This window comes from Lithobates pipiens, unplaced genomic scaffold (genome assembly GCF_037356315.1).
Source record: "Lithobates pipiens isolate NorthernLeopardFrog02 unplaced genomic scaffold, aLitPip1_a1.2 Scaffold_30, whole genome shotgun sequence".
Classification (NCBI taxonomy): Eukaryota; Metazoa; Chordata; class Amphibia; order Anura; family Ranidae; genus Lithobates; species Lithobates pipiens.
Window position 1 is genome coordinate 58,464,206 of NW_027507791.1, and position 72,089 is coordinate 58,536,294.

Genomic DNA, 72,089 nt, shown 5'->3' on the forward strand with positions numbered 1-72,089 from the left:
TTGTGTGCGCATTGGGCTTCCGGAGTCACGTTTGTTGTAATTGCCCTGTGTAGCTGACTTGCGTAACACTTGCTCTTTTCATTGGCCATAGATCAGTGTTGCTAGCTTAAAAGTGGCTGTCCGACGTCACGCCGTCGCTGCTGATGAAGTCCCGCCTACTTTCGGGGACGCATTGCGTACGGACCACGTGACTCAAGCCCTGACATCACCAGCAAGCCGCAACACTGATCCGTGCATGGACATCTGAATGTACCTGTATTTATGCTTACTACTCGGCACTGGAGATCAGTGCAAAAGCATGTGAGTGTATTACTTTATTTTGTATTTCTTTTAATAAATCCTTCATAAACGGAGAGCACTAGATCTTGTCTTTTATGCTTTTATGTGGAATCATGCTGGTATTTGGAGACATGAAAAGGATCCACCTCCGGAGCACTCCCGTTTTGTATGCTGATTGTTGTGATTAACCCTTGATGGGAATATGCGTTTTTGACCTGTCTGATTTATCAGGGGTCCAGTATTTGAGGTGAGAGTCCATCTTGCTCTTTGGTGGAAGGGATCACATCATCACCTGTTTTTTCTGATTGAAGACATACTGCACATGCGGATTCTTCTTGAAAATCAATTTGTCCTATCTTATATTTCATTTATAGACTTTTCTATACGTGCTATATTTATATGTATTCTGTTTTTTTTATCTGCGCTGTACTGTTACTTTTTATGTTAACCCCATATAGCTCATTGCTACCCTAACAGCCTGCCATACTTTTGTTACTAATTTTAATGTGGAGGAAATGAGGGATAGGGAATCTGCTTCCAGAGCTTCCAGCAAGCTAATATGCGGGCTCCTTGCAACATCATTCAAACATTTTTATTGCTCTCCCCTTGTATGTTACATTCCCTAAGATTCTGGGCAGCCAAAAAATAGCTGCGCGGATGTGGCACTGCTGCTCCTCCCTCTTTTATTGGTAGCTGCAATATCTATAAACAAATACGAGCCTGCCGCTTCTTCCAAATTAGTTCCCGGAACAGTGTTTCAATTTTCTTGAACCATCCCATTCCAATCCAAACTGGGGAATTATGTAGCTGGTACAGAAATTGGGACATCCAGATCATTTTCATGAAGTTGATTCTTCTGGCAGCTGAGAGGGGGAGATGGCTCCAAATGTTGCATTTCCACTTGAATTGAAGCAAAAGGCGAGCGAGATTATCCTCAATATACTGATATGGGTTCCTTGTTAACCATACTCCTAGATACCTCATCCTATATACCACCCTTAATTGCCCCACTGAGGATGGGAGGGGATTCATTGGGTCTACTGGCATCAAAGCCTATTTCTACCAGTTAATTAGCAGGCCTGATATCTTTCAAAATTCCTCCACAATGTTCATAGCCATGGCCGAGGATGAGTCTATATCTCCGAGGAAGAACAAAATGTCATCTGCATACAATGCAATCTTTTCCTCCCTGTCTCTCTTTTAAATCCCTGTATCCCCCTTGTTGTTCTTATTGCAATTGCTAATGGCTCAATTTCTAAAGCAAACAACAGAGGTGACAGGGGGCATCCCTGCCGAGTTCCCCTCTCCAGCTCAATTGAGTCAGAGTATGCATTGTTAATTCTAATCTTAGCGCTTGGTGTGTGATAAAGTGCTTTTATCCAACCAATAAAGGTGGGTCCAAACCCGAACACCTCCAGAGCCCGTCACAAATAGTCCCACTCCAAGCTATCAAAAGCTTTGTCAGCATCCAGAGAGATGACAGTTTGTGAGCCCTTATTCAGCGTTGGAATCTGAAGGTTCAAGTATACTCGCCTTACATTGATGTTAGTGGCTCTATTGGGAATAAACCCAGATTGATTTGGGTGTATAAGCTTTTGTATAAATTTGTTCACCCGGACGGCTAGCACTTTCGCCACTATTTTTGCATCTGCACATAATAAAAATATTGGCCTATAGGACAAGGTATCTATTTGATCTTTCCTCTCTTTTGGAATAACCACTATTGTGGCTTCTGCCATTGAGGAGGGCATCCTCCCTCCCGCGGTCACCTCCCCTAACATCCTCTGTAACTCTGGAAGCATCACCTCCCCAAATTGCTTATAAATTTCTATAGGAAGACCGTCTGGGCCGGGTTACTTCTGGTTAGCCATCTGAGCCACTACGCTTTGCAGTTCCTCGAGGGTTATGGGGGCTTCTAGCACTTTTTTATCCTGTTCTAATAGAGCTGGTACCTGGATGCCCCTAAAAAACGTATCCATTTCTCTTGCCACTTCTCCCACCCTGGCTTTATATAAATTTGCGTAGTATTGTATGCATTCAGTATTTCAGGGATCCCAGAAGTAATTTCGCCCTCTGGCATCCTAATTGCTGCAATTACTGATGGGGAGTTATTGGTTTTCACGAACCAGGCCAAAAAAGGGCCTGCACGCTCCCCTTCAGCAAAAGCGCATTGGGCCTGAAAAAGACACTTGTTTTCTGCCTTGCTGGTAATGATGTTATAATATTTTTGTTGACTTCTATGCCACCTCTCTTTTTTTTCTGTGGTTGGGTCTACCACTTATTGATTTTCCGACTCCACCACTTCCCTCACAGAAACCTCCTCCCATTCCCTGGACCTCGTTTTGATCTTTGCCACTTGTTGTATTATTAACCCACGGAGGAAAGCCTTCAGGGTATCCCACACTATCCCTGCATTTGCGGAGCCCTTATTCAATGTTACAAATTCCTTTCATTTTAATGTTAATTCTGTTGGTTCCCTCATTAACTCCAACCAAAATGAGCTTATGCTCCATGCTCCAGGGAGGTTCTGACCTTCCAACTGAATCATCATTATTAATGGTGAATGCTCAGACACTCCCCTGGTAGCATATATTATGCTTTAAACCAGCTTCACCATGTCCCCTTTTCCAAAGGCCATGTCTATTCTTGACAATGTTGCATATGAGCTAGAATAACATGAATATTGCTGCCTCGCTGGGTTCCAGGTTCTCAGGCACATCAAACGGGGCAAAAACACCAACCATTTGGGTACCACATGCCTAACAAGGCATTTAATGTCCAACCACTCAACCTGTTGGCAAGAGCACCTAAAAGCTACACAAAAGGGGCCCAAATCTGTTCCTCCTCCTCCTTACCCACTTCAGTCTGCCCCTGCTATATCGAGTTATTACCTCTCAGCAGCCTCCACTGACAGGGATGATGGGATAGCACCGGGTGTCCTAGGTCCTAGTAGCACATCTGCCAGCAGCACATCACCAGCTGTAGACTGTAGCCAGCAAATTTCTATAGAGCAAAAAAAATACAGTCCCTGCCACCCACATGTCCAGCGTCTAAATGCAAGCTTGTCAAAGCTGTTGGCTCTCCAACTTTTGCCTTTCAGCCTGGTGCCCCCTTCCGTGAATTCGCACAATGTGCTGTACCACAATGACAAGTTACTAGTCGCTATTACTTTTCACGTAAGGTCGTTCCACCTCTCTACCATCACATTGAAGGGAATGTTCTGGCATCATTGGGCAAGGCAGTCAGATGTAAAATCCACCTTATCCTCCAGCAAGCATGGGCAGGGACAAAATATTTTGTTCATAGCACACTGAGTAACGCTGCTTACAACTTAAAAAGATGCATGACAGGGCTCGGTGCTGCAGCTTGTTGTTCTCCCACATCTCCATACAGCTGGTGGTGATGATGCCAGACCTGTAAGCTCTACCCTCTCATCCTCCTCCTCTGCCACCTCCATGCCCTCCTCTGCAGAATTGCCCTATAAATATCAGGTACCCCCTAAGCATTCAAAAGGCTATTTCATGAGTCAGGCTAAAAGGTGTCATGCAGTGCTTCAGCTGGTGTGTTTAGGGGACAGGAACCACACCGAAGCAGAAATTCTTGCAGCTTTGCAGGGACAGGCCCAGAGGTGGTTCACACCACATCAGCTGGAGCCAGGAATGGTGGTGTCTGATAATGGCTCAAACATCCTGTCAGCCCCTAGACTGGGAAAGTTGACACATGCGCCATGCCTGGCACATGTCCTCAATTTGGTGGTGCAGCGTTTCCTAAGTACGTACCCAGGGTTGCAAGATGTACTAAAACAGGCCAGAAGAGTCTGTAGCCATTTCAGTGGTCATACACAGCCAGTGCTCGGTTGGCTGAAATTCAGCGGGACTTGTACCTGCCCGTAAACCGCCTGATTTGTGACAGACCAACCAGGGGAAACTTGACTTTGGCAATGCTACAGTGGCTATACATGCAGCAGAGGGCCGTCAACGAGTACCTGTGCCATATGGCACAACAACGGGCTCAGGCCACTTCACCTTTTTTTCCCCATGCCAATGGATGATCATTAAGGATGCATGCACTGTATTGTCACACAAGGATGGTGAGCAATGACAGTGCATGCATCAGTTACACAATCCCTATTGTTTTCTGGCTGGAGCAGACTCTGCGTGGCATTATGAACAGGGAAATGGAGGCAGAGCAGCAGAAGAGGAGGACTTCCTTTCCTCTCAAGGCCCACTTTATCCAGACACCATCATTCCTATGTTACAGAACATACGTGAGGAGAGAGGGGAGGAGGATGAGGATGAGGATTCTGGCACTTTCATAGGCTTCGAAGAAGAGGAAGACATGCGGCAATCTATAAGCGATGGCTTTCCAACCCCAAGACCTTTGGGAGTAGTATGCAGCTGGGAGGAAAAAGTTCCAGATGCTGTCATCCTGAGTGACCCAGAGGAGTCTGCTTCTCAAGCCTCAGAAAATTTGAGGCACATGGGCAACCTCATGCTTCAAAGCCTGCAAAAGGACACTAGAATACGTGGCATAAAGGAAAAGGATGATTACTGGTTGGCAACCCTCCTTGACCACCATTATAAGGGGAAGGTCTTGGTTTGGTTGGCTGAAATTCAACGGGAATCCCACCTGCCCGTACACCGCCTGATTTGTAACAGGCCCACCAGGAGGAACTCGACTTTGGCAATGCTGCAGCGGCTATACATGCAGCAGAGGGCCGTCAACAAGTACCTGTGCCAGTACGGCACAACAACGGGCTCAGGCCACATCAGCTTTTTTTCCCAATGCCAATGGCTGATCATTAAGGATGCATGCACTGTATTGGTGGGCATACCTTTCCTCAGAATAGACCAATTCCTACATACAATAGCTTTGAGCCTTTGACTGAGCAAGTGCCATATAATGGAGGTGTTTTGTTAGGTCCACGCAAGGGACAGGTCAAGCTCACCCTGTTTATCAACCCACTCAAGGGGAATGGTGGAGACAACCACCACCATAAATACCTTCCAGCAGCGGACCTGTAAGAAAAAGAAAAGAAAGAGATGATGCAGAGGGGGTAAGCTGTCTCAAAAGACCCAAACCATGATAGTTGCTGGTATATATAATTTGAGTGGGGTTCCACTTAATCAGGATGAAATTGGGGTCCTTGATAGGGGCCCCAAGTTCACCCCTGTCAAGAACCTTAACAAATTCCAGACATAAGTTTGCAAAAATATATTAGAACTCTCAATATGAAACAATATTTTTTATCAAATCCTGGCAAATGTACAGTTTCCGCAGTGGGGGATCATTCTACTCTGCGGAATAAGTCAATTTTTAACCCTTTAAATGTAGAAAATAAGTTTACAGAAGTGTTTACAAGTATGGTCATAAAGGATTTGAACAAATTAAAGATAAAGAAAACACACAATCCCCTATATGTCAAACGTGGTATGGAATCTCTTGCAGGACGTAAAGAGTCATACGTCCAGCAGATAAGGGGAGGGGGGGGTCTGGTTGTTCTTAGTAAAGAATATTACCAGACTGAAATAAATCATCTATTGAGTGATGGTGCAACTTATAAGGCCCTGAATAAAGATCCTATGTTACCCTTTAAGGATGAATTACATTCTATAATTGAATATGGAAAGGATCAGGGGATTTTAACTGAAAAAGAAGCAGCTTATTTGGATCCTATATTTTGTAGAACCCCAATTATCTATTTTCTCCCGAAGATCACTAAAGATAGTGCCAAACCTCCAGGGAGGCCTATCGTTAATGGGATGGATTCTGTTTTGGCGAGATTAGGACAATACATCGTTTTTTTCCTACAGCCTTTGGTGTTCAAAACCCCTGCTTTTTTGAAAGACACCAAACATATACAGATTCTGGAAGGACATAATGATGCTATGAAGGCAGTTGAATGGGCTCTCTCTTCCTCTACTTTGTCTGGACGACATCAGGAATTTTTGTTGAGTAGTCTTGACTTTTGTCTCAATAAAAATAATTTTTGGTATAGTAGGGAATTTTATTTGCAGACCAAGGGGGTGGCGATGGGAGCCTGTTTTGCTCCCAGTGTGGCCAATCTTTTTATGGCCCACTGGGAGGAGGAGGCTATCTTTAAGCATTGACCACCCAATTGGTCTGCTATTGCAGATTTATTGATGATTTGATTTTAATTTGGGAGGGTGACAGATCAGCTTTAGATGCTTTAATTGATCTATTAAATTTGAATGATAAAAAACATCTCTTTTTCCTGGAATATTGAATATGATAAAATTGTTTTCCTGGATCTCGAGATCAATAGAGATGTTGAACAGGTTAGATTATGTAATCATTTTTAACCCACGGACCGTAATGCCTACATTCCCCTGAGGAGTTGCCACCATCGTTCATGGTTGTGCAACATCCCCAGGGGACAATTTATTTGGCTTCGCCGTAACTGCACCCATAGAGATGAATTTGTTCAACAGTCGGATGTACTGGTCTCAAGATTTTTATAGAACGGTTATGACAGACACAATTTAGAAGAAGAAATTGATCAAAATGATGGATAGATCTACTCTGGTGTCTGATCGTATTCGTGGAACTGGGAAAGATGATCATAATTTCAGGATGATCTTGGATTTTAACGCTCAACATAAGAAATTTGAAAAAATTGTTTTGAGGAATTGGTCTATTCTAAAACAAGACAAAATACTTGGCCCTTTGCTACCTGCACGGCCGCAATTCATTTACAAAAAGGCCCCGTCACTCAGAGATCGTCTTGCTCCAAAATTCTTAATCCCCCTATCCCTACAGAAAACAGATTGTTCTCTTTTCTGTTTTTTTTTTTGCGTGTGGATGAAGCATTCTGTCATGGTTATGCAATAGTTTATCTGCTTACCTGTTTCCATGTGTTCATCTCTAGAGACCAGCCGACCCTCACCTGACTGCTTTTGTAATCCATCCTCTGGCATGGCTCCACCCTAGCTCCTATCAGAGAACACTATATTAACCTGTGCACTGCAGGGCCAACCCGGTTGATCAACCTTTGTGTGTTAGCTTCCTGTTACCTGCCGTGTGCTCTGCTGTTGTTCCGTTACCGACTTTGGCGTGTCCTTGACTATCCCTGTTTGCCTGTGATCCTGACCTTTTGGCATGTCCCTGACTATTCCTGTCTGCTTGTGGCCCCGACCTTGGCTTTGTCCCTCACCATCCCTATCCTCCTGTTGCCTACTGTGGGTGTGAGCTGGGGGACCCTGGGGTCGCGACCTGGAGCAAGTTGCAGCCAAGTCCATCCTCACCACTAGAGGCGCTGGTGAACACCTGCTGGCTCTTAGACTCCGCGCCCCAGAGAATCTTACGCTCTAACCCCGGTGGGATCCATCTTGGTGTTCTGGCGGCCCTGCCTTCCTATCACCTTGACCCCCATCCGCAGCAGTCAGCCATAGGGTCCACAACCTTGCGGTGCACTCCTGATCCCTACGGTGTGCATCTGTCACCTGGCCTCAAGGTGACCTGACACATTCCTTGTAAACATGCAAAGGGGAATATTAAGAAAAGGAAAAAGTTTTTAGCATCGGCTACTAATAAAGAGTATGACATTAAACAACCCATTACTTGTGACACGATTGGAGTAGTGTATATGATGGAATATGGGTGAGGGCTTCAATACATAGGGAGAACTTCGAGACCTCTACATGTACATCTTGCAGAACACGTTAATAATATTAAAAAAGATATTACCACACATAATGTGTCTCACCATTTTAAGCAGTTTCACAAGTCCTAAAATTTGGGGTATAGAGCGAGTGACCAAACATTGGAGAGGGGGCAATTTTGCTCATCAGTTGAGTCGCAGGGAATCATATTGGATATATGAGACAAAGGTTTTAACCCCTGGTGGACTCAACGTAGATTTTGATTTAAATTGTTTTATTACAGATCGGTAATTGTGTTGTTTTAGAAAGTAAATTTTTGTAAGTGGCTGTGGGTGACGTTTTCCTTTTTTCTGTGTAGCCTTTAGGTTTTTTCACCATGGTTATATTTGTGGGTTGAGGGGTTAATATATATATATATATATATATATATATATATACTTCGAGGCTGCCTAGCTTTGAGGGTGTTCAATAATTTCATCTAGAAGAATGTTTTTGGTATAGGTTTCATGGGCACAATTAACAGCCAAAGACCAATTTTTTCTGCACCTGTTTGACAGGTGCATATCATTGCAATTTTTTACAGCAAGGCCAATTCTTTCTTTCATCAAGATTACCTCTATAGGGTTATGGTGGGAAGGTGCCAACATCCAAAGACTAATTTTTACGCACCTATTACTTCTATCCAAAGTCAAAGTGACACCAGAATGTATCCAAAAAACCTGGAATCTTGTTCCCAGTGCACTCCATTGTGGCCTCATCATTCACACCAGCTCCTCAGCTGTTGCTCAGCAAAATAAAGGCAACTTGCCGGGAAAATGTCATATTTTTGGCTTTATAAATGCAATTATTGCTGCAGCAGATTCTAGACATGGTACAGATCTACCACTTTACAGGTAGACTAAGGGGACCCCTCATGCACTATATTGGAAGGATTTTTTTTTTTATGCTTTCACTTTAAAAATCTAAATATCACTGCTCATTTTAAAAACTTTTTTTTATTGATACATGTCCCCCAAGGCAGGAACTGGACCCTTGTATGCCCAATTACTTGCATACAAGCCTTCAAGTCAGGAGATGGATACAAAAAATTCAAAGGCTTTATCAATGCCTAGAAGCACAGTTAGATCTATTATTAAGAAGTGGAAGGTATTTGGTACAACAGAGACCCTCCCTGGGTCAGGACATCACTCCAAACTGCATGAAAGGGTCAGGAGGAACCTGGTCAGAGAGGCTACCAAATGCCTACAGAAAGCTGCAGGAATTTATAACAAAGTTTGGTCATTGTGTGCATGTGACAACAATATTACAAATTCTCCACAAATGTGGCTTGCATGGGAGGGTTGCATGAAAAAAGTCACTCCTCAAGAAAGAACTTATGAAGCCACCACTGAGCTTTGTCAAAATGCACCTTGAAGATTCTGATGCAACATGGAAAAAAATCCAATAAATTCAATACAGCTCACCATCTAAATAACACAATTCCTACAGTAAAGTATTAAGGTGGTAATATCCTGTTATGGGGGTGTTTCTCTGCAGCAGGGGCTGGAGCCCTTGTCAGGATAGAGAGAAAAAATGGATGTGACAAAATACCATCAAATTCTTGTAGAAAATCTGTTGGGCTCTGTAAGAAAGTTGTCTTAAAATTTCCTAAAATTTCTTAAAATTTTCAATAAAATCAGAATTAACCACTTCCCGACCAGCGCACGATGATGTACTTCGACAGAATGGCACGGGCAGGCATATTGGCGTACATGTACGTCCAATCTTCAATGCCGCCCTGCCGTCGGGAGAGCGTCGCCGGCGGCGCGCTCCCGCGCTGGTCGGGACCCCCGCGAGTCGGGTCGCGGGACCCGCGGACTCGATCACCGCGGGCATACCCGCGATCGTCTCACGGGGCGGCTGAATGGAGGAAATGCCGTGTAAATGCCTAGCAACTAGTGACGCTGATCTCTGCTCCATGTGATTGGAGCAGAGATCAGTGTTCACTAAATGAAAGCCCAACCCCCCCTCAGTTAGTAACACACCCCTAGGAACACTTAACCCTTACACTGCCACCCACTGGTTAACCCCTTCACTGCCAGTGTCATTTACACAGGAATCACTGCATTTATATAGCAGTGATTATTGTATAAATGAGAATGGTCCCAAAAATGTGTCAAAAATGTCCGATGGGTCCCCCACAATGTCGCAGTCACAATAAAAATCGCTGATCGCCGCCATTACTAGGAAAAAAAAAATAATAAAAAATTATTAATAAAAATGCTATAAAACTATCCCTATATTGTAAACGCTATAACTTTTGCGCAAACTAATCAATAATCGCTTATTGCGATTTTTTTTACCAAAAATATGTAGAAGAATACGTATCGGCCTAAACTGAGGGAAAAAAATTTTTTTTTATATATTTTTGGGGGATATTTATTATAACAAAAAGTAAATATTAATGCGTTTTTTTCAAAATTGTCGCTGTATTTTTGTTTATAGCGCAAAAAATAAAAACCGCAGGGGTGATCAAATACCACCAAAAGAAAGCTCTATTTGTGGGAAAAAAAGGACGTCAATTTTTTTTGGGAGCCACGTCGCACGACTGCGCAATTGTCAGTTAAAGCGACGCAGTGCCGAATCGCAAAAAGTGGTCTGGTCTTTGACCAGAAAAATGGTCCGGTCTGAAAGTGGTTAAGTAAGAAAGTTGTCAATGGGAAGAACCTGAAAATGACTCAAAGCACACAGTAAAAATTACCACACAGTGTTTTAAGGAGAAAGAAGTGAATGTCCTTGCATGGCCTAGTCAGACCCCAGACTTGACTTTGCCCAGACATTGAAAATTTGGGGAATGACTTCAAAACTATAGTCCAGAAAATGTCACCATCAAAATTTAACTGAACTTGAGCAGTTCTGCAAAGAAGAGTGGGAAAAGTTAGTAGAGACATATCCCAACAGACTAAAGGCTGTAATTAAAGCAAAATGTGGTGATCTTTTTTCCAATTCAGTGATTATGTTTTTGAATTAGTTTTTTTTCCTGACATGTTGGTGTTGTATCTTTCACGTGGATGTTATAAGTTGCACTGAGTAAATGCATCTGGATAAAATAAAAAACGGTGTTTGTCTTCATTTCAGGCTGCAAAGCAACAAAATGTAATTATTTTAAAGGGTGTGATTCTTTTTTATACCCCCTGTTTATGTGGAAATGTATTGAAGTAGGTAATTGTATTTCAGTTATGATTTACATTATAGATATCTACCTCTGTGTTTTTCCTGAAGAAGGGTTGTGAGAGTGGATGGGCCAATTAAATCAATCTGTTTCTTTGGCATGAATGGACAATTCAAAGGTTTACTTTAGCTCACAGCTATTACAGGTATGTAATCATGTTACATGTGGTCACATGCCCATTATTATGGTAAGCTTGTGCGTAACCCAGTTAATCTACTTTTTTTTTACATTTTTTGTAATGACTTTGTGACTTTCTCATTTTATTATGTCACACTGCTAAGTAAATATCCAGTTGTATTTTATATGTAGTACAATTGATTTTTTACAGCTGACATATAATGCCATGTTTTCCAAGAAGGCTATGGATTACATCTCCAGCAGTGTTGGTATTAATCCTTAATCATCCTATGAGATGCTGCTTATCATTGTGTGATCTATATGGCTTATGAAAAAGGAATAACATACTAAATTTGAGTTAGAAAATACCTAAATAGATGAAACCAAATAACCAATTGATGGAATTGTGATGGATCAACCTTATCTATGTACACACAACAATGTTATATAATTTTATCTCCATGTAATGATAATAAATTAATTAATCAATAGTACATTAGGGATTAAAAACATATAAGCTTAACAAATGTATTTAAATATACTTGAGGTGATTGTAGATGTATTAGTGCAATTGTGAAAGAGTACTGTCCGTGATACTTTTTTTATTTGCACTCTTGGTTATTGCTTTGACCTTGAAGAAAAGGACATACCCCGAAAGCTTGTCCTGAAAAATGGTATGTTAGGGCAGATAAAAAAGTATCACGGACATTACTGAATTTTCACATGTATATAAATAAATGTAATGTTAAAAACATCTTTTTTACATTTTTTGTTTATATGAAAAAGAAACAAAAATGTTGTATCTGTCTATGTATAAAACATGTTATAGAGTAAAATCATTGTGCCAAAAGATTACCCTCGTGCATTAATGATATCCCTGCTGCTCTTCTGAATGGTCCTGTGAAACCCCTCCTGGGACACTTCAGAAGTGATGTCAGCGGCCACGTAACTCCACCTCGGGGATGAAATTTCCAGCCAGTGGACCCCAAGCCGCTTCTCCATGTGGCACAAGTGGCGGCCGGCTTACTAGAGACAGATACACTGCTAGAATTCACTTGGTGCCAGTCTGGGCAGCAGAAGATGTGAGTGTTCATTCATTATCTTTGTGTAAGACACATTTGTGGTATTAAAAACTGGTTGCGCAATGATCTTGTCCATGGCCTTTTATCCCTGAGTTGGAGTTCATACATGAGCGGGCTTTAAGAACGGTGGGGAGACAGACTCTGGATATAATACACAAGTGCCTTTGGACCCATATATCTCCTGGCTCAAAACGTCTGGTGAGTTTCAGTGTGTATGAGGGAAGGAATGGAATCACTGAAGAGCGCCATCTGAAGAGCACTATTCAGAGTGTGATAGAGATCACAGCTGGCACCTTAGCTGTTCAATTGGTTTTGGACATTTATGGACATTTAAAGGCATTCAGTTGGGATAACACATAATATTTTTTAATTTGCATATCATTTTTATTTTGGATATTTATGTGCATTTATAGTTTTTTGGTAGACACTTATTTATTTTGCAGGTTTTCACTGATACCTAGCACCTTACTTATTTTTACTTATTTTTAGTATATATATATATATATATATATATATATATATATATATATCTTGTATAAAAAGGGAATACATATGAGAATACATATAGGAACACGATGAACTGGTTTATTTCAAATCAAAATATGTCTATTAAATAAGTTCATTTCATAAATAACACAAAGAATTGCATGGTTGTCTAACCTTCATTCTCTCTGGGCACAGGCACTAGGCAGGACTGTTCCCTATCTCCACTGCTCTTTGAGCTCGCCATTAGCGGTTCTCATACGTGCCAACCCCCTGATTACGGGGCTTCACTACGGCAAAATTCAGGACAAAATCAGGTTGTATGTAGACGACATGTTATTTTTGCTAGGGGATACGACTCTGTCTCTGCAGTTATGTCCACTCTTCTTGACTTTGGCCAATATTCAAAGCTGACAATCAATTGGACCAAATCATCACTGCTCCTAAAGTGGTTAGCGCTTAGGCCTGGCAGCACTAGTGTGAAGACCAGGTTTACCCAAACTAAAGTGGTTCTAAAGTCAGAATGTTTTTTTTATCTCTATGCATTAAGATAAAAAAAAAACTTCTGTGTGCCGCAGCCTCCCTTAGACCACCTTTATCTTACCTGAGTCCCATCTCGATCCAGCAATGCTGCACGATTCAACTGTCCAAGACTCCCCTCCTCATTGGCTGAGACAGCAGTGGGGCGCATTGGCTCTTGCTGCTGTCAATCAAAGTCAGTTAGCCAGTGAGGAGAGGGAGGAGGAGGGGCAAAACCACAGCTCTATGTCTGAATGCTACTTGCTATGGGGGCATTCGGCAAGAGGGAGGGGCAAGGAGCACCAACTGGGGACCCAAGAAGAGGATGATTTGGGCTCCTCTGTGCAAAACCACTGCATAGAGCAGGAGAGCAGGTAAGTATAATATGTTTATTTTTTAATAAAAAAAAATTGACTTTAAGTTTTAACCAATCAGTTTTTTAATTTAATAGGATCAAATTCACATTAGAAGAGAAATTATCTGTAAGTTTACTATGGATTTTTGCAGTAAAAACATCATTGCTCATGGCACCGTAGTGATGAATTATCTCATAGAATGGGTATAACCTTGAATACAAAAATAAATGTAAAATTACATTGCCAGTCCCAATTTATTTAGATTTTAGCCGAACAAAAAACAGTTTATAATGATATTACTTACACAAGACCTTTTTATGTCATTAAGGACAATTGTCACGAGACCACGACAATCAATTACAAGTTATACAGCAGAACACCAAGACAATAATAAGATGATAAGGACCATAGCGTCACACATGAAATAATTATACATTTCTAATTTCCATTCATGTCAACTTAGGTCATTCTTGAAATATGGTTTCCTGTCTCATGATTGGTCAGATCTTCTCTGGTACCTGTATAAAAGGTGATTCAGAAGATGAGTGTCACACCAAGCTTCAGCGAGAAGATATTTCACATTACAGTGAAGGAGAATTCGGAAACAAGATGAATGAAAAAGTCTTCCTACTGCTTCTAGTCTGTATTACGGGGCTGGTGACCAGTCTACCTCTATCTGCACAAATACAGGTGAGATGATGAGCTGACATGAACAGTACAGGGGACAGGTGACAACTATATTTAGGAAAGTATAACATCCAATAAGTTACTGACAATATTAGCTAGTAGTGAAGTGTAAATCTAAAATAGTTATCACCTTCGTTTTGGATAAAGTGGTGGGGGTTAGGAATCCTGATAGATTTTAATACTTCCTTATTACCGCCTGGGACCCCTGTAGGGAGATTTGACTTTTGTACAGGCCATTGCCTGTAGGACAGAAGGTGAGGGGAAATCCAAAATGTTATAATTGGGAACAGAACAGGGAATATGGTAAAATCTTCCAATGATGACTGTTGTGGTAACATCTGACCAAGAAAGGATTTTACCTGAGAGCTTTCCAGTAGGGCTGAGAGGGACTCTGCCGGATGGGGATGAGTTGGGGTCAAGACTTGTTATTGTTATTATTGTATTACATCTGAAATAAGATATTGATACAAAACATTTACTTCTCAGTATCATCTACTTGGAGTGAACAAAGATGGTAAGCTTTTTAACATTCTTATTTAACAAATAATTTTTGCTTTCTTTCTGTTCTCTATGACCTGTTTTGTTTGTTCTGCATTTTCCTCCCATTCATTAGCCTTTCTTTATAATATCCCTAATCCTAAATCCTAATTCCTAAATTAAAAATTGTTTGCACTGCTCCATTGGCCCTAATCAGCCTGGCCAGATAATCTATAAAATGATTTTCCTTCTCCATCTAGAACCAGCCTCTAGGAAAGACTCCTCCACATTTTTATAGCTCTTATGGTAAACATCCCTCCATCCACCAATTTAAATTTAGATAAAACCCCTAGAAAAATAAATTATTTTAAATGCTTGCTTGCAGTATTTTCCTTTCCATAAATGATTTATTGCTCACCTGCAATGTGGCTTTGAACTTACAAAGAGATTTTAACTACTCTGAGAGTCACTTCGCTAGCACAGCCCTCTCCCTCATTGTGTCTCTTAGCACTCTCCTCTTCTGGGAGTGTCCAATTACTGTCTGTGCTGGCCCAGCATCTCTGTCCCTCCCCTCACCTCCCCACATAAACTTTAATTTATCTGCTGGTGGAGGAGTGAAGAGGAATACTATAAAGTGTCATTTGAGTGAAAGCTCTGAGAGCTCTGAGTCTTCTGAGGCTATCACGTCCAAGTAGCAGTTTCGAGCTTCCAGCTGTTTACACAAGGGAGAATTTTTACATTTAATGACATTCCTAAAATATGTTAAATGCACACATAATTGTCTGAATGTTTTTTTAGACCCTGGCAATAGAGTCATCAAAGTCATCTCCCTTTGCTTAGCTGACAGTATTTATGATAATCATGGTGAATCAGGCAAAGACTTAAAGAATTTCCCAACCAGAAGTTTCCCAGATCAGGGATAGCTTTGTAGAGCTACCCTATTTTTTCATTAATTGATATTTCAATTTCTAAAATGGATTCAATATTTACAGAAGCTTAAGTCACTTTAATTTTTTTGGTTGCGATTATTACACTAGATGTGCCTAATGTGTATTTTGTATACACAGCCCCAAAGAGTGAAGACTCCGAAGTGCCACAAGGGATCTTCAGCAAGATTTTGAAAGCTAATAAAGGTAATTATTCTAAACCACAGGATTCTTTACTGCATTATGATGGTGCTAAATCAAGGCAAGTTAAAAGACAATAAGCAATTATACTCAATAAAGTTATGAGTTTCAGGATCCTTTAAATCATGCATTGACAGACTAGCCTGATTTCTAAGTTCTGCCCTCCATAGTGGGAAGGCTCTACGTGGGGGCTCTCTCTCTGTTGTGTCCTGTATGGGAAGATTCAAGAGGCCAACTTCACTGCAGCAGAGCAAAGTCAGGTCTCCTCCCTTCCCAAACAAAGCTGTGCTGTGTTACGGAACTGAGTAAAGCTGGGCCTTTGGACTGCATGAAAATATCTAACAGGTTTCTCCAGATTCCCACTGCGCCTATTGTATTCTGTTGTATACCCCATCACTCCATATGATTAGATGCAGCCGCTGTCAGTTCTACAATTTTCTGTTTGGATCCATCCATTTTTCAATCCAAGGATATCAGGTGAGAGAGGACTGACATAGTCACCCACATAGCAAACTTCAGCCAGTTCACAGTGTATGGGCAGCTTAAATCAAATGCATTTTAGTGTATTACCTATGACCATTTTCTGTATTTTCAGATAGCAAAACAACTATGTATGGAGGAGATATACTGGTACAGAATGACCGCAGCGCCACCAACTGTCCTTCTTGCCTTTGGCCTAAAAGTGATAATGGTACTGTTCCTGTTCCCTACATCATAGATTCCAGATACAGTGAGTTCCCTCTTTTTTCTCTTGCATTGAAGCATTCATTGCTATTTGTTATTTGTAGAAACCCAACCTTCTATCTCTGTTTCCAGGTCCCAGTGACCTGAACAGTATTGTGCTCGCCATGGCCGAGTTTGAGACATTGACTTGTGTGAGGTTTGTGCCTCTTACAACAGAACATGATTACATCAACATCACTCCTGGTGATGGGTAAGGTTGTCTATTGTGTATCATAGATATTCACAGTAGGGGCATCTAAAACATAAACACCTGAGACTTTACAGTACCTATTTGTGCATGATGGCTTCCCTTTTCAATTTCTTAAAAATAAATAAATAAATAGAACTCCTCTGTACATTTGCAAATACATGTGAAAGTCACAAGTCAACAACTTTGTGGTTTTTGTGAATCTAGCAGAAATATGCACATGGACATAAGATATTTATCCCAGTTCTGCTAACTTTGAATACAGTATATAGTAGAAAAATGGAAGTGACTGAGAGGGAGTGGGGCTTAGTGTCAACAGACTCAATGGATTACACTTAACATTTTACAATGAAAATAAAACCAAATATGTCTGTCCAAAAGTGAGCAGTGATCCAATACTTGGAGCCGGTACAACGTGACTTAGCTCTCAAACTCCATACCTCTTATTAGAACTGGGCACAAACATAGAGAAACAACCGTTGATATAAGTTAAAAAGTTCAAAAGCTTAGCACAAACAGATATTGATTGTTTTCTTTAGCAGATTCAATCATTGTTTCTATTAAAACTATTGTCTTGGGCTCCCAAATGGTATTAAAGCATAACTTTTTTTGAACTGTATATTTACAATTTCTAGCTGTTACTCGTATATTGGAAGAACTGGTGGAAGCCAGACAGTTTCATTGGGTGGAGGCTGCATCTACAGGGGGATTATACAACATGAACTAGAACATGCCCTGGGCTTCTACCATGAGCATGTAAGAAGTGATCGTGACAATTATGTTGCCATCAATTTCCAGTATATCTCTAAAGGTACTGCAGTCATTTACACAAAGCGAATTTAGTCATGTTTTCAAAAAAGAGACATTACCACTGCTTTTGTCTTGTTACAGGATACTTGGGTAATTTTGCTAAAGCGGACACTAATAACTTGGGCAGTCCATATGATTATGGTTCAGTGATGCACTATGATGCGTAAGTCATGACTTTTATGTTAGTTGGTAAATTACTGATAAATTATAAAATATTTTATAGGTAATATGTCAATCTTATCTCCATTCAACATTTTCCAGCTATGCATTCAGCAACACTTCAAACAAACCCACAATTGTCCCCAAGCCTGACCCCAATGTGCCCATTGGGCAGACAATTGGACTGAGCGTCTTGGATGTCACTAAAATTAACCGACTTTATCAATGCAGTAAGTTTCTGTACATTCCAGTTTTATGGGTTTGAAACATTAGAAATTATACTTTTTTTTATGATTGCATTTTAAGTGAATTTTTCCGTTTAAAAAAATAAATAAAAATGTGCACGTTTGTCTCTGGCCAGTTTTCTTTGTAAAAAAATAATAGGAAAATATCAGGAAATGTTGTTTTTACCATGAAATGAAGGCTCAATGTGGCCTGAACAAACAAAGTATAATTCACCTGGATGCGCAAAGTAGTTGTAAAGATACGTTCCGTTTCACTAACATATGTGAAAGTTGTAACACTGCATTGAGGCATTAAGGATCTTTTATCTTCAACATAACGGGGGTTAAACTCAAGGTTCATTTCATTTTAAGTTCAAAATTCCATCAGTTTTAAGCTCATAGAAGGTTAATACCCCCTTCCCTGTTGCCCACTAATTAATTATTAATATCATTATCAGTTTATTCCACCAGTGACTAAATACAATTTATATGTCTATTTTTCACTTCTCAGGTGTCTATGCGACTTTGCTTAATAATAACACAGGAATTTTCACTTCTGACAACTATCCCTCTGCTTATCCTAATAATGTTGACTGCGTTTGGTTGATCAGGGTTCCATCAGGACTGGTAAGGAGACAGATGTAGACATGCAAAATGTGTCCCTAAATGTCTAGCAACCTAGGTGTGAAAATAAACTGCCATCTGAAGATTGTTTTGTACACTACCTACATTTTACATTAATAAAAAAATAGAGACTTGACTAGTATAGTGCCAAGCAATAGGTCCAAATACTCCCTAACCTAGGTCTTTTAGGATGTATATGCCTCTGAACCTTATACTCTGTTTCAACCACCAATTGCTCCATATGTTGGAATAATACCTTCATTATGGCCTACTTTATAGTCTTCAGACTATCATTACCACTTCATTGCTGGTAGCCTATTTTGGCAATTCTGATGTTCCAGATTTCTTTTACACCACATCGGATGGTGAGGCCACTGTAGGAATGGGGGTTTAGCAGGAACAAAATGGGTCTTGGATTCATTTGGGGCTCTTGTTCTTACAAGTATGTTACCAATAGTAAGAGTATTGCAATATCCCCAGTCACAGCTTTCTTTGACTTAATTCAATATAGCATTAAACGAAAGACTTCTGTTTCTTCCCCCAAATGTGTCTTGTTTAAGCTTTATTTGTTTCTCTGAAGAAATCACAAGCAACAAATAATCAGAGGGAGCAGAAGAGTTCTGTCAACTGGAAAATCAATGGAAAATACTCACATGTATCAAGAGACATCTTAGCTAGAAAAGTCTATAGCTGCAAGATTGTTTAACAGAAATTAAAATTCTACATATTCTTGTGGGATTTTTTTTCTGAAGGACTGTTCAAACATTAATATAGTAATCAGTTGCATCCTATTGCAATTACATATTAATCCCGTTTGCAGTTACAAATATGTGAAGTTTGCGGTTTACTGTAGATAAAAAATTTGCCTTGTGTCATTTTTTAGGCATCATTAAAGTTCAGTAGCTTTAATATCCAATCCACTCCTAACTGTGACTCAGACTACATGAGGATCTATAACGGCCCCACTAAGACATCTCCTGTGTTGTTGGATAAAATGTGTGGAAGTCAAACCATCCCTCTACTCATCGCTTCCGCAAGCCAGATGCTGGTCCAGTTCGTCAGTGACGGGGCTGTTGCTGGGGTCGGCTTCCAAGCTACATATAGCTCAGGTATTCTGATTTATTTTAATAGTAAGGTAAGTGTTCAGAGAAAGACACTGAAGACTCATAGATACAGAGGAGATCCCTCCCAAGGAGGGACTATTGGCACAACAATTTGATATCCTCTAAATTCTTTTTGCAACCTTTGAGGTAATCCATGAAGTTTCTTACTCAGGCCCTTACACTATAAAGTTGTTGAAAGATTGTTCAATGTGTATGTTTGTCAACTTTAAGAGTGATAATACTTACCTCTATGGCTTATTTTGGATCAGATACTGTATAGATTCATCTTTCTTGCAGTATATCCCTGATATCTGCCCTACTGCAAAACTAAGAGGTTGTTAAATTCCTATGGACTTCTTTGCGGTTGACAACGTCATTCAAAATTATCCAGGGTGGAGTGCAGTGACCAGACTACTTTTTCCCCAGCACTACATTGGTTAAATACTTGCTTTGCTTAGGGCAAGTTGGGGAAGTTCAAAAACTTACTAGTGGTCATCTATGCTCTCCAATGTCCCAGTATGTGGGTGAGCTCTCAATGTTCATGTACAATGCATGACTGCTGATCCTGTGTTGTATTTGATGATATCTGAGAGTCTACAGCCAGAGGAATAGCAAAAAGAAGCAGCTTCAGGGACCAGTAGTACAGCATGGAGGAAGCCTGTGGGGGGGGGGGGTAAATAAGGTAAGCATTTCAATGTATTTATCATCTTCTAGAATAAAGAAGCATTTAACTCAAGCAGTGCAGTGGGGGGAACAAGATGGATAGATTTTACAGCATCTGCACTTACTCCATTAAGGACACAATAATAGGTTTGTATGGTAGCCCACCCATCTCCACTACAGTTATTTATTTTCATAGGACCCTCCTGTTTTCGCACTAGTGCTCTGTGAAACACTTCTGGGTAAGGCAGAACATGTGATTCTCTCCCCTTCCTGCCCTGAAGCAGATTTGGCGCCTGTGTAGGCCATCTCTACATCTGAGCTCTGCATTGAGGGTTGGAGATTGGGGTCCTAAGATCAACCTGGAACTCTGAAAGGGAGGATGAACTATGTATATACAGTGTCATATACTATTATAAATCTCTTTACTATATTGATTATATTTATATTCTCACAGTTCAGTGTGGGGGATCCTTCTTTAACTCTCAAGGCAACTTTACATCTCCGGGATACCCAGGGAACTACAGTCCAAACATGAATTGTAACTTCACCATCACAGCTCCCGTTGGATATAAGGTAAAACAAGAAGCCTTCAAAATTCTCCCTAAACCTGGACTTCCACATTCTCTAAAATTGTCACACAAACAAAATGTAATGTTGGACAGACACAATACAACCTGAATATACAACCCCCTTTTAATTTACCAGTGTTCACCAGGGCCTACCTGAATGAATGGAAATGGAATGTATTGTTTAGGGCATTACAATAAATGGCTTTTGGCAAATGTAAAGTAGATTGCTCTAAGACTATCTACCACCAAGACGTTCTGGATCATTTCCTGTGATGACAGGAAGTGTTGGTGGTAATTTATGAAGCTGGGTGAAAACTGGTGGTGTGACATTTTTGTAAGCTGTTTATAAAGCTTTACTTGACTTTCCAGCACTGGACTAATTTCTACCACCTCTTTTGAGAGTAAAAGGAGCACAGGGGAGAGGAAGGGAGGGGGTTGATCAGTTTAATGAGTCTATTGCAGACAGGTGAATGAATACATGTTTTAGAAGACTTAAATACACTAACACGTTGAATCCAAATTCCAGCTCACATTTTATAATCAGTTACTGCATTTTTGTTTCCTTTTGGGATACATGTTTTACATGAATAAATAAAGCTACTCATTTTAAGCACCCCTGCCAGTGTTGAATGATTTGGCTTATCCATGTAAACTGATACATTCTGCTGGATACTTGTTGGCTGGATCCCTAAATTAACATAGAAGAAAGCCTGAAAAATAAAACAAAAGCAGCCATCACATGTTAGAATTGGTAAACTGCAATATAATAAATGTTTGCTCTTGGGTTTAATAGGGCTTTTTGGTCAAATATTATTTCAGGTAGACTGTAACATCATTGAATTGTAAAAAAAAAAAAAAAAAATCAAATTTTTATGCAATAAAAATGATTTGTTTGTTGCATGAACACAACACTGTCATGTTCGTCATAATTGTATTTCTTTTTCAGATTGCCCTGACCATAAGTGACTTCCATCTAGAGTCTTCCAGGTTCTGTATGTACGACTATCTAACACTCTTCATGGATGGTACACAAAGGGGTCCATTCTGTGGGGATCGCACCATCCCTGTGTATTACTCCAAAGGCAATTCTATGGTTCTCGTATTCCACAGTGACAAGTCTAACCAGGCGAAGGGCTTCCAAGTCTCTTACACCTTCTGTGAGTAGCTCAGTTCTATCTGCTTATATCTAATATCAGCAATGGACATTATAAGATAATACAGGTCACATTAATTTTTTCTAAAAAGCAGCCAACTTAATGAAAAAACATATTGTATAAATGTAACACTGCTGTGGTGTAAATACAGATTTAATAGCAGGATCTCAGATTATACACAAAGCTGAATCATCTTCAATTACAACTATGAAGTACAGAACTGGTTCTAGACTTTGCTATTAGACAACCCAGCAAGCACTCAACACACTGAAAATCAGAAACAGCATACAATAAAAAAAAAAAAAACAATACAAAAGGAACTAAAATACAATTGACCAAAAGCCTCTATAGTTCCCCTTTAAGCAGACATGATATTCACATGACCTCTAGTGAAATTAAAATCTGTTGATAAAATACAGCGTATCAAAATAAAGACCAACAATCGAGCAACCAGCAATGTTCAAATAATCATCATTTGATGTATGGGCAGATTATTTTTGAGTATTCACCGTTGATACTGGATATACAAATCCATGTAAATGTATTTCTGTTATTTTTTGTGCTATAGATCAGTGAGTAAGTATGAACGAATAAGGTCTATGTATTATTTAAATATGATTTTAACATTTGCTGACAGTGACCTCTCTTTGATTACAGTTCAATAGACAAGCAACAGATCGTACAAAGAGATAATCTACCGGTTCTGGAAGGAAGCCGACATCACTACAGGACACAATGAGAATTTGATGGAGCACATATAGAAAAGTTCACACATTTGTGCCTATATATAAAATGATTAAATGTACATCGGATCATGCTAGTGTTTGCAATTACATTTAAAAATACAGAATAACATTTCATAATTAGTTTCCCATTTTCTTGGAATTTTGATTGGCTTGGTTAGGAATAGGGGAGCTAATTTTGGCGTCCTCTGATTTCTATGTGGTTTACATTTATTCTATAGAGATTCTTATCTCTTTATCTTTCCCTTTCCCTACTTATTATTTTGAGGGAGTCATTTCTTTTGTACTATATATGACAGTCTGATCTGATGTTTTCCTTTCCTTTTTAAAAATAAAATATATTAAAGCATTAATCCATCTCTATTATTATTTTCGAGTGACGTAGTTCCTGATTCCTCAATGTGCTTAAAGTGAGCATTGCAGTAAAAAGTCAATTTATTCGTTTCAGCCCCTTCCCCTGTGAAATTCACTGCCCAGGGACATATCTACAGGGGTTGCAGGGGTAGCCATTGCAACCCGATTCCATGGGAATCTCAGGGGGTCCACGTGGCCTCCCTGTATGCCTGGATAGGAGAGCGGCAGGGGTGGTGAAATAAAGAGGAGCCAGTCCTCCATGTAGCTAATGGATTCCCACTTCTCCTCCTCTCCCTCCCACATACATTCAGCAGCTGCAACTGGGAATGAAGGACATTGGTTCCTCCACATGCTGCTCCCGCCACCTCCCTATTGATGTCTAGCTGCCCTGGGCTCCTATGTGATCTCTGCCGGTCACCTTCCCTCTGGCTGTGACAGGGGTCTGCCAGGGTGGAGTTTTGACTTAATGAATATAGTTAGTGATAGATAACGATCACTCACTCGTTTTTATTTTTTTGTATTCAATCATAGCTGAGCCATAGTATTTTTACTATATGAGCTATTCCTGTTCATTCTGTGCAGCTGAGGTTGCAGAGAAAGTGGTTGATAAATCTGTCCTCCGTCCATTTCTCTGTCTTAAAAGTGAATAAATAAAAATAAATAAAGTAAAATGGTAAAAAAATAAAACAAAAATAAATAAAAAACTACTAGGACCATTGGCAGAACTAGCAGTATCACAAAGGTTATACTTTTGACTGAGCTCTGGCATTCCGCCACCGTGGGCAGAGCCCAAGACAGCAGAAAGGTGGCTCGCTGTGGGACCATAATAAAGGGTCCTACGATTGGAGAAAAGGGCCTCAAGATCAATAGGGAGGGCCCCAGTCAGTGGCTAGGGGGGCCCCTACATGGTTTCTTGCATGGTGCCTTGAAATCAGCTCACTTGTGATGTCTTATAGTATAAAACACAGTGCATATGTTAAAAAAAGGAAAAATTAATTGAAATATTACAATATTTCACTAATTGGTTCAACAGCCAGGAAAATCACAGATAATATCCCACACGTATTGATGACTCCCTAAATCACATGCGTCCAACAAGGTCCACCAGGTCATTTTGTGCTGCCTCACACCCTTCACCTTCACTTTTATCTTGTCTCAGCGGTCTGCAGCAGAAAGGGCGACAGAACTCCTCCTACAGATCCTGATATATGTACAATGCACAAAAGTACAGCAGGATATAACCCCCTTGGACTTTATAGGCAGAAATCAAGTAGGAATGTAGATAGGTTAAAAGGAAACAATGCCGCTTTCATTCATACCAGTTTAAAATAAGATAAGAGCAAAGCCTGGGTATGCCAAGAGATAGTATACATACATGTACAGAAAGAAAATGCAAAGAATCCATATGGAAAACAAGTACTAAAAAATACTAGACTGCACCCTGGGTACTGCCAGAGATAAACTGTGGTCAGTCCACATGAGTTGCTGTGACGTATCCCAACATGTTTCGGAATTATATTCCTGCTTCAGGGCTGCTTTAAGTACTCAATCCTTTCTAAAATTGCAAATATAATTATATCTCAATTAATATAGTTCAATTATATGCACTTTTCTCCAGGTCTGGTGCTGTCATATACTTGGTAGGAAGAGCCTGGTTTGCAGAGGAAGGCTTCTCTTACTCCTCTGAATCGGGACCCCTGGTAGAGCAGACAGGTGGTGAAGGAGTCCAGAGTCACACGAGAGCCGGTAGTTGTGCTAGCTGCTGGACTTCCAGTTGAGTGGTGTGCCAGATGACAGCGGATGCAGGTATGCTGTGGATGCAGGACAGCGGATGCAGCTAAGCTCTAGATGCAGCACAGCGGATGCAGGTATGCTGTGAATGTAGGACAGCGGATGCAGGCGAACTGTAAATACAGTACAGCGAGTGCAGGTATACTGTGGATGCAGGTCAGCAGTACCGGAGCTAAACAGGCTGGAAGCAGAAGACTGGAGCAGGGTCTGACAAGCCGGGTCATACACAGTGTGATCAGATAAGGTATAGATGCAGAGACTGGAGAGTGGTCAAAGTTCAAAGTTCAAAGGTTGATACAGGTGGAGAGCAGGATTTAATTAGACCATTTGGCGCCCTCATCTGTCACAGGATGTGCCGCGCCACGCTAAAGCACACATGTGCATAACCGTTTACATTCGGGCTCATCTTTGTGCGCATGTGCTAACGTACATTAGCACACGCTAACGCAGCTTCCCCAAGATAAGTCCGGGGAACAGGAGCCTGCGGGAAACATTTCTTCCTCTCATAAGCCTTTCCTGACAGGTGGCTTTAAAGTGTATTATATGGCCTCAGCTGTTGGCACTCATCAGTCAAACCTACCTAATTTCCTTTTTTTTCTTTACCTCTTCCGCGATAGCGACCTATCAAGAAAACGAATGGGACACTTATGTCCCAATTACATCAGGATTTCCAGTCTAAGGAATCAGTAGATTCTGGGATTTCTTTAGCTTTTTCCAATTTATCCCACAACTTAGAGAAAAAAATCTTTGTTTTTTGGTATATTAGATCTTTCGAAGACTACTTCAAAGATGGTATTAATCCTTTTGGACTTTGTGTCCCAATCTTTCCTTCATGTGACAATATTGATCCTACTTTTAAAACTAAGTGGGAAAGCAATCTCAAGCAATGCTCTGAGATCCTGATGTTATTATTCAGGAATAACATAAACGTATAACTGATTTAGACACAAAAATTTAGAAAATACAGAGCCAGATGACTTCTCTGAAGACCCACGCCATATTTTCAGAGTTAGAGAAAAAACATAAAATACATCTGGAAAAATGTAATGAAGATATTTTGATTAAAAAAGATAAAACATTTCAATGTGACAAAAAAGCCTTCCAAGAAGGCAAGACCTAGAAATGGCATCATGGAATGAGCAGGAATTGTTACTTAAAGCTGGAGTCCGCCGGGACTCCGCGTTTTTTTTTTTTTTTAAAAGCCAGCAGCAACAAATACTGCAGCTGCTGACTTTTAAAATATTGACACTTACCTGTCCAGCGCGCCCGCGATGTCGGCACCCGAAGCCGATCTCTCGATCGTCTCTCGGGTGCTGCCGCCGCCATCTTGGGTATGGGAATCAGGAAGTGGAGCCTTTCGGCTTCATTTCCCGGTTCCCTACTGCGCATGCGCGAGTCGCGCTGCGCAAAAAGGATGGACCCGCTGCAGGCAGCGGGGGACTTTGGGAAAGGGGCTTAATCTACGCCCCTTTCCGCAGAGAGCTATCCCGGAAGTGGGTGCAGATACCTGTACTGTACAGGTACCTGCACCCCCCTCCCCCCTGAAAGGTGCCAATTGTGGCGCCGGAGGGGGGGAGGGTTCCGATGAGCGGAAGGTCCACTTTAGGGTGGACCTCCGCTTTAACTAATATCAACAATGTGAATAAATATTTGAATGTTCTTGAACCATCAATATGTTCATCCATGTCTTTCTCCTCCTATTCACAGTTTCCTTCCACGCAGCCTAAAGGACACAGGCATCAAAAATCCCACCGTCATGGTGATGGATCACACGATAATTCCTTTCACACAGATTCTTCTCCCTCACAATCAGGTTACAGTTATGGGCCTAGTTCCCATAACGGTGCACATGGTGACATTATGGTTTCCTATGCTCCCCCTACTCACAATGGGGGGCCACGCCCAAATACGTTTAACGCTACACCATTTACATCACTCAAAAAAACAACAAACGATGGGGACTTTTTTTGGGCAGGATGCAAACACGGAAACAAGGAAAGACACAAACACACCTCAGAGACACAGAAACCCAATTCACGGAAACCTTGTTAAATGTTGTATACCTATCATCCCAGAATTTGACCTCTGAAGATCTGAGCATCCTTGCTCATGGCCTCAACTTTTGCCCAAACTCCTGTCTGGTCAGGTTTGGGACCATCAAGGACGTTCACCTCTTTATACGAAAATTATTACTTAAAAGCCTCAATGTCAATACGGGCACCTCTGGGGAACCTGGCCAAACCAAGAAGGATCTCCAAGCACTTGACCACCTAATTTCACTTTTAGAGGAAAATGAATCATCAGATCTCATAGAATCTGTTGACATTGAATCTCTAGAACCCAGAACCCCAATATTAACATCAAGCCCTGCGACAAGGGGGCAATATTGTGGTTATGGATATACAGATGTGCAACAAAATCCTATCCAACACTGATTGATATAAATCTTTACTTGACATATTCTTTTTTTAACTCCTTAATTTTTTTATGATTTTTACAAAAGTCCATACAACCATTTGAGAAGCACCTCAAGCCATATATATAATGTTATAATCTCATTACATTACATTACATTGTCGTTTATAAATTTGCTTAAATAACCATCATTACATTATTCTGCATCCTACATACTTATTTCCTTAAAAAAGGGAAAACTGAAAAAAAAAAACGAGAAAAACAACAGAAATAAAAGAAAACTAAAAGTGGGGACCAAGAACAAATGTTAACAGGTTCACTCAGCTACTACCAGTGCCTCAACTCCCTCTCCTCTGTACTTCTATAGCCTTTTTTTAACCCCACTAACCTTGTTATGATCCATCCCTCCAACCACCTCCCCCAGAATCTCCCTTGTAATAAAGTGCCGAGCATCACAACGATACACCATATCTATTTACTACCAGTGCATTATATATTCTTGGGAAAAAGAGAAGGAAATCTGCGCTACAGTGAAAAAACCAGAAGGTTGTGTGATGCGGCAATTCAAAATATATACCAAAAAATACTATATATATGTAAATTAGAAAAAAGAGAGAATAGGGATTGCGCAGTTCCTTTTCTCTCTTTTTCCCATTATATATTCTTATTCCTAATTTATTTCTCTCTCATTTACCACTTCCGATCCCCCTCTCCGTTCCCCCTATTTATTCCCTGATCGTATCCACCTAGTCTTTGGGTATGGTCTCCCCCCCAGTATCCCCTTTAAGGAGGACATCCCATTTTACCTAACCAGGGCTTCCAGATTTTTAAGAATTTATCCCGGTTCCTCTGTCTAATAAATGTCACCTTTTCCCTCCATACTGTAGCATCCATCACTTTATTCAATGGGAATGCAGGCCGCACCTACCCTCCCCGAATACCAAAACTTATATAGCCTATTTAAATAAGGACTCAACACACTTATTGGCAAAGAATTGGCCGCTGCACTTTATTGGTATATTAAAAAAAAAAATAATAATAATAATATTCTGATAATTTTATTGCATCATAAAATTCTTATATTTCAAACAATCAACTTCAAAACAGCTCAGTCTTAAAGGACTCAAGCATACATAAATATTTTAACCAAAGTCCCCCCTACATCACGTAGGGTGACAGACCACATAAACGTGCTTAGCGACAAGGGAAGGGGGGGGGGGGGGTGGGAAGCTTGTTGCACCTTCACTGCCTGGCTGGGAACAGGTGTGAGTGCACCTGTGAGAGGGTCATATATATCATAAGCCCCCTTTCTAGAACATTCCCCATAGGTCATGTGACCATTTGGGATATCACCAATAGCCTTGCGACCCTTAACCCCGCCCCAGACCAATTTGCCATTCTCTTAAAGGGACATTAACCCAAATACATTAAGCTGTATATAGCCCTAAATATTTACAATATTACTTCTATCCTCTTAATAATAAATGGAGGGGCGACTGCATGCCCATGCTGTCGGGCTCAAAGCCTTGAGCCCTCATAGTTCCTGGGAATGCAGGCTGCACCTACCCTCCCCGAATACCAAAACTTATATAGCCTATTTAAATAAGGACTCAACACACTTATTGGCAAAGAATTGGCTGCTGCACTTTATTGGTATATTAAAATAAATAAATAAATAATAATCATATTCTGATAATTTTATTGCATAATAAAATTCTTATATTTCAAACGATGAACTTCAAAACAGCTCAGTCTTAAAGGACTCGAGCATGCATAAATCTTTTAACTAAAGTCCCCACATGCCGGGTTTGAGAATTCAAGCTTACCCCACAACCGCGGCCAATTCAATGCAGTTTTGCAATCCTACATTAAATATATCTAAGCCTATATCGGACAGGTGAACTCCATCTGTTCTATATAATCCAGGGAAACCGCCCTCCAGATCAATGTTTCTATATGAGAAACCTCCAATGCGCGCCGTAAATTTTTCCATAAACCTGTTCAGTCTCCTCCTAATTTTCTCGAAATTTTTTCAATGAGCTTCTTGGAGCCATGCTAGCCAAGGGATTATCTCCGAAAAGATAATTCTGGTATTTGGAAAAGATAACTTAACCCTAATTTGGTCACGTCTAAACAATGACATAAGGACCAGGGTTGTAACTTTTTCCAAATCGTTTCCCCCTAGGTGTATTATTAATACATCCGGAGCTGGCCATAACTCAATCCACCTAGAGACATAAAAAAACAAACTAGCCAATTGAAGACCTCTAATTCCTTTCCAGAAAATTTGAATTTCTCCAGGATTCATAGACAAATTGGACGTATAGCAACGCTTCCTGGATCTTTTATTAGCCCAGTATACAAAAGAGTGGCCCAAGATCCAAACATATCTTCTATTACCTAGAATTAAAGAAAATGATCAGGTCTGACATAAATCTGAAAACGTTGAGATTCCCATCTCCCCAACCGTTTGATAACTGCATCATCCAATCCCATCCTAGCAGCTTCCGTAGCTGCTCCGATCCTGAAAGAGTGAGTAAACTTAAATTGATCTAAATTAAATTTTCTCAAGCAAGCCTTTAATATGTAATTTAATTGATACTGAGTAACAGGGGATCCATCGGCATGAATCAAAAAATTCCCCTCTCCTATTGGCCTAACTGCCAGATAACTATTTATGACTCTAACTGGACATATATCCTCATCTCCACATCGGCTTAGGGGTACCCAACTGCCTTTTCCTAACCTATCCATCTTTGACACCGGGATGAACAATTTGATCCCCATCTCAGAGACAATCACATTCTTTCTTAGTAAACCCACCACTACCTTTTTGTTTTTTTGGCAGCAACTCAGATATTCTGAGAGCCCCAAAAAAGGCTAGTACAAACGCAGTATTAAATAATATAGCCTCAAAACCAGATGAACACACTGAATGTCTAGTAACACACACTTGTTTTAATAAGTGAATTGAAATGGGTCTCCTATTATTTGGAACGGAATGGCTCTTCCTGTAGCCTTTCAATGCCTGCCTAATAGAAAAGAATGCTGTGCACGGAGCTAAGTTTCTTAATTTGAAGAAAACAGATAAACCCGCCATGATTTTGGAAATGTGACTATGTGACCACTCTAACTGCATTAAACTACATAGAAACATCTGAATGTCTGTTTTAGAAGGAGAATCAAATTGTATATCCATTTCCATAGCAAAATTACACCACCTATTCCATGCAGTTGAGTACTCAACCCATGTATTTTCTGCCACAGAGTGTCTTATCGCATTTGTAAGAACTTCTAAATTAGGCTCCACAGATGTTCTGGACATGCATAACCATCCTTGTCCGCATACGGCAGGAGTTGGCGATGTTAACCTTCAAAATCTATATTTCTGATTTATTAATCAGAAGATATGATATGGGTTGAAAAGAGAATTCTTATTGACAAAGGAAAGGAAGGTTTAACATAACACCATTTATTAGAGTACGTTACAGGTTTATCTAATACACAGAAAATATCTATAGTCTAAGTGAGGGAGTAAAATATTAGTTAAAAATACAACAAGAGTACAATACATTCATTACAATACAAAATAGGACATATGACAATTCGGTATACCTTGTAAGTGCTGGGAGATGATCTGATATGTTACCTAATATTGGTCCATAGCTCTGGTCAGTTCTCATCTGCCCTTATCCTAGGGTTGGGGTCCCCTTAAAAAGGGCCACCTCTCATTGACTTGCATAGGACCACACTGATTGGTTAGCCCTCTCCTCCCCTCAATAGCACCTCCTCTTTTGGGTTTAATAGGTTAGTGATAATTAGTCTGAAGCCCACTTAATTAAAGAGGAAGTTTGCTCTTGAATAGGACACTTAACTATGCATAGTCCCAGCCGGGGTAAATTGTCCATTCCTGAACAGATCAAAGAAATATTTTAAGCATATCAACCACCCTTTGAAATGGATAAATGGTTGATTAGCACGGAAGAATACACAAGCCTTTATCTAGCAAATGAATTCGGCTCCGTACCGACTACACACCCCAAATGGTATCTGTTCGTGGGTTTTGATTATTACATTAGGTAAACAGCAGGACATCTCCCTCACACCCACACTTAGCATACCTGTGAGACAAAGGTATTGTTAATTGAATTATATACGCTGACCAGACGTCTGTTCCTGTAACTCAAACCATCTGGGCAGGTTAAGCTAAACTACTTCTTTATTTCTTATACTAATATCTACATCTATAATACAAATATTCCCAGTTGCTAATGGAGATTACTCATAAACTCCTCATAAGGCAACAGATGACCCCTTGTGGCAAGTTGAGTCCAATGAAACGACGCCACACTTAAGTGAGTAATTGTTTATGTCTAATCTCCATTAGTGAGTTCAGTTTCTCTCTCTGCCATCTTAGAAGTCGGCCGAGATGTATCACCATACCCGTCATAAATAACAGTACCCCACACTGCAATATGAGAAGGCCTTTTATTCCCATTTCCACCCAGGTCCTGGTGGTGACCAAACTGAAATCCCCATCATGTAAAAGTTCATTCAACCTTTTCCCTGTTTTCTCCATATCATTACTAATTTGAATTATATGGGTATCCTTCCTTGCAAGCAGATTGTGAAGGTTTACTGACAGAGTATCAATTTTTATATCAAAATGGGGTAGATAGGTTATAGGATCTGGGACCTCAGGGGGACTCTCAATGATATAGTCTTCTGATAACACTGGTATGGGGGTTACTACAGTTTGCCCAATAATAGTGTACTCGTGTGGAATGAAGCAAAAATTTGGATAGGGTATGGGACACGACTGACCCCCATAGAGAAATGTCTGGTGATTGGTAACGACACAGTACAGTCCATCCATGTGGTAGGTGACCTTTGTGCTAGGTGTTCTCCATTTTGACAGCTTCACTGGGCAGTTAGCTTCCATCTCACTTGTGCTGGTTTCTTGAGGTGGGTGGCGTGGACTTTCCAGTTGGGGGTCCCTTGCTACTTTGGCGGTGGGATCCGGGTCATTGCTTAGACCACAGACTGGAGTGTCAATTTCAAACACATCACAACGGCATAAGTACCTATTGTCTTTGACAGTGCAGCAGGCAGTGTGTGGTGCTTTCCATCGCCCTTGAACTTGAATGAGCATTTCGGGGAGGTGCAACCTTTCCTTGTACACGTCGTTTTCAAGGTACCCGAGGGAGTGTATGGACGCCATCGCGTTAAAGTAGTCATCTTGTGGATGGAACACTGGCAGCGACATGGTGAAGGAAACATACATTAGGTCCCGGTAGGCGCACAGGGACGGGCTCTTCTTGCAAGCAAATGGCCCTCTATTTGGGTGTGGTGTTACTATCCCTATATTTCGAATTGTGGAAACTGGCAGAGGTTTGCACTTGTCTCCAGAATGTACATTCATTCCACCACTATTATTAGTGTGAGTACAATACCATTGGGTAAGGTCGGTATCTCTTAATATATCAGGGATTTTACCTGCTTGGATATCTCGGATGATATTAGTGACCTTGGTTAAAACAAAATTTCCATACGCAGTGCATATTACCTCTTTCCCCATACTATCCTCTCTAGCTTTCTGATTATTTATGTTTATGATTTCGTTGATTTTCTGTTGTGTCTTTTCAAACAACTGGGCAATATCTTTCATGTTATACACCGTAAACCTTTCCTCCTCTGCAAGCCCCTCAACACCCTGCAGAACTGGTTTCAGCACTTGCCGACCCTCTTTTTGTTCAAAATTTCCGATATGCCTGCGAATCGCTGACAAATCGGCTCGGTTCCAAATTGACATGCCAGATCCAAAAAGTCCTGGGATGGACCCAAGTATGCTGTCCAACCCCTTTAACTTTCTGGATCTGAAAATGCCCCTATGGGGAGTGAGGTTTGGTTCTGCAAATGGGTCCTGAGTTCGGCTTGCATGGGAGGCAATCAAATCTACCAGCAAGGAGGAGTAAAACAGAGACACATTTGTCCGGGCACATGAGCCGAATTCAGCCATGTTCCACTGGGACAAATTAAGTACCACGGGTACATGAATGAACTTAACGTTATTGAACAGAATTCCAGGGATTGATGTTGCCGTTAGGCCACTAGGTGGTCCCTCTTGCAGTGATGGGCATTCCAAGGATGTTGGTTCATAGTAGGGGATTGCAGCTGTATTTTTGGGCAAAATTGTAGGAGCAGGGGTGTTAGTCTTTGGGGACACGTGCAAGGTGACTTTTCCTGGGACGTACTGAAGAGTGGATGCCTGTGTGTTGCTGGACAAGGGGATGGAGATAACAAAAGAATATTTCCACTCTCCGGCATCACTCAACCGTGTCTCTTGAATCAACAAGGATCCATTCTGAAAACTCATGACTCTATCCCGGTAGTCAGTGATATTCCCTGCGACGCCGTTACCCCAGACGAGATGATTATCAATGGGACTCCACCAATATACTTGCTTCCCCACAGTCCCTACAATGGCCACAGGTAATAAAATGGATTCCCCCTCTAGGCAGTAGACAGGATTCTTGTCAACGATCACGCTGATGAGTGGTCCATTCTCCTCTTCCTTGGTAGTTGTGATCAGCTGGAGCAGGATAACGATCCACATCGACTTCATGGCTCTAAAAGGAAAGAAAGCAGCACATTTTAGTTGATTTCTTTGGCTCCATGGAACTGTTTCAGTTGGTTCGCATGAACCCATTTATCTTGTGTCTTTTTGCCCACCTCTATTCTGATTTTATATACAGAAGGACTTAATTTATCAATAATAGAAAATGGACCTCTCCATTTTTGACTTAGACTGTGATCCAGGGGACGTAGTTCCAAGAACATAACTCGGTCTCCTATGGCCCAAGTGCATTCTCGAACCCCTTTGTCAAAATACGCCTTGGCTTTCTTTTGACTTTTACCCATTTGTGCTGCGGCAAATACATGGATCTCTTTTACCGCTTTTTGGAGTTTAAGGAGGTATTGGTCCATTGAAAGTCTGTCTATGGTAGGTGTATGCATCTCTAGCCAGAGATGTTCAGGGAGTCTCATCTGTCTACCTGTCAGCACTTCAAAGGGTGTCAGCCGGGTAGCATATGAGGGGGTTGCTCGGATGGCCATGGCCAGTAATGGCAGCAGATTATCCCAGTTCTTACCATTGATGTGTACAAATTTTTTTTGCATTGTCTTAATCTGCCGATTGGCTCTTTCAACCTGACCTGAAGATTCTGGGTGATATGGAATGTGAAATTTTTGCTCCACCCCTAACATCTGTAGGCAGGTTTTTACCACCTTTCCAGTAAAATGGGTCCCCTGATCTGACTCTATTGATCCTGGGAGCCCCCATCTACTGAACACCTGTTCCACTAAAATCTTAGCCGTATTTTGTGCAGTGTTACTTTTGGTTGGGAAGATCTCTGCCCATTTAGAAAATAAATCTGTGACTACGAAGATGAATCTGTTGTTTCTAGCAGTGACTGGCAAGGGTCCCATGTAATCCATTTGTAAGGCATTCCATGGCCCTTCTTTCAGTCTAATTCGTAAAGGGGCATTGATCTTCCTTGGTGCGGGGTTAACCTGTGCACAGACAATACAATTGTCACAATACTGCTTCACATCTGTCATCATGGAGGGCCACCAACCTATGTTCTTGAGCCGCTCACCTGTTTTCTCTGACCCTTGATGACCCCCAGTAGGCAGGTCATGCACTATGTAAATCATTTCATTTTGGTATTTTTCAGGAACCACCCAAGTTACTTCATCTCCATGATGTAACAATACCTTTTTATCTTCTGACAATGTGAGGTGTTTTATATATTTTGCCAAAGTATTCCCCTCAGAGAGTTCTCCAGTCTCATTTTGCAGTTTTTGCATTATTTCCTTAATGTTGTCATCCTGGCATTGTATGTCCGAAATATCCGGAACTACTATGCAGGATTTTGTGAGGGCACAAACACTGGGGCACAAGACTAGGTCCGGTAAATTCGACGGAATTTCCCAGATCTCCCCTCCCTGTGCTCCTTGTTTGGCCAAGCAATCCGCCTCCTCATTTTGTTCCCAGTATGGGGCAGTACCTGAATGACCTTTAACTTTGCACACCCATGGTTTGACTGGCAACTTTTGCACCAATGATACAATATATTTCAACAGGGATGCATGTTTAAGTGGAGACCCATCTGAGGACATGTACTGGTGGGTGTGCCAGAAGGGCAGAAATTCTGTAAGAGCATTACAGACCCACGCAGAATCTGAGTATAAAACAATTTCTTGGTCCCCTTTCATCAGTTCTAGGGCATGAGCGATTGCAGCCATTTCCGCAAATTGTGCTGATTTGACTTTACATGACCGAAAGATTGATGTTTGGGTCTTTGCTTGTGGATTGATATAGTATATTCCAAATCCTGCACATGGAGAACCCTCCACGTAAAAACATGATCCATCTGTGAAAATTTGGCCTGCGTTTTCAGGGACTGTTTCCTTTACTGACAAAGGTCTAAAGAATTGTTGTGCCGCTGATTGTGGGGTGATATCACATTCATGTGGTACTCCCTGGTAAAGGAGGCCATGGGCTCTAGTGGACGGATTATTTGTGTGTTGAACTTTAATGTCTCTGTCTTGAAGCAACAAAGCCCAATGGGCCAATCTGGCATTGGATACATTGCCATCCTTCACTCGGTCTGTGAGTAAAAATTTAGTGGGAGTGTGAGTTGTGTGCAGGATGACTGGGTTAAGTCCTATGATGTATGTGAAGTATTTCACTGCCCAAAACGTAACTAGGAGGTGTTTTTCACATAGAGAGTACTTCATTTCCACAGGAGATAATAATTTAGATGCATATGAAATGGGTCTCTGTTGCCCATGGATTTCCTGTGACAGAACAGCTGACATGGCTGTCTCTGATATGGCAGTCTCAATGTGAAAGGGCAGTTGGTACTCTGGGTTGGCTAATGCTGGCGCTTGCGCTAAAGCTTCTTTAAGCTCCTGCACTGCCTTGGTGTGTTGCTCAGTCCATTGCCATTGGGTATCCTTTTTCAACAAATCATACAGTGGTGCAGATTTTTGTGCAAATTCAGGGATGAAAGCCCGTGAATAATTTACCAATCCTAAAAAAGATCTCAGAGTCGGGATGCTCACTGGCAGCGGTAATTGTAGAATGGCTTTTACCTTTTCAGTTGCTATCTTACGTCCGTTTGCTGTCACTGTAATCCCAAGAAAAGACACAGATTCCTTCAACAATTGTGCCTTAATGGGATTACACTTCAGTCCCGCCTTTCCTAGGATCTGCAGAAGTTCCTCCAATAGCCGCAAATGTTCTTCTTTGTCGCATGTGGCTAGCAACAAATCGTCCACGTACTGGAAAAGATTCTTTGGAGAAGAAAAATCAATTAAAATATCTCTCATGGTTGCATGAAATAACGTAGGAGAGTTATGAAATCCTTGAGGGACAGAATTGAAAGTATACTGTTTTCCGAGAAATGTAAATGCAAATTTGTATTGACATTCTTCTGACAACGGTAATGACCAAAAACCATTTGATATGTCCAGCACTGTGAAATATTTGTGTTTGGGATTTAACATGCTCAACACATCTGGGACAGATGCAACGGTGGGGGCGCAATTGTTTGTAATACTGTTCAATTTGCGGTAATCGATTGTTAATCTCCACGAATTGTCAGTACTTTTGCGAATCGGCCATATTGGCGCATTTGTTGTTGATACACATGGTCTGATGACCTTTTGGTCAAGCAGTGACTCTATGGTTTCCTGTATGTAGCTGATAGCTTCCTTTGGAAAGGGGTATTGTTTCTGCGGAACTGGGTCTGGCCCACTGATGTGTATTACCGTATTTACCTTTCCACAGTCATGTTTGTGTTTTGCAAAGGATCCCTGATGTCTTTCTATCACAGGGTGCAGAAGCTGATGTTCTGGGTGATCTGTAATGATCTCCAGTATGTCATATTTTAAATCATTGCGTTTGATGGCTGCAATTGTGTGAGAATCAGGTATCACAATGGTGCTATTCTGATCAGTTGGAACCCCTTGCAATAATAACAGGTTGGTCAGATCCACCATACATCCATTGGGAATTAAGAAGTCTGAACCCAGCAGGCTGGTTTCATTTGGCAAACACATTAATGCTAATGGCTGTTTTAGGGTTAACTCACCAATTTGGATTGTTAGGGGCTTGGACAAGGCAGACTCAACATTATGTCCAGCAAAGCTCTGGAGCTTCAGTGGCTTTCCTGAAGATAGTGTTGAGTTTAAGGGATCTTTGTCATGCATAATTGATATCGCCACCCCTGTGTCGATTAACATGGCACATTGACGGCCCCTAATCAACGCTGACACTACAGGGCGCCCACACCTATCCAGAGAAATAGGTGCTAAGATTTTGGGGCCTTGTAGTTGTCACCATTGATGACGGTTAGCCTCTGTCTGGGAAGCTACCTGTACTTCCTTTCCAGGGCCTACTTGAAAGGCCTGTAATTGTTGTCGCAACTCTGCATAAGTAGGAGCTCTTTCTGTGTCACTGACATGCTTGCCCTGTGATAGGTGGCTATGAGAGTTTTCTCTTCCTCTGCCTCTGCCTCTATAACCTGATTTCCCCCTATATCCCCTCCCCCTCCCTTGTAAACTTTTGTCCCAGTTAGGGTTGTATGGAGGATTGGCTTCTCCTGGGGCATGGGGGCCTTCTACGGTGGTAGTCCTGCATTGTACTGCAGCCACCTTCCTAAACAGCTGTTTCTCTTCTCTTTCCTTAAGCCTGTGCTGTTTATAGGCTTGGATGGCATGGAATGATCTATGTATTAATCCAATCACCTCCTCATAGCTATGTTTTCTAGGATCTATCAAATGCTCACATTTTATTCGAATAGCGGGATGGGCATTGTGTATCAGTAGGTTCTTATATTCCATGTCCTCTCTAGTGGTTTTACCATTGTTAGTGTTATATGCTGCCCACAATCTATTGGCATAAACTAAAGGATTTTCCTCATTACTTTGTTTGATTTGATAGGCCACCATCAAACCTATAGCTGAGGGGTTTATGACTTTTTGCAATTCGGCCACGGTTACTTTGTAGCTCCCTTTGCCTTCCTTAATTTGATCTGGGAGTGCATTCCAGGTGTGGGCGTCAAGGGTTAATTGTAACACCTTAACTTGGTCACTAGGATTTCGCACACCTAAGAGCTCACACCTCTGTTGTACATTGGTTGCATGTGAAGTAATGTGTTCATTCGTTTTAATTTTGCCAATGAAATCCGCTACACTCATAAGGGTTTTTACAGGTTGAATTGGATATACATTGGAAATCACCTCATTTCCTTCACTATCAAAGCCCAAAAATGTTTGATTTCCTTCAGTAGAGGAGGAAATCTGGGTCCTACCCATGATGGGGAACTTGTCATGCTCCTCATTTGTAGATAGCTGGTCCCCGTTGTCTGGTGGGTCTATGACAATGGTGCATTCTCGATTTTCCTGTGGCTCTGCGATTTCTCCCATCGCCACAGGAAATGTGGAATCGGAACCCATATCTTCCTCTCCCCAATACTCTTCATATTCCTCTGTGTCCCCAATTTCATAGGCACAAGTAGGTGCCGTAGCATTACCTTGTTCGCATCTGTTGGCCACAGCCGCCTGTCCTTTAAGGATAGAAATTGTTTGTAGCAACTGTGACTCGGTTTGCGTGCAGTGTGTGTGATCTATAAATGTTCCTTTCTTAGCTTCATGTAACTGATTTTGGACTACTTTGTATGCAGTAGTTATGTGGTCCAGCTCAGTCTCAACTTTAGTTAGCATGCTTTTATATTGTACCACTTCTTTCTGGGCCAAATTTACACTTTTAACATTTTCCTCCTGTGAGGCATTAACTAATTGATTAAGGGTAGTTAATGTTTGTACCTGGTTCTGTAAAGCTGTATTCTCTTTTTCCTTCTCAGAAATTGTAATATTTTTATTATAGACTATATCTTCTAATTTCTGCATTTTAGTATTCATAGCCATGCAAGCTGCATACATGCCTGCTAAGGCTAGACTTTTATGCTGATTTTTTTTGGTTGTTTTAACTTGTTTCTCAAATAACTCCTGGACATAAGTCCAAGGAGATGCTTTTAACTTGGCATCACAGGCAAATTCATTGTTCTTATGTTTACGAGTATACGTTGCTACAAAACTTTCTAGACCGGACATGGCAGCCATTACCAATCTATACAATGCAAAATTTTGTAAGCTAAATTATGTTAACTTCCCCTGTACTATACAGCCACTTTGAGATTACCGTATAGAAGGAGGGAAGGAAAACACCTTAAAAATAATTAAAAAAAAAACATAAACAGACTCAAATAAAAATGCAGAAAATACAGTAAAAATAAAACAATATTTCAGCTCACAATAAAACCCTCTTTTATATTAGTGGGGGAACACTAATTATGCTCACCATAACATTGAGCCTTCAATACAACAATTGACCCAGGGGACAATAGAACCAAGAGCTTTGAGAATGTGTACTGTAAGCCCCCAAGGATCTATATGCTGACAATAGTAATGTAAACGCAGCCGTGTTTACACTAGTATTTGTAACTCAATTCAGTAATACAAACAAAAACCCACAACAAAAACTTTTGGAAGGTCTATTATACTATGCTCAGTGCACCTTATTTCACACTAATACACTACTAATAATCTTTCTCAAAGATTAGCTTCAGTATTCAGCAACAAGACTTCCACAGCTCTGTACTTTAACTGACAACAATGAGAATATTACTGTTTGTAAAATTCCACCGTAAAAACAAACAAACTACTTTCTTAAAGCTATGTTATGCATTTAGTGGATAGACCATTTCAATTAAAACAAACATTTGTTGAACCTTTTCAACAAAACCAAGACCACACTCAATTGGCGTCTTTTCAATAAAATAAATGTACTCACCATGCAGGACTCTCAAGCAATTGTTAGAGACAGCAATGAAGCTTGGTGAGCACCAAAGAATGCAATAAAAAAAAAAATTAATAACACTTTTCCCGCAAAGTTACTTCCTCCCCCTTACATCGACCGGTATATAAGGGTACATCCAAAGAACTTTTCAATTATAATTTTGGGATATTAATAAAAAAAATAAAAAAATAAAAAATTAATAATAATAAAAAAATTATTAAAAAAAAATCCAAAACATAAAAAAAACAATAATAATAACTTGTGGTGTATATTCTCTCCTTAGAGTTAATCTAATACTCACTTAATAATAAAAACATATAATAAAAAAAAACATTTACCTATATTTTTCCCTGTATAGATTGGATAAGCTGACTCAGCTTAAATTCCCCCTAATAACCTTAATCTCTAATAAACAAATTGTGGTATTATATTAAATACTTTCAGTCCTGTACTCAACTTCGTGGTCGCCACTGTTAACCTTCAAAATCTATATTTCTGATTTATTAATCAGAAGATATGATATGGGTTGAAAAGAGAATTCTTATTGACAAAGGAAAGGAAGGTTTAACATAACACCATTTATTAGAGTACGTTACAGGTTTATCTAATACACAGAAAATATCTATAGTCTAAGTGAGGGAGTAAAATATTAGTTAACCGCTTCCTGCCCGCCCTATAGCCGAATGACGGCCTTAGGGCGGGCGGCTTCCCTCGCCTGGCCGTCCCTGGACGGCCTGGTGTTTACTTCCGCAATGCGCGCCGCCGCGGGCGCGCATCGCGGAAGTTCTGTGTTTGCCGTGTCCCCCGGGGACAGGCAAACACAGATCGCTGTAAACGGCCAATCACAGCGGCCGTTTACAGCGTGATCGGCGTGTCCAATGGGAGATGATCTCATATGTAAACATATGAGATCATCTCTCAGCGCCGCTCTCCCTCCTCACACAGACAGCGTGTGAGAGGGGAGAGAAGAACGGCTGCAGCAGCCGTCAGTGTAAAAAAGAAAAAAAAAAAAAAAAAAAAGTAAAAAAAAAGTTAAAAAAAAAGTGCCATCCTCCCCCAGAGCCATCCTCCCCCAGTGCCACCCCCCCCCCAGTGCCATGCCCCCCCCCCAGTGCCATCCTGCCCCAGTGCCATCCGCCCCAGTGCCATCCACCCCAGTGCAATCCACCCCACCCCAGTGCCACCTGCCCGCAGTGCTATCTGTCCCCAGTGCCACCTGTTGTCAGTGTCATTTGTCCCCAGTGCCATCTGTCATCAGTGCCACGTGTTATTAGTGCCACATAGTGCCATCTGTCATCAGTGCCACGTATTAGTGCCATCTGTCATCAGTGCCACGTATCAGTGGCATTTGTCATCAGTGCCACCTGTCAGTGTCACGTGCCATCTGTTGTCAGTGTCACGTGTCATCAATGCCACTTATCAGTGCCATCTGTCATCAGTATCTTCATTTTGCAAAGAATTGTGGGAAAAAAATGACAACATCAAAAAGCTCACCATGCCTCTTACTAAATACCTTGGAATGTCTACTTTCCAAAAAGGGGTCATTTGGGGGGTATTTGTACTTTCCTGACTTGTTCGGGTCACAAGAAGCGAGATAGGTCACCAGTACATCAGATGTGATCAATTTTGTGCGATTCGCACCACAGCTTGTAGACTCTCTAACTTTCACAAAGACCAAATAATATCCACTAATTTCGGTTATTTTTACCAAAGATATGTAGCAGTATAAATTGTGGCCAAAATTTATGAAGAAAAATTAATAATTTGCATAATTCTGTCACAGAAACAAAGAAATATGCGTTTTTTTTCAAAATTTTCGGTCTTTTTTAATTTATAGCGCAAAAAATAAAAACCCCAGAGGTGATCAAATACCACCAAAAGAAAGCTCTATTTGTGGGAAAAAAAGGACACAAAATTCATTTGGGTACAGTGTTGCATGACTGAGTAATTGTCATTCAAAGTGTGAGAGCACCGAAAGCTGAAAATTGGTCTGGGCAGGAAGGGTGTTTAAGTGCCCAGTAAGCAAGTGGTTAAAAATACAACAAGAGTACAATACATTCATTACAATACAAAACAGGACATATGACAATTCGGTATACCTTGTAAGTGCTGGGAGATGATCTGATTTTTTGATTGAAAATGTATACTTTATTTTTCAAGAAAATATACAAAAAACAAAATACTTTTAACAAGGTACATTCCACACTGTACTGCGACGCAGCGCATAAAATACACTACATAACAATACAGTTCCAAACATACAAATAAATTACATTCATTCTGCGGTATGATGCCTGATGTGTTGTGCAGAGTAATAGTACCCCGAAACATCACTTCATGCATGACGCCGCATTACCCTGAAAGCATTACCAAAAACCATTACCAAATACATGTCAAGTCATACAGTCTTTAGTCAAAGTCAAAATCAGAATGGCATTTCAATGAGCAACAGGTGTGATGGGGGGGGTTGGAGAAGGTGGGGAGGGGAGGGAGAAAGAGTTCACAGGCCCGAAGCTTTATTGAACTGCCAAAAAGGGTACATAGTGGTGGGGGAGGGGGGGGGGAAGGGGAAATCTTCAGACCTCCTCTTCCTCCATGTTGTCCATCAGGTGATAGTCTCTGAGCAGACTGTGAATCAGTCTGCGGCAGTCCTGGATGGACATCCTCTCCCTCTGGTGGATGAGGCGCTTTCTGGCGCACCAAACAGCGTCCTTAAAACAACACAGCACCCGCCAGGCACTATCAATGTCCTCTTGTGAGTGGGTCCCACAAAAGAGTCCGTTTAACACACCGAAGTGTGTTATAGCAGTCTGTGGAACAAAGTCTTTGAGATCAGGTTCCAGAGCCCTCAACAGGCCCTGTGCAAAGGGACACTCCCAGAAAACATGCAGGGCAGTTTCCTCCTGGATGATGCAAAAGGGGCAGTGTCTGTATCTGCACAGGTTTCTGGCATGCATGAATGTCCTGAGTGGCAACCCCCCTTGGATTGCCATCCATGCCAGATCTTTGTGCCTGTTGGTAAGTCTCTTTGAAGAAACATTCCTCCAGACCACTTTACAAGTGGCTGAAGGGAGGCCTGGAACAGTCTCAACAATGTCCGATGCTCTGATCAACTTGTGGATAGTTTTTGGCTTCCACAAGTCGGGCTTCACTCCATGTAGCCCCTGCTCCTTAATAAACTTGAAAGTATCCAAGTAATACCAAGGAGTGTCCCAGTTGTAGGGGATGGAGCTGTCCCATTTGTCCCATCCAAGGGACCTCCAGAGAGGCAGGAGGAAAAAACGGGACATGGAGTTACCGCCAGAGTCTACAGTTCTGTCCACCAAAGTTCTGCGGATGCAGTTACAGGCAAAGAAGACCCTCAGTAGAGTGGCGATGTCGGGCACGCCCTTACCGCCCTTGAGGGGTTCCTTGAACATAACCGCCCGCTTTACTCTGTCCATTTTGGAGCTCCAGATGAAGTGAAACACTGCCCTGGTGATGGCCTTGCAGGTGTTAACCCGGGGGGGGCCAGGCCTGGGCGAGGTACTGCAACACAGGGAGAATCTCGCTGCGGAGTACCAGTGTTTTACCTTTGATGGTGAGTTCTCGGAGGCTCCAAAGTCCAAACTTCTGTCGCATCTTTGCCAGTCGTTCTTCCCAGGACTTCAGGGCTGCGCCCTCTGCTCCAAACCAGACCCCAAGGATTTTGATGAAGTCTGCTTTGACGCTGAAGGGCATAGGTGCAGAAGAAGGCAGGAACCACTTTCCGAAGAGCATGACTTCCGACTTCCCGCAGTTGACTTTTGCCCCTGAAGCTTGGCCGAAGTCCTCACACGTCTGGGCGAGTGTGTCGATGGAGTGCCGGTCGGCACAGAACACCGTCACATCATCCATGTAGAGCGAGCACTTGACCTCCCGTCTGTCTGGTCCTGGTGCGGTGATCCCTCTGATCTCTGGGTTCCGTCTGATGCTTCGGGCGAGGAGCTCTATACAACAGACAAAAAGCAGAGGTGAGAGAGGGCAGCCTTGTCTGACCCCAGACAACACTGGAAAGGGGTCAGTTTTCCAACCGTTCACCAACACCACACTACAAATTTCATTGTACATTACATTTACATATGAACAGAACATTTCCCCAAGACCAAACCTGCGCAGAGCGCTGCACATAAACTCATGGGAGACACGGTCAAAGGCCTTCTCCTGGTCAAGGCTGACCAGGGCCGCGTGCACACGGCGGCCATGAATGTACTGGACCGTGTCCCGGACAAGCGCGAGGCTGTCCGCAATCCTGCGACCAGGAATGCCACAAGTCTGATCCGGGTGGATGATCTGTCCGATGACAGATTTCAGCCTGTTGGCCAAAACCTTGGCGAGGATTTTGTAGTCCACGTTCAGAAGAGAGATCGGACGCCAGTTTTTCAGGTCCGATCTCTCCCCCTTGCGCTTATACAAAATCGTGATCATCCCCTCCCTTAGGGTCGGAGGCATTCTGCCCTCCACCACCATCTCCTCGTACAGCTCAAGCAGGTCCGGGCCTACGAGATCCCACAGCGTTACATAAAGTTCAACTGGGAGACCATCGCAGCCCGGGGTCCTGCCTTGCCTAAAGGATTTAGCGGCAGAGTGCAGCTCCTCCAACACCAAGGGGGCGTTGACGTCCGACGAACCTGCAGGATCAATTTGGTTAGAGATACCTGACAGGAACCTGTCGGCTGCCTGTGAATCTGTTGTTTTTGGGGAGTAGAGGTTGGTGTAGTAGTCGCTGACCACTTGCATCACAGCCTCCTTTCCCTTCTGGAGTGTTCCGGTCTCGTCACGCAGCTCAGACAAGGGTGTGTGTCCTGAGTGGAGTTTCCTGAAAAAGAAAGAATTACACTTCTCACCTTTCTCAAGGTTCTCCACCTTGGCACGGAAGACAATGTGCCTGGATTCTTCCTCAAAGTGCCCTTTCAGGCTCTTCTTGGTGTCCTCCAGGTCCTGCCTAACGTCCCAGCCACAGTGGTGAAGGTCCTGCAGGGACTGCAACTGACGTTGCAGTCTCCTGAGTTCCCTCTTCCTGGCACACACTTGCTGTCGTCCCCTTGCCTGAAAGAAGCTGCGTAGCTTGACTTTCACAAACTCCCACCAGTCACTTACCCTTCCGAAGAATCGCTTTTCCTCCTTCCAGGTGGCATAGGCCTCCCGGAGTTCCCCCATCAATTCCTCATTTTCCAGCAGGGTACTATTCAGCTTCCAGGAGCCTGGTCCGCGGGCAAAGCCCTCGCCCAGGTCACCCCGAAAGTGAATAGCCCTGTGGTCAGAGAAAAAGCAGGGGATCATGGAGAAATCGCGATGCTTGACTGCTCTTGAAGTGAGCACGAAGTCGATCCTGGAACGCACTGATCCGTCGGGACGGCACCATGAGTAGTTCACGGTACCTCTCCCTATGGATCCCACGGCGTCCTGCAGGGAAGCCTCCGAGATCATCTCCTTGAGCAGCCTGGATGTAGCATAAAGTTTTGCGTACATGCTGGAGCTGCGCCCATCCTCCTCTATCGGACAGTTAAAATCACCGCCGATTACTACTGCCCTGGTGGTGACGAGTTGGGTCCGCAGGGTCTGGAAAAGTTCCAGCCGCTCATTCTTATCTGGGGGGGCGTACACGTTGATGAGCCTAATTGGCTCTCCCACCCATGAGCCGTCTATGACCAGAAGACGGCCACAGACTAGCTCATGGATGGAGTCAACCGCGAAGCGCCCACCCCTGACAAGAATGGCTACACCTGCAGACTTACAATCGCCACCCCCGGACCAGTAGGAGGGACCGAGGGTCCACTAGGAGGTCAGATGTGTGTACCTCCTCAGAGGAGGGAGTGCGCACTCCTGGAGCATGTAGACATCACTCTGCTGAGTGGCTAAAAATGTCAGTGCCGCTTGCCTTCTAGATGTATCCTTGATACTCCTCACATTAATAGAAAAGATTGAGATCTCTGCCATAATGAAAAAGGGGTATGAGGTCTAGTCGGCAAGGGACCGAACTTACCTCCCCGGAGGGGGGTCTTCCGCTGCCTCTTCTGCTTGTCCTGTGTTCTCGGACAGGCCGAGCTCCTGCAGGACAGCATCCATCATTTTCTGGGTGATGGGGACGTGGATGTCGGAGGGGAGGTCAGGCTCAGGGATGGCCATGACCTCCTCCTCCCCCTCCACGTCCTCATCCTCCTCCCCCGCTGACTCGAGGTCCTCCACTATTGGCTCTGGTCCCTCGCTTTCGCGCCGGTCGCCAGTGGGCCTTTTAGTGGAGGAAGCGGGTTCCTCTGCTGTTGGACTACTAGGCTTCCGTTTCCGGCTTCCTGAGAGTCCACTGGTGGGGGTGGAAGGGAGGGTGGGGAAGTCTTCCAGGGAGGATAGGTCCGGGGTGGGTGGGGGGAGGGTGGGGAGGGTATCCTCCAGCACCGGGGTGGCGGGTGGAGGGCTGCTGGAGGTTGGGGCCGGGGTCCGGGCTGGGGCCTGGACAGGGGTGGGGGTAGGGGTGTGCTTACCCGTGGTCTTCTGTGGCTCTTTTTCCCTTTCCGGTGGCTTCTTCCTGGTGCTGGAGGATGGTTTGCCCTGGATCAGGGCGCCAGCATAGGACCGGGACCGCTGGGGGCAGTGTTTAAACACGTGCTCAGCCGCTCCGCAGAGGTTGCAGGCTTTGGACCTCGGACAATCCTTGGTCTCGTGGCCTGTCACCCTACAGGACCTGCAAGCAGGTTCTTTGCAGTCCTTCCCCATGTGTCCGGTGTTGCTACACCTGTTGCAGGTGAAGGGTATACCGGGGTAGAAAAGGATGCCTGCGGAGTTGCCCAGGGAGAAGCACGGCTGCAGGTGCAGGATGTCCCCCGAAGGGTCCTTCCTGAACTTGCAGAGTACTGACCACTTACCTATCCAGAAGCCGTTGGCATCGAGGATTCGGACGGGGTCCTTCACCACGGTGCAGAACCTCTGGAGGTAAGTGGCTATATCCTTACCTGAGGTATGGGGGTTCCTCATGGCCACCGTCACCCACTTCTCGTCCCGTGTTATGGGGCAGTTCGCAGCGAACTTACGGAAGGGGGATTCAGGACCACTCGCCTTGACCATATCCCAGTATCTTCTGCAGGCCTGGAAAGACACAAAAGTTACAAAAAATGTACCTCTTGTGAAGGCCTGCACTGAAAGTGTTTCCGCTTTGCTGAACCCCTGCTCCAGGATCATCTTCTTGCCGAAGATCTCCGGGGTCATGTCGGGGACCCTTCCGTCCACCTCCTTCAGTTGCAGCACGACCGTCTGCTTCATCCAGGACTCCAAGGTAGGGAGCCCGTCTGCAGGGGGGGAAGGCTTGGCTGGTCCCGGCTGGCTGGTGCTGGCCGGGGTAGAGGTGGGGGTTGGGGCAGCAACATCCCCGGGGACCCTGGTGGAAGTGGCTGGAGCGGGGTTCTTCTTGCTGGTCTTTCTCTCGCTCTTCCCCATCGTCTTGGAGAGAGAGAAGTCGCTTCAGGTGTTCTTTCGGCGGCTTCCTTCTGGATTCCTCGACGTCTTCGCTCTGAAGCCTTTATAAAGGCTCTTGCATCTACTGCCCGAAGGTAGTAATGCGGAGGGGGGGGAGGAGGGAAGACCGCAATCTCGTTCCTTGTGGGGGCTAAGCCTCTGGCCCAATAGCAGCAAGTAGGTGAAGCTGAATTTAATCAACGATCCTACAAGGCCGAGCAGAGGGTACCCCACAAGGACCTAATGGCTTGGATAGATACAAGTGGTTCTCAACGTCCTAGCTGTGAAGCAGAGACACCCCTAAGGGCTATAGTCGATACTACACTTGATCTTAGCCAAAAGGCCGAGAAGCGATCTGTCCAGCGACCTGTCCAGCGCGCCCGCGATGTCGGCACCCGAAGCCGATCTCTCGATCGTCTCTCGGGTGCTGCCGCCGCCATCTTGGGTATGGGAATCAGGAAGTGGAGCCTTTCGGCTTCATTTCCCGGTTCCCTACTGCGCATGCGCGAGTCGCGCTGCGCAAAAAGGATGGACCCGCTGCCTCTGGGATCTGTGTGTTTCCCAGCAGGCAGCGGGGGACTTTGGGAAAGGGGCTTAATCTACGCCCCTTTCCGCAGAGAGCTATCCCGGAAGTGGGTGCAGATACCTGTACTGTACAGGTACCTGCACCCCCCTCCCCCCTGAAAGGTGCCAATTGTGGCGCCGGAGGGGGGGAGGGTTCCGATGAGCGGAAGGTCCACTTTAGGGTGGACCTCCGCTTTAACTAATATCAACAATGTGAATAAATATTTGAATGTTCTTGAACCATCAATATGTTCATCCATGTCTTTCTCCTCTTATTCACAGTTTCCTTCCACGCAGCCTAAAGGACACAGGCATCAAAAATCCCACCGTCATGGTGATGGATCACACGATAATTCCTTTCACACAGATTCTTCTCCCTCACAATCAGGTTACAGTTATGGGCCTAGTTCCCATAACGGTGCACATGGTGACATTATGGTTTCCTATGCTCCCCCTACTCACAATGGGGGGCCACGCCCAAAAACGTTTAACGCTACACCATTTACATCACTCAAAAAAACAACAAACGATGGGGACTTTTTTTGGGCAGGATGCAAACACGGAAACAAGGAAAGACACAAACACACCTCAGAGACACAGAAACCCAATTCACGGAAACCTTGTTAAATGTTGTATACCTATCATCCCAGAATTTGACCTCTGAAGATCTGAGCATCCTTGCTCATGGCCTCAACTTTTGCCCAAACTCCTGTCTGGTCAGGTTTGGGACCATCAAGGACGTTCACCTCTTTATACGAAAATTATTACTTAAAAGCCTCAATGTCAATACGGGCACCTCTGGGGAACCTGGCCAAACCAAGAAGGATCTCCAAGCACTTGACCACCTAATTTCACTTTTAGAGGAAAATGAATCATCAGATCTTATAGAATCTGTTGACATTGAATCTCTAGAACCCAGAACCCCAATATTAACATCAAGCCCTGCGACAAGGGGGCAATATTGTGATTATGGATATACAGATGTGCAACAAAATCCTATCCAACACTGATTGATATAAATCTTTACTTGACATATTCTTTTTTTAACTCCTTAATTTTTTTATGATTTTTACAAAAGTCCATACAACCATTTGAGAAGCACCTCAAGCCATATATATAATGTTATAATCTCATTACATTACATTACATTGTCGTTTATAAATTTGCTTAAATAACCATCATTACATTATTCTGCATCCTACATACTTATTTCCTTAAAGAAGGGAAAACTGAAAAAAAAAAACGAGAAAAACAACAGAAATAAAAGAAAACTAAAAGTGGGGACCAAGAACAAATGTTAACAGGTTCACTCAGCTACTACCAGTGCCTCAACTCCCTCTCCTCTGTACTTCTATAGCCTTTTTTTAACCCCACTAACCTTGTTATGATCCATCCCTCCAACCACCTCCCCCAGAATCTCCCTTGTAATAAAGTGCCGAGCATCACAACGATACACCATATCTATTTACTACCAGTGCATTATATATTCTTGGGAAAAAGAGAAGGAAATCTGCGCTACAGTGAAAAAAACAGAAGGTTGTGTGATGCGGCAATTCAAAATATATACCAAAAAATACTATATATATGTAAATTAGAAAAAAGAGAGAATAGGGATTGCGCAGTTCCTTTTCTCTCTTTTTCCCATTATATATTCTTATTCCTAATTTATTTCTCTCTCATTTACCACTTCCGATCCCCCTCTCCGTTCCCCCTATTTATTCCCTGATCGTATCCACCTAGTCTTTGGGTATGGTCTCCCCCCCAGTATCCCCTTTAAGGAGGACATCCCATTTTACCTAACCAGGGCTTCCAGATTTTTAAGAATTTATCCCGGTTCCTCTGTCTAATAAATGTCACCTTTTCCCTCCATACTGTAGCATCCATCACTTTATTCAATGGGAATGCAGGCCGCACCTACCCTCCCCGAATACCAAAACTTATATAGCCTATTTAAATAAGGACTCAACACACTTATTGGCAAAGAATTGGCCGCTGCACTTTATTGGTATATTAAAAAAAAAAATAATAATAATAATATTCTGATAATTTTATTGCATCATAAAATTCTTATATTTCAAACAATCAACTTCAAAACAGCTCAGTCTTAAAGGACTCAAGCATACATAAATATTTTAACCAAAGTCCCCCCTACATCACGTAGGGTGACAGACCACATAAACGTGCTTAGCGACAAGGGAAGGGGGGGGGGGGGTGGGAAGCTTGTTGCACCTTCACTGCCTGGCTGGGAACAGGTGTGAGTGCACCTGTGAGAGGGTCATATATATCATAAGCCCCCTTTCTAGAACATTCCCCATAGGTCATGTGACCATTTGGGATATCACCAATAGCCTTGCGACCCTTAACCCCGCCCCAGACCAATTTGCCATTCTCTTAAAGGGACATTAACCCAAATACATTAAGCTGTATATAGCCCTAAATATTTACAATATTACTTCTATCCTCTTAATAATAAATGGAGGGGCGACTGCATGCCCATGCTGTCGGGCTCAAAGCCTTGAGCCCTCATAGTTCCTGGGAATGCAGGCTGCACCTACCCTCCCCGAATGCCAAAACTTATATAGCCTATTTAAATAAGGACTCAACACACTTATTGGCAAAGAATTGGCTGCTGCACTTTATTGGTATATTAAAATAAATAAATAAATAATAATCATATTCTGATAATTTTATTGCATAATAAAATTCTTATATTTCAAACGATGAACTTCAAAACAGCTCAGTCTTAAAGGACTCGAGCATGCATAAATCTTTTAACTAAAGTCCCCACATGCCGGGTTTGAGAATTCAAGCTTACCCCACAACCGCGGCCAATTCAATGCAGTTTTGCAATCCTACATTAAATATATCTAAGCCTATATCGGACAGGTGAACTCCATCTGTTCTATATAATCCAGGGAAACCGCCCTCCAGATCAATGTGTCTATATGAGAAACCTCCAATGCGTGGCGTAAATTTTTCCATAAACCTGTTCAGTCTCCTCCTAATTTTCTCGAAATTTTTTCAATGAGCTTCTTGGAGCCATGCTAGCCAAGGGATTATCTCCGAAAAGATAATTCTGGTATTTGGAAAAGATAACTTAACCCTAATTTGGTCACGTCTAAACAATGACATAAGGACCAGGGTTGTAACTTTTTCCAAATCGTTTCCCCCTAGGTGTATTATTAATACATCCGGAGCTGGCCATAACTCAATCCACCTAGAGACATAAAAAAACAAACTAGCCAATTGAAGACCTCTAATTCCTTTCCAGAAAATTTGAATTTCTCCAGGATTCATAGACAAATTGGACGTATAGCAACGCTTCCTGGATCTTTTATTAGCCCAGTATACAAAAGAGTGGCCCAAGATCCAAACATATCTTCTATTACCTAGAATTAAAGAAAATGATCAGGTCTGACATAAATCTGAAAACGTTGAGATTCCCATCTCCCCAACCGTTTGATAACTGCATCATCCAATCCCATCCTAGCAGCTTCCGTAGCTGCTCCGATCCTGAAAGAGTGAGTAAACTTAAATTGATCTAAATTAAATTTTCTCAAGCAAGCCTTTAATATGTAATTTAATTGATACTGAGTAACAGGGGATCCATCGGCGTGAATCAAAAAAAATTCCCCTCTCCTATTGGCCTAACTGCCAGATAACTATTTATGACTCTAACTGGACATATATCCTCATCTCCACATCGGCTTAGGGGTACCCAACTGCCTTTTCCTAACCTATCCATCTTTGACACCGGGATGAACAATTTGATCCCCATCTCAGAGACAATCACATTCTTTCTTAGTAAACCCACCACTACCTTTTTGTTTTTTTGGCAGCAACTCAGATATTCTGAGAGCCCCAAAAAAGGCTAGTACAAACGCAGTATTAAATAATATAGCCTCAAAACCAGATGAACACACTGAATGTCTAGTAACACACACTTGTTTTAATAAGTGAATTGAAATGGGTCTCCTATTATTTGGAACGGAATGGCTCTTCCTGTAGCCTTTCAATGCCTGCCTAATAGAAAAGAATGCTGTGCACGGAGCTAAGTTTCTTAATTTGAAGAAAACAGATAAACCCGCCATGATTTTGGAAATGTGACTATGTGACCACTCTAACTGCATTAAACTACATAGAAACATCTGAATGTCTGTTTTAGAAGGAGAATCAAATTGTATATCCATTTCCATAGCAAAATTACACCACCTATTCCATGCAGTTGAGTACTCAACCCATGTATTTTCTGCCACAGAGTGTCTTATCGCATTTGTAAGAACTTCTAAATTAGGCTTCACAGATGTTCTGGACATGCATAACCATCCTTGTCCGCATACGGCAGGAGTTGGCGATGTTAACCTTCAAAATCTATATTTCTGATTTATTAATCAGAAGATATGATATGGGTTGAAAAGAGAATTCTTATTGACAAAGGAAAGGAAGGTTTAACATAACACCATTTATTAGAGTACGTTACAGGTTTATCTAATACACAGAAAATATCTATAGTCTAAGTGAGGGAGTAAAATATTAGTTAAAAATACAACAAGAGTACAATACATTCATTACAATACAAAACAGGACATATGACAATTCGGTATACCTTGTAAGTGCTGGGAGATGATCTGATATGTTACCTAATATTGGTCCATAGCTCTGGTCAGTTCTCATCTGCCCTTATCCTAGGGTTGGGGTCCCCTTAAAAAGGGCCACCTCTCATTGACTTGCATAGGACCACACTGATTGGTTAGCCCTCTCCTCCCCTCAATAGCACCTCCTCTTTTGGGTTTAATAGGTTAGTGATAATTAGTCTGAAGCCCACTTAATTAAAGAGGAAGTTTGCTCTTGAATAGGACACTTAACTATGCATAGTCCCAGCCGGGGTAAATTGTCCATTCCTGAACAGATCAAAGAAATATTTTAAGCATATCAACCACCCTTTGAAATGGATAAATGGTTGATTAGCACGGAAGAATACACAAGCCTTTATCTAGCAAATGAATTCGGCTCCGTACCGACTACACACCCCAAATGGTATCTGTTCGTGGGTTTTGATTATTACATTAGGTAAACAGCAGGACATCTCCCTCACACCCACACTTAGCATACCTGTGAGACAAAGGTATTGTTAATTGAATTATATACGCTGACCAGACGTCTGCTCCTGTAACTCAAACCATCTGGGCAGGTTAAGCTAAACTACTTCTTTATTTCTTATACTAATATCTACATCTATAATACAAATATTCCCAGTTGCTAATGGAGATTACTCATAAACTCCTCATAAGGCAACAGCGAAATCAGTATACCTGAAATAGAGATAATGCATCCGCAATTTGATTCTCCTTCCCTGGGACATGCCTGGCCTTTAGCTAAATATTACATTTAAGACAAAAGAAACACTAGGTATCTTAGTAATTTGACCACTTGTATAGATTTGGCTGACAAACAATGCATATATGACCCCTTTATTATCCGAATTAATCAGGTTTCTTTTACTTGCAAATTGCTCTCCCCATATTTCTATTGCAACTACTAAAGGGAAAAGCTCCAACACTACTATGCTTTTGGTGGCTTTGTTTGTCTCCCAACTCACAGGCCCCTTACCACAGCACCAGTGAGTCTTCCAAATAGCTGCAACTCCATATGAGCCTGCAGCATCTGTATATAGCTCAAGGTCAGATGAGGACACAAATTGCTCCTGAAAAAATGATCTGCCATTGTATATATCAAAGAATTTGAACCAAACTGACAGGTCCTCCTTGAGGTCAACTGTCAATCTGACGTGGGAAAATGGTGATTTCATTCCTGACATGGCCAAGTACAAGCGCCGCGAGAAGATTCTGTCAACTGGCATAATCCTTGTCGCGAATGCTAGAAGGCCTAATAAAGATTGAAGTTCTTTTAATAACACTTTTTTGTGCCTAATCAACACTGAAATTAAAGCTTTAATCTTAAAGATTTTATATTCAGGTAACTGAAATACCATATTAACAGTGTCGATCTTGACACCTAGGAATTCAATCAGAGGAAGGAAAAACTGTTTTCTCGCTAGCTAGTGGGATGCCGAAATGTTGCGCTATCGCACCAAACAGTTATAACATAAAGTAACAGATAGGAGATTGCACTGGACTGATGAATAAAAAGTCGTCCAGGTAATGTAATATACCTTGGTAGCCAGATTGAAAAGCCACAACCCATTGGAAAAAGGTTGCAAATTTTTCAAAATATGCACAAGATATGGCACATCCCATAGGGAGGCACATATCAAAGTAGTAAATACCCTTAAAATACATACCCAAGGAGTTGAAAGCTCCAATCGGTAGCAGCCTGAATGCTGCCTTTATGTCTGCTTTCGCAAACCAACGTACCTTTCCCAAACTTCCTAATTTGCTGAATAGCCTCTTCAAACGTGCAATATGATACTGATGACATACATGCATCTATTTCATCGTTTATAGAGCTACCTTTTGGGAATGATAAATGGTGGATTAGGCGAAAGGTATTTGGCTCCTTTTTAGGTATAATGCCCAATGGCGATATCCTAAAAGGTAAGAAAGGAGGGTAATCAAATGGACCTGCTATCCTACCTTTCCTAATTTCCTTAACTAATTTCTCTTTAACAATGTGTGCGTAAGTATCCACTGACTTTACATTTTTTACTGGCTCACACCCTTCACCCTGAAACACTGGCAAAGGGAAACCTTTGGAGAAACCTTCAATTAGGAACTTGGCTGTCTCCTGGTCTGGATATATACCAGATACCAGAGGAGGCAACAGAGATAAAATCTTATTACAAAAGACTAACTAACTTTTTTAAGTCCTTTTTATAATTCCTAGTGATGGATTATGGCCTTGGCCTTGAATACTTAAACTGTATTTTTTACAACTTAGTGCGATTTGCCCTGAACGTCTAGCTGCACTGCCTGACTGCCACTCCTTTCTTTCCCAGCTGGGGATGACACAACTCTTTTTTCTTTATCATTATAATTATAAATTGTTGTTATAGTGACATTTATTTGTCTCTCATATTTACTTCATAATCAAATTGTGCTATGGATTTATTTTGTATGGTTTGATTTACTGTAAAGTGACAGTGTGACCTTTGCCATCTCCTTAAGCCCATTTTTTATCCCGCCAGTTGACCGGGGTTGTTTTGTGTGAGGGGGGGCCTTTTTCCCGGCAATTGGTGTGACTTGGAGGGGGCGCAACCGGCGACCCACTTGAGAGGTGGGCGGTTCGACCCTTGTGTCCCCCCTTGCAGACAGCCCGATCGGTAATACACCGTTTGAGCTGCAAGCGCAGGCGCGCAAGCCTTGGGCTCCGCGCATGCGCCGTCCTTCTGTGCGCATGCGCGAGGTTTTCTATGCGCGCGCACTGTTCAAGTCACTGACCCCGCTGACGTCACGCGCCGGCGACATGGTGCGGAGGTCATAGCAGGGTTGAGGGGCATAAAATGGCGGTTCACCGCCATCCCATTATGCTGATCGGATCCACGGGATACACAGAGCTGTTAAACTACCGGTGAGTGAGGAACCTGTTGGACACATAGCATTTTTAACTTTAATATGTTGCTGTATATTCATAGTCCTAACCCTGGTGTATTATTGTTGCTCCACAATTCTTTACATAGTTGCTCCTATCCACCAACCCACTCTAATTGGGAGCTGTGTCCATTCTCTACATACCGATGCACCCTGTGTTACCTATAGGGGTCTACAATTGTACGTAGCCTAGCCACGTACACCCCGGGATCCATCTTTTTTCAAACAACTGATTGAATTGGTAATTACATTTCTAGATTGATGGTTTTTCCTCTTCTTTTTTCCCCCGTAATTATTTTTTTCTTTTTTTCACTCACCAACATTGGAGTAGCACTATTTATTCACATTCACATTGAGGCTCGAATTTTGCTTCTAGAGGGGTGGTTCGTGACCCCTGATATGGTGACTGGTTTGATATATGGACTATATTAACCTGGGGTTTAATTACTATCACAGTGGTGGTATTTCAATTTGGCTGTTGAGTATGCACATAATACTCACTACTCCCTTCACTTTGGGATTAGTTCCCCCTTTTCTCTTCTTTTCATAATTTTTTCCAATTCCTTATTTATTTTGTATTCACTATTAGTTTTTCTTCTTCGTAATTTAATTAAAAATTAAAACAAATAAAAATTACCTTGTTTGAATATAGGTCGTCATTTGGTTCAAAATTCCCCTCCCAGTCGCCGGGTAAGGCTTCTTTTCCTCCCCCAATCGGGGCTCTGGTTGATGTAGGGGTAGGGTTAGAGAGGTAAGACCACACTTTCACTATATATCGTAATATTGTCTCCATTATTGATTTGTTATATGTATTGTTATATGATTATGTTTTTTTCCCGTTTTTATACTTACCATTAAATTGATGTATTTTTTAGATGTAGGTAATATCCTGAAGAAGCTGAGAAGCGAAACTAATCAAATTACCTCACCTTCCCCTATGAAAATGTGATATTTACCCAAAGCTGTAATATTTTGTATTTTTAATAAATAATTTTTATAGAAGATTGCTTTTTTCATATTGATTTAATAGATGTACGTGCCCCGTGATAGTCCCCTTGCTCATACCTTTTTGACATCTGTGATTGGAGACCAGAGATCTCAATTTTATTTTCCAGTCTATCTAATTGGGATGAGGGTGCACATTGATATTCTATATATGTTTTCTTTATGTGAGGCCACCCATTATCTGGTCTGGATATATGTCCAACCATTGTTGCATGCTTGCCAGTTTCACTGGGGTGTGAGCTTTTTGCATAAATATCCCTCTGGGAGCTTTGAAAATTGGAATTTCTTTTGAAACACCTGAGCAAAGGGTGGGGACCAGAACAATTCGAGCACTCGTGCTTGTATTTGCACAAACCCCTCCACTTACGCTGGTTCTCATTGTAAGCAAAGCAGTATCCCCTTTTATAAGGAGACATTCTAGATTGTGGCTGCTGTCTAATGAAATCCACTTTCTGTGGCACCATCAGATTAAGCCACAACCCGACGTCCTTATTGCCCCACTTCAATGATGGTGTAGATTGTTAATTTTTGTCTAAATGCCTCATCGTATTGAAACCATCCTAGACCTCTGAAACGTTTATATGCTTCTAGCACATGCTCCAAGTGTTGAAACAGCCCGCTGCAATACTCCGGGTGATTCTCACCTAGCACACTGGAGTATATTGCAAATGACTGCGACCAATTATTAAAAGACCTCGCCACAGGTCTTCTCCTATCATCCTCATCTTTCTCATCTGATTTTTTGTCATTTCTATTGACAAATTCTTTTGCTGATGGAATAAGCGACAGAATATCTATGAATTGACCTTTCCATATTTTTTCTTTAGTCTGAGGAGAAAGGTGGTAACCTAATGGCGAGATGTCACATGGTAATGTCTCTTTAAAATACACTTCTGGTACTGATGCACTAGATATATTAATCTCAGCTGGTAAAAGGTATTGCGAATTAGCATTAGCTGACTAAATGTCATTAACATTACCTATATTGCCTAAGCTGACAGAACGTCTGTTTTCATTAGACCATACATTACCATAATTACTATTATCAACTGCAGGTGTATTGATAGAGTCAGCTAATCTGTTAATGGATTCCATAATTCTATTAATTGTGTGTGCTAACTCACCTATACCACCAAATGGCGCTGGGGCATTTGTTATATCTGAAGCAGCATAATGCTGCTCTCTGTTGCCTCCAGTGGCCATCCGCGGGATGTCTCTGATACTCACACTGCTTGCAGCCTCAAGCTGCGATCATGATACACTGGGTAAGGTTTGTCTCTCTTCACTTACAACCGCAGACACAGCCTCTGTCCTCTGTATAGCTGACGCTCCTCTAGCCCGAACAGCGCTTCCACGGGGACCGGACCCTCCTCCTCTTCTTTCCTCTCAAGCTGACCCACCTTTGCATAGTGGCTGCCGGTTCTTACAGTCGTACTGTGCTGCTGTCTTCTCTGTCCTGTGACACCAGCGGCTGCATAGACAGTTTATGTCGGCGGGACCGGCGGTTTTGAAGGTCATTAACAGCTGTACTGCCTCTGACTTCAGGGGAATTGATAGGCAATACCACAGGACACTGTACTGAATTTACCTCAGCCAAAACACTTTGCTCATTATCATTCCCTGCCAAAGCCAGGCATTTTCTGATGCTGCGTACACACAATCAAATTGTCCGGCGTACTTAGTCCGCCGGACTGCATTTCACCGGACAATCCAATCATGTGTGGGCTTCAGCGGACTTTTTCAGCGTAAAGTCTGGCGGACTTAGAAAGTAGTTTTGCAGCCCAAGCCAAGAACTAAGAATGACGCATGCTCAGAAGCAAGTACGAAAAGGAAGCTATTGGCTACTGGCTATTGAACTTCCTTTTTCTAGTTCCGTTGTACGTGCTGTACGTCATCGTGCTAGCAATCGCCGGACTTTTCGTGTGTCCGTGTGTGGCTATCCACCGGATTGTTTGCCGGACTAAGTACGCCGGACAATTCGATCGGCATAAGTCATAAGCCATTCTTCTCCACCTTTATCCCCAGCTTTCTCCAACACTTGCCTCATTAAGGTTTTCATAGCCATGAGTGAAGTACTTCAGGAGCCTGTTTTCCTTTTACTGAGCTTGTTGCAAGCTTGTTGCACCTTCACTGCCTGGTTGGGAACAGGTGGGAGTGCACCTGTGAGAGGGTCATATATATAATAAGCCCCCTTTCTATAACATTCCCCATGGGTCATGTGACCATTTGGGATATCACCAATAGCCTTGCGACCCTTAACCCCGCCCCCAGCCCAATTTTCCATTCTCTTAAAGGGACATTAACCCAAATACAGTAAGCTGTATATAGCCCTAAATATTTACAATATTGCTTCTATCCTCTTATTAATAAAGGGAGGGGCAACCGCATGCCCATGCTTTCGGGCTCAAAGCCTTGAGCCCTCATAGTTCATTCTTATAAAGTCGGAGGTCTCACTGATTGCCAGTTTTGGGCTATTATCTTTCGTGCTTTGAATAGGCCTCTAATTGCTGTGGTTTTACTATTTACTGACACAATGTTATCCTCTATCTTCCCAACAGACATATAGTACCGTTCAGGACCAGCTTGAGCCCAAAGGTACGATTAATGTCCTCAAGTATCTCTGTCCAATACCTAAATAATTTTGGACATCTCCACCTCATGTGGATCAAGTCACCTGTTCCTTGACACCTTTGGTATTTGTCATCGGGCCTATATCCATACTGAAAAGTTTCTTTGGGGTATAGTAGGCTCTGTGTAACAAGAATAGTTGCAACATTTTCTGTGAGGGAAAAACTGACACCTGGGAACTCAGATTTAATATCCTTCTCCACTGTTCTTCTGTTATTATTTCCCCCAGGTCCTCTTCCCATCACTTTTTATTTATCTTTCCCCGTTGATAAATTTGCTACATATCTGTTCATATATCTCTGATATTAAACCCTTGGAAGATCCTGTCATGGTGATTTTTTTATATAAGAGGTACTTCACACCATTCCACCCTTTGTGTTTTGAAATGGGTGCTGAGGGCGTATCTAATTTGAAGATATTAGTAGATTGATTGGCATGGGATACCGTACTCTCCCCTCTGTTCTTCAAATTACTTCAGGGAACTCCCTTCATATAGTTGCATGAGTTTTCCAGTACTGCAAGCCTCCCACTCATTTATTTTACCCATGGGCATCAAATCTGGAAAATATTTGTTGTCCCAGATTGGAGTATATTCTGTTAACCCCATTTTAAGGGCAGCTGGAGGTGTAGTATGTACTCTATATGCTTTAATTTTGAGGCATACTAATCATTACTAATTACTACGTTCTCTTTGTGTCCCTCCGGTGATTTTTAACAATCGTAATTTTTAGTTAATTTTGTACCTCCTCTATCGACATTCATTGTGTGCGCATTGGGCTTCCGGAGTCACGTTTGTTGTAATTGCCCTGTGTAGCTGACTTGCGCAACACTTGCTCTTTTCATTGGCCATAGATCAGTGTTGCTAGCTTAAAAGTGGCTGTCCGACGTCACGCCGTCGCTGCTGATGAAGTCCCGCCTACTTTCGGGGACGCAATGCGTACGGACCACGTGACTCAAGCCCTGACATCACCAGCAAGCCGCAACACTGATCCGTGCATGGACATCTGAATGTACCTGTATTTATGCTTACTACTCGGCGCTGGAGATCAGTGCAAAAGCATGTGAGTGTATTACTTTATTTTGTATTTCTTTTAATAAATCCTTCATAAACGGAGAGCACTAGATCTTGTCTTTTATGCTTTTATGTGGAATCATGCTGGTATTTGGAGACATGAAAGGGATCCACCTCCGGAGCACTCCCGTTTTGTATGCTGATTGTTGGGATTAACCCTTGATGGGAATATGCGTTTTTGACCTGTCTGATTTATCAGGGGTCCAGTATTTGAGGTGAGAGTCCATCTTGCTCTTTGGTGGAAGGGATCACATCATCACCTGTTTTTTCTGATTGAAGACATACTGCACATGCGGATTCTTCTTGAAAATCAATTTGTCCTATCTTATATTTCATTTATAGACTTTTCTATACGTGCTATATTTATATGTATTCTGTTTTTTTTTTATCTGCGCTGTACTGTTACTTTTTATGTTAACCCCATATAGCTCATTGCTACCCTAACAGCCTGCCATACTTTTGTTACTAATTTTAATGTGGAGGAAATGAGGGATAGGGAATCTGCTTCCAGAGCTTCCAGCAAGCTAATATGCGGGCTCCTTGCAACATCATTCAAACATTTTTATTGCTCTCCCCTTGTATGTTACATTCCCTAAGATTCTGGGCAGCCAAAAAATAGCTGCGCGGATGTGGCACTGCTGCTCCTCCCTCTTTTATTGGTAGCTGCAATATCTATAAACAAATACGAGCCTGCCGCTTCTTCCAAATTAGTTCCCGGAACAGTGTTTCAATTTTCTTGAACCATCCCATTCCAATCCAAACTGGGGAATTATGTAGCTGGTACAGAAATTGGGACATCCAGATCATTTTCATGAGGTTGATTCTTCTGGCAGCTGAGAGGGGGAGATGGCTCCAAATGTTGCATTTCCACTTGAATTGAAGCAAAAGGCGAGCGAGATTATCCTCAATATACTGATATGGGTTCCTTGTTAACCATACTCCTAGATACCTCATCCTATATACCACCCTTAATTGCCCCACTGAGGATGGGAGGGGATTCATTGGGTCTACTGGCATCAAAGCCTATTTCTACCAGTTAATTAGCAGGCCTGATATCTTTCAAAATTCCTCCACAATGTTCATAGCCATGGCCGAGGATGAGTCTATATCTCCGAGGAAGAACAAAATGTCATCTGCATACAATGCAATCTTTTCCTCCCTGTCTCTCTTTTAAATCCCTGTATCCCCCTTGTTGTTCTTATTGCAATTGCTAATGGCTCAATTTCTAAAGCAAACAACAGAGGTGACAGGGGGCATCCCTGCCGAGTTCCCCTCTCCAGCTCAATTGAGTCAGAGTATGCATTGTTAATTCTAATCTTAGCGCTTGGTGTGTGATAAAGTGCTTTTATCCAACCAATAAAGGTGGGTCCAAACCCGAACACCTCCAGAGCCCGTCACAAATAGTCCCACTCCAAGCTATCAAAAGCTTTGTCAGCATCCAGAGAGATGACAGTTTGTGAGCCCTTATTCAGCGTTGGAATCTGAAGGTTCAAGTATACTCGCCTTACATTGATGTTAGTGGCTCTATTGGGAATAAACCCAGATTGATTTGGGTGTATAAGCTTTTGTATAAATTTGTTCACCCGGACGGCTAGCACTTTCGCCACTATTTTTGCATCTGCACATAATAAAAATATTGGCCTATAGGACAAGGTATCTATTTGAGCTTTCCTCTCTTTTGGAATAACCACTATTGTGGCTTCTGCCATTGAGGAGGGCATCCTCCCTCCCGCGGTCACCTCCCCTAACATCCTCTGTAACTCTGGAAGCATCACCTCCCCAAATTGCTTATAAATTTCTATAGGAAGACCGTCTGGGCCGGGTTACTTCTGGTTAGCCATCTGAGCCACTACGCTTTGCAGTTCCTCGAGGGTTATGGGGGCTTCTAGCACTTTTTTATCCTGTTCTAATAGAGCTGGTACCTGGATGCCCCTAAAAAACGTATCCATTTCTCTTGCCACTTCTCCCACCCTGGCTTTATATAAATTTGCGTAGTATTGTATGCATTCAGTATTTCAGGGATCCCAGAAGTAATTTCGCCCTCTGGCATCCTAATTGCTGCAATTACTGATGGGGAGTTATTGGTTTTCACGAACCAGGCCAAAAAAGGGCCTGCACGCTCCCCTTCAGCAAAAGCGCATTGGGCCTGAAAAAGACACTTGTTTTCTGCCTTGCTGGTAATGATGTTATAATATTTTTGTTGACTTCTATGCCACCTCTCTTTTTTTTCTGTGGTTGGGTCGACCACTTATTGATTTTCCGACTCCACCACTTCCCTCCCAGAAACCTCCTCCCATTCCCTGGACCTCGTTTTGATCTTTGCCACTTGTTGTATTATTAACCCACGGAGGAAAGCCTTCAGGGTATCCCACACTATCCCTGCATTTGCGGAGCCCTTATTCAATGTTACAAATTCCTTTCATTTTAATGTTAATTCTGTTGGTTCCCTCATTAACTCCAACCAAAATGAGCTTATGCTCCATGCTCCAGGGAGGTTCTGACCTTCCAACTGAATCATCATTATTAATGGTGAATGCTCAGACACTCCCCTGGTAGCATATATTATGCTTTAAACCAGCTTCACCATGTCCCCGTTTCCAAAGGCCATGTCTATTCTTGACAATGTTGCATATGAGCTAGAATAACATGAATATTGCTGCCTCGCTGGGTTCCAGGTTCTCAGGCACATCAAACGGGGCAAAAACACCAACCATTTGGGTACCACATGCCTAACAAGGCATTTAATGTCCAACCACTCAACCTGTTGGCAAGAGCACCTAAAAGCTACACAAAAGGGGCCCAAATCTGTTCCTCCTCCTCCTTACCCACTTCAGTCTGCCCCTGCTATATCGAGTTATTACCTCTCAGCAGCCTCCACTGACAGGGATGATAGGATAGCACCGGGTGTCCTAGGTCCTAGTAGCACATCTGCCAGCAGCACATCACCAGCTGTAGACTGTAGCCAGCAAATTTCTATAGAGCAAAAAAAATACAGTCCCTGCCACCCACATGTCCAGCGTCTAAATGCAAGCTTGTCAAAGCTGTTGGCTCTCCAGCTTTTGCCTTTCAGCCTGGTGCCCCCTTCCGTGAATTCGCACAATGTGCTGTACCACAATGGCAAGTTACTAGTCGCTATTACTTTTCACGTAAGGTCGTTCCACCTCTCTACCATCACATTGAAGGGAATGTTCTGGCATCATTGGGCAAGGCAGTCAGATGTAAAATCCACCTTATCCTCCAGCAAGCATGGGCAGGGACAAAATATTTTGTTCATAGCACACTGAGTAACGCTGCTTGCAACTCAAAAGGATGCATGACAGGGCTCGGTGCTGCAGCTTGTTGTTCTCCCACATCTCCATACAGCTGGTTGTGATGATGCCAGACCTGTAAGCTCTACCCTCTCATCCTCCTCCTCTGCCACCTCCATGCCCTCCTCTGCAGAATTGCCCTATAAATATCAGGTACCCCCTAAGCATTCAAAAGGCTATTTCATGAGTCAGGCTAAAAGGTGTCATGCAGTGCTTCAGCTGGTGTGTTTAGGGGACAGGAACCACACCGAAGCAGAAATTCTTGCAGCTTTGCATGGACAGGCCAAGAGGTGGTTCACACCACATCAGCTGGAGCCAGGAATGGTGGTGTCTGATAATGGCTCAAACATCCTGTCAGCCCCTAGACTGGGAAAGTTGACACATGCGCCATGCCTGGCACATGTCCTCAATTTGGTGGTGCAGCGTTTCCTAAGTACGTACCCAGGGTTGCAAGATGTACTAAAACAGGCCAGAAGAGTCTGTAGCCATTTCAGTGGTCATACACAGCCAGTGCTCAGTTGGCTGAAATTCAGCGGGACTTGTACCTGCCCGTAAACCGCCTGATTTGTGACAGACCAACCAGGGGAAACTTGACTTTGGCAATGCTACAGCGGCTATACATGCAGCAGAGGGCCGTCAACGAGTACCTGTGCCATATGGCACAACAACGGGCTCAGGCCACTTCACCTTTTTTTCCCCATGCCAATGGATGATCATTAAGGATGCATGCACTGTATTGTCACACAAGGATGGTGAGCAATGACAGTGCATGCATCAGTTACACAATCCCTATTGTTTTCCGTCTGGAGCTGACTCTGCGTGGCATTATGAACAGGGCAATGGAGGCAGAGCAGCAGAAGAGGAGGACTTCCTTTCCTCTCAAGGCCCACTTTATCCAGACACCATCATTCCTATGTTACAGAACATACATGAGGAGAGAGGGGAGGAGGATGAGGATGAGGATTCTGGCACTTTCATAGGCTTCGAAGAAGAGGAAGACATGCGGCAATCTATAAGCGATGGCTTTCCAACCCCAAGACCTTTGGGAGTAGTATGTGGCTGGGAGGAAAAAGTTCCAGATGCTGTCATCCTGAGTGACCCAGAGGAGTCTGCTTCTCAAGCCTCAGAAAATTTGAGGCACATGGGCAACCTCATGCTTCAAAGCCTGCAAAAGGACACTAGAATACGTGGCATAAAGGAAAAGGATGTTTACTGGTTGGCAACCCTCCTTGACCACCATTATAAGGGGAAGGTCTTGGTTTGGTTGGCTGAAATTCAACGGGAATCCCACCTGCCCGTACACCGCCTGATTTGTAACAGGCCCACCAGGAGGAACTCGACTTTGGCAATGCTGCAGCGGCTATACATGCAGCAGAGGGCCGTCAACAAGTACCTGTGCCAGTACGGCACAACAACGGGCTCAGGCCACATCAGCTTTTTTTCCCAATGCCAATGGCTGATCATTAAGGATGCATGCACTGTATTGGTGGGCCTACCTTTCCTCAGAATAGACCAATTCCTACATACAATAGCTTTGAGCTTTTGACTGAGCAAGTGCCATATAATGGAGGTGTTTTGTTAGGTCCACACAAGGGACAGGTCAAGCTCACCCTGTTTATCAACCCACTCAAGGGGAATGGTGGAGACAACCACCACCATAAATACCTTCCAGCAGCGGACCTGTAAGAAAAAGAAAAGAAAGAGATGATGCAGAGGGGGTAGGCTGTCTCAAAAGACCCAAACCATGATAGTTGCTGGTATATATAATTTGAGTGGGGTTCCACTTAATCAGGATGAAATTGGGGTCCTTGATAGGGGCCCCAAGTTCACCCCTGTCAAGAACCTTAACAAATTCCAGACATAAGTTTGCAAAAATATATTAGAACTCTCAATATGAAACAATATTTTTTATCAAATCCTGGCAAATGTACAGTTTCCGCAGTGGGGGGTCATTCTACTCTGCGGAATAAGTCAATTTTTAACCCTTTAAATGTAGAAAATAAGTTTACAGAAGTGTTTACAAGTATGGTCATAAAGGATTTGAACAAATTAAAGATAAAGAAAACACACAATCCCCTATATGTCAAACGTGGTATGGAATCTCTTGCAGGACGTAAAGAGTCATACGTCCAGCAGATAAGGGGAGGGGGGGGGTCTGGTTGTTCTTAGTAAAGAATATTACCAGACTGAAATAAATCATCTATTGAGTGATGGTGCAACTTATAAGGCCCTGAATAAAGATCCTATGTTACCCTTTAAGGATGAATTACATTCTATAATTGAATATGGAAAGGATCAGGGGATTTTAACTGAAAAAGAAGCAGCTTATTTGGATCCTATATTTTGTAGAACCCCAATTATCTATTTTCTCCCGAAGATCACTAAAGATAGTGCCAAACCTCCAGGGAGGCCTATCGTTAATGGGATGGATTCTGTTTTGGCGAGATTAGGACAATACATCGATTTTTTCCTACAGCCTTTGGTGTTCAAAACCCCTGCTTTTTTGAAAGACACCAAACATATACAGATTCTGGAAGGACATAATGATGCTATGAAGGCAGTTGAATGGGCTCTCTCTTCCTCTACTTTGTCTGGACGACATCAGGAATTTTTGTTGAGTAGTCTTGACTTTTGTCTCAATAAAAATAATTTTTGGTATAGTAGGGAATTTTATTTGCAGACCAAGGGGGTGGCGATGGGAGCCTGTTTTGCTCCCAGTGTGGCCAATCTTTTTATGGCCCACTGGGAGGAGGAGGCTATCTTTAAGCATTGACCACCCAATTGGTCTGCTATTGCAGATTTATTGATGATTTGATTTTAATTTGGGAGGGTGACAGATCAGCTTTAGATGCTTTAATTGATCTATTAAATTTGAATGATAAAAAACATCTCTTTTTCCTGGAATATTGAATATGATAAAATTGTTTTCCTGGATCTCGAGATCAATAGAGGTGTTGAACAGGTTAGATTATGTAATCATTTTTAACCCACGGACCGTAATGCCTACATTCCCCTGAGGAGTTGCCACCATCGTTCATGGTTGTGCAACATCCCCAGGGGACAATTTATTTGGCTTCGCCGTAACTGCACCCATAGAGATGAATTTGTTCAACAGTCGGATGTACTGGTCTCAAGATTTTTATAGAACGGTTATGACAGACACAATTTAGAAGAAGAAATTGATCAAAATGATGGATAGATCTACTCTGGTGTCTGATCGTATTCGTGGAACTGGGAAAGATGATCATAATTTCAGGATGATCTTGGATTTTAACGCTCAACATAAGAAATTTGAAAAAATTGTTTTGAGGAATTGGTCTATTCTAAAACAAGACAAAATACTTGGCCCTTTGCTACCTGCACGGCCGCAATTCATTTACAAAAAGGCCCCGTCACTCAGAGATCGTCTTGCTCCAAAATTCTTAATCCCCCTATCCCTACAGAAAACAGATTGTTCTCTTTTCTGTTTTTTTTTTGCGTGTGGACGAAGCATTCTGTCATGGTTATGCAATAGTTTATCTGCTTACCTGTTTCCATGTGTTCATCTCTAGAGACCAGCCGACCCTCACCTGACTGCTTTTGTAATCCATCCTCTGGCATGGCTCCACCCTAGCTCCTATCAGAGAACACTATATTAATCTGTGCACTGCAGGGCCAACCCGGTTGATCAACCTTTGTGTGTTAGCTTCCTGTTACCTGCCGTGTGCTCTGCTGTTGTTCCGTTACCGACTTTGGCGTGTCCTTGACTATCCCTGTTTGCCTGTGATCCTGACCTTTTGGCATGTCCCTGACTATTCCTGTCTGCTTGTGGCCCCGACCTTAACTTTGTCCCTCACCATCCCTATCCTCCTGTTGCCTACTGTGGGTGTGAGCTGGGGGACCCTGGGGTCGCGACCTGGAGCAAGTTGCAGCCAAGTCCATCCTCACCACTAGAGGCGCTGGTGAACACCTGCTGGCTCTTAGACTCCGCGCCCCAGAGAATCTTACGCTCTAACCCCGGTGGGATCCATCTTGGTGTTCTGGCGGCCCTGCCTTCCTATCACCTTGACCCCCATCCGCAGCAGTCAGCCATAGGGTCCACAACCTTGCGGTGCACTCCTGATCCCTACGGTGTGCATCTGTCACCTGGCCTCAAGGTGACCTGACACATTCCTTGTAAACATGCAAAGGGGAATATTAAGAAAAGGAAAAAGTTTTTAGCATCGGCTACTAATAAAGAGTATGACATTAAACAACCCATTACTTGTGACACGATTGGAGTAGTGTATATGATGGAATATGGGTGAGGGCTTCAATACATAGGGAGAACTTCGAGACCTCTACATGTACATCTTGCAGAACACGTTAATAATATTAAAAAAGATATTACCACACATAATGTGTCTCACCATTTTAAGCAGTTTCACAAGTCCTAAAATTTGGGGTATAGAGCGAGTGACCAAACATTGGAGAGGGGACAATTTTGCTCATCAGTTGAGTCGCAGGGAATCATATTGGATATATGAGACAAAGGTTTTAACCCCTGGTGGACTCAATGTAGATTTTGATTTAAATTGTTTTATTACAGATCGGTAATTGTGTTGTTTTAGAAAGTAAATTTTTGTAAGTGGCTGTGGGTGACGTTTTCCTTTTTTCTGTGTAGCCTTTAGGTTTTTACACCATGGTTATATTTGTGGGTTGAGGGGTTAATATATATATATATATATATATATATATATATATATATATATATATATATATACTTCGAGGCTGCCTAGCTTTGAGGGTGTTCAATAATTTCATCTAGAAGAATGTTTTTGGTATAGGTTTCATGGGCACAATTAACAGCCAAAGACCAATTTTTTCTGCACCTGTTTGACAGGTGCATATCATTGCAATTTTTTACAGCAAGGCCAATTCTTTCTTTCATCAAGATTACCTCTATAAGGTTATGGTGGGAAGGTGCCAACATCCAAAGACTAATTTTTACGCACCTATTACTTCTATCCAAAGTCAAAGTGACACCAGAATGTATCCAAAAAATCTGTAATCTTGTTCCCAGTGCACTCCATTGTGGCCTCATCATTCACACCAGCTCCTCAGCTGTTGCTCAGCAAAATAAAGGCAACTTGCCGGGAAAATGTCATATTTTTGGCTTTATAAATGCAATTATTGCTGCAGCAGATTCTAGACATGGTACAGATCTACCACTTTACAGGTAGACTAAGGGGACCCCTCATGCACTATATTGGAAGGATTTTTTTTATGCTTTCACTTTAAAAATCAAAATATCACTGCTCATTTTAAAAACTTTTTTTTATTGATACATGTCCCCCAAGGCAGGAACTGGACCCTTGTATGCCCAATTACTTGCATACAAGCCTTCAAGTCAGGAGATGGATACAAAAAATTCAAAGGCTTTATCAATGCCTAGAAGCACAGTTAGATCTATTATTAAGAAGTGGAAGGTATTTGGTACAACAGAGACCCTCCCTGGGTCAGGACATCACTCCAAACTGCATGAAAGGGTCAGGAGGAACCTGGTCAGAGAGGCTACCAAATGCCTACAGAAAGCTATTGCAGGAATTTATAACAAAGTTTGGTCATTGTGTGCATGTGACAACAATATTACAAATTCTCCACAAATGTGGCTTGCATGGGAGGGTTGCATGAAAAAAGTCACTCCTCAAGAAAGAACTTATGAAGCCACCACTGAGCTTTGTCAAAATGCACCTTGAAGATTCTGATGCAACATGGAAAAAAATCCAATAAATCCAATACAGCTCACCATCTAAATAACACAATTCCTACAGTAAAGTATTAAGGTGGTAATATCCTGTTATGGGGGTGTTTCTCTGCAGCAGGGGCTGGAGCCCTTGTCAGGATAGAGAGAAAAAATGGATGGGACAAAATACCATCAAATTCTTGTAGAAAATCTGTTGGGCTCTGTAAGAAAGTTGTCTTAAAATTTCCTAAAATTTCTAAAAATTTTCAATAAAATCAGAATTAACCACTTCCCGACCAGCGCACGATGATGTACTTCGACAGAATGGCACGGGCAGGCATATTGGCGTACATGTACGTCCAATCTTCAATGCCGCCCTGCCGTCGGGAGAGCGTCGCCGGCGGCGCGCTCCCGCGCTGGTCGGGACCCCCGCGAGTCGGGTCGCGGGACCCGCGGACTCGATCACCGCGGGCATACCCGCGATCGTCTCACGGGGCGGCTGAATGGAGGAAATGCCGTGTAAATGCCTAGCAACTAGTGACGCTGATCTCTGCTCCATGTGATTGGAGCAGAGATCAGTGTTCACTAAATGAAAGCCCAACCCCCCCTCAGTTAGTAACACACCCCTAGGAACACTTAACCCTTACACTGCCACCCACTGGTTAACCCCTTCACTGCCAGTGTCATTTACACAGGAATCACTGCATTTATATAGCAGTGATTATTGTATAAATGAGAATGGTCCCAAAAATGTGTCAAAAATGTCCGATGGGTCCCCCACAATGTCGCAGTCACAATAAAAATCGCTGATCGCCGCCATTACTAGGAAAAAAAAAATAATAAAAAATTATTAATAAAAATGCTATAAAACTATCCCTATATTGTAAACGCTATAACTTTTGCGCAAACAAATCAATAATCGCTTATTGCGATTTTTTTACCAAAAATATGTAGAAGAATACGTATCGGCCTAAACTGAGGGAAAAAAAATTTTTTTTATATATTTTTGGGGGATATTTATTATAACAAAAAGTAAATATTAATGCGTTTTTTTCAAAATTGTCGCTGTATTTTTGTTTATAGCGCAAAAAATAAAAACCGCAGGGGTGATCAAATACCACCAAAAGAAAGCTCTATTTGTGGGAAAAAAAGGACGTCAATTTTTTTTGGGAGCCACGTCGCACGACTGCGCAATTGTCAGTTAAAGCGACGCAGTGCCGAATCGCAAAAAGTGGTCTGGTCTTTGACCAGAAAAATGGTCCGGTCTGAAAGTGGTTAAGTAAGAAAGTTGTCAATGGGAAGAACCTGAAAATGACTCAAAGCACACAGTAAAAATTACCACACAGTGTTTTAAGGAGAAAGAAGTGAATGTCCTTGCATGGCATAGTCAGACCCCAGACTTGACTTTGCCCAGACATTGAAAATTTGTGGAATGACTTCAAAACTATAGTCCAGAAAATGTCACCATCAAAATTTAACCGAACTTGAGCAGTTCTGCAAAGAAGAGTGGGAAAAGTTAGTAGAGACATATCCCAACAGACTAAAGGCTGTAATTAAAGCAAAATGTGGTGATCTTTTTTCCAATTCAGTGATTATGTTTTTGAATTAGTTTTTTTTCCTGACATGTTGGTATTGTATCTTTCACGTGGATGTTATAAGTTGCACTGAGTAAATGCATCTGGATAAATTAAAAAACGGTGTTTGTCTTCATTTCAGGCTGCAAAGCAACAAAATGTAATTATTTTAAAGGGTGTGATTCTTTTTTATACCCCCTGTTTATGTGGAAATGTATTGAAGTAGGTAATTGTATTTCAGTTATGATTTACATTATAGATATCTACCTCTGTGTTTTTCCTGAAGAAGGGTTGTGAGAGTGGATGGGCCAATTAAATCAACCTGTTTCTTTGGCATGAATGGACAATTCAAAGGTTTACTTTAGCTCACAGCTATTACAGGTATGTAATCATGTTACATGTGGTCACATGCCCATTATTATGGTAACCTTGTGCGTAACCGAGTTAATCTACTTTTTTTTTTACATTTTTTGTAATGACTTTGTGACTTTCTCATTTTATCATGTCACACTGCTAAGTAAACACCCAGTTGTATTTTATATGCAGTACAATTGATTTTTTACAGCTGACATATAATGCCATGTTTTCCAAGAAGGCTATGAATTACATCTCCAAAGTTCAAGAATGCTTCTACACAGAATAGTAGTGCAAGGCTCTTGCTGCTTGTGATCAATTGCAAAGAATCATGGGAGGTGCATTTCGGAGAGCAACTTCTGTCCTTCCTCAGACAAACTAACAGCAACCTCCGGGATGTAAATACCTGTCCAGCAGTGTCGGTATTAACCCTTAATC

At 42.3% G+C, this 72,089-nt stretch overlaps 2 protein-coding genes and 1 pseudogene across 2 annotated transcripts; 1 reads left to right on the forward strand and 2 right to left on the reverse strand.

Moving 5' to 3' along the window:
• The first annotated feature begins 14,278 nt into the window (after positions 1-14,278).
• LOC143942886 (embryonic protein UVS.2-like) lies at positions 14,279-22,208 on the forward strand. Its single transcript, XM_077464291.1, has 12 exons — positions 14,279-14,359; positions 14,843-14,870; positions 15,901-15,966; positions 16,556-16,690; positions 16,777-16,894; positions 17,527-17,702; positions 17,783-17,864; positions 17,963-18,090; positions 18,596-18,711; positions 19,592-19,817; positions 20,929-21,047; positions 21,990-22,208. The coding sequence occupies exons 1-12, from the start codon at positions 14,279-14,281 to the stop codon at positions 22,206-22,208; spliced, it is 1,494 nt and encodes a 497-aa protein (XP_077320417.1).
• Positions 22,209-46,428: 24,220 nt separating this feature from the next.
• Positions 46,429-47,785, reverse strand: LOC143942221 (uncharacterized). Its single transcript, XM_077463472.1, has one exon. The coding sequence runs from the start codon at positions 47,701-47,703 to the stop codon at positions 46,429-46,431; it is 1,275 nt and encodes a 424-aa protein (XP_077319598.1). The 5' UTR covers positions 47,704-47,785.
• A 313-nt stretch (positions 47,786-48,098) lies between these two features.
• Positions 48,099-48,250, reverse strand: LOC143950457 (U2 spliceosomal RNA; annotated as a pseudogene).
• Positions 48,251-72,089: the final 23,839 nt, after the last annotated feature.

What these genes read in the sequence shown, in the direction of transcription:
- LOC143942886 (XM_077464291.1), top strand. Translation starts at nt 14,279, where the DNA reads ATGAATGAAAAAGTCTTCCTACTGCTTCTAGTCTGTATTACGGGGCTG. An exon ending in TCAGTGATGCACTATGATGC is followed by an intron (nt 17,865 to 17,962) that starts GTAAGTCATGAC and finishes AACATTTTCCAG; the next exon opens with CTATGCATTCAGCAACACTT. An exon ending in TCAGGGTTCCATCAGGACTG is followed by an intron (nt 18,712 to 19,591) that starts GTAAGGAGACAG and finishes GTCATTTTTTAG; the next exon opens with GCATCATTAAAGTTCAGTAG.
- LOC143942221 (XM_077463472.1), bottom strand. Translation starts at nt 47,703, where the DNA reads ATGAAGCAGACGGTCGTGCTGCAACTGAAGGAGGTGGACGGAAGGGTC.